The sequence below is a fragment of the Muscardinus avellanarius genome (genome assembly GCF_963383645.1).
Source record: "Muscardinus avellanarius genome assembly, chromosome: 8".
Classification (NCBI taxonomy): domain Eukaryota; kingdom Metazoa; phylum Chordata; class Mammalia; order Rodentia; family Gliridae; genus Muscardinus; species Muscardinus avellanarius.
In genome coordinates this window covers 63166976-63239064 of record NC_137794.1, presented here as the reverse complement: position 1 = coordinate 63239064, position 72089 = coordinate 63166976, and the positions used below count along the sequence as shown (strand labels likewise).

General features: G+C 39.1%; 2 protein-coding genes across 5 annotated transcripts in view; both read right to left on the bottom strand.

Moving 5' to 3' along the window:
• The window catches only part of LOC308266059 (uncharacterized protein), a gene marked incomplete at both ends in the record, with an annotated part of 178896 nt that extends 175198 nt beyond the window's left edge, over window positions 1-3698 (bottom strand). Inside the window, one exon of the mRNA XM_080700095.1 lies at window positions 3562-3698. Coding sequence (XP_080556221.1) covers window positions 3562-3698 — 137 coding nt within the window. The remainder of the gene's footprint in view (window positions 1-3561) is intronic.
• Window positions 3699-22701: 19003 nt separating this feature from the next.
• CEP57L1 (centrosomal protein 57 like 1) lies at window positions 22702-49672 on the bottom strand (the record flags this gene model as incomplete). Of its 4 annotated transcripts, none has more annotated exons than XM_080700677.1 (10): window positions 22702-22923; window positions 25727-25871; window positions 28805-29049; window positions 29148-29237; window positions 33642-33728; window positions 34222-34299; window positions 35543-35659; window positions 43370-43491; window positions 46489-46668; window positions 49513-49672. In XM_080700677.1, 10 exons carry the CDS (start codon window positions 49670-49672, stop codon window positions 22702-22704), a joined length of 1446 nt encoding a protein of 481 aa, XP_080556803.1. The 4 variants fall into 4 exon arrangements, with proteins under 4 accessions (XP_080556803.1, XP_080556804.1, XP_080556805.1 ...); XM_080700678.1 differs by having other exon boundaries at window positions 29160-29237; XM_080700679.1 differs by lacking the exon at window positions 29148-29237.
• Window positions 49673-72089: the final 22417 nt, after the last annotated feature.

The window sequence follows — 72089 nt, the reverse complement described above, 5'->3', positions numbered from 1 at the left end:
GCCAGCCGTGCTGGCGTAAGAGACCCTGTTTCAAAAATATAAAATAGGTCTGGGAGTGTAGCCCGGAGGAAGGAGGGCTTCCAGGAACCCCAGTACCACCAAAAATAAATAAATAAATAAATAAAAAATAAAGAATATAAAATAAGGCTGGGGTGTTGCTCAGAGATAGAATGCCCCTGGGTTTCATCCCTAGTGTGTGTGTGTGTGTGTGGGGGGGTTGAGTGTGTTGGCGCACGCTTGTAATCCGAGCATTTGGGAGGCTGAGACAGGAGGATCATGGTTCATGGACAGCCTCAGCTACTTAGTGAGGCCTTTTGCAACTCAGTGAGACCCTGTTTCAAAAATAAAGAATATAAAATAGGGCTGGGGGGTTTTCTCAAAGGTATAATACTCCTGGGTTCCATCCCCAGTACCAAAACAAAACAAACAAACAAAAAACAAAATGAACTACTTTGTTAGCTTGAACCCTTGCCAGCCAATGTTTTTGTGAAAAGGCCCCTAGAGCTGACCGTCAGACCCTGAGCCTGAGCGAGACCCTCCTTGTCAAATTTCCTCCTGAGGCTGGGCATAATGCCTCCCTCAACCCCCTCTCACCCCTTGGCTTTGGGAAAAGGAGGGGGCAAGCTCTGAAAGGGCCTTGGAAGGAAAAGCAGTCAGCAGCCAAAGGTCCACTTCTGCACTTGCTGGGTCTGGGCGGCAGCCGCACGGAGTGGAGAGACAGTAACCAACAGAAGAAGATCGGCTAGGAGACAGGCAGTCAGGGAAGCCCGAGAAAGCTCCCCTGGATTCTTGACTCCTGACGCATGGCACGCTGGGAGACTGGCAGGGTCCCAGGCTTAGCAGCCCAACCCTCTCCCACACAGATCTCGCCTTTCCTCCCAGGCAATCTCAAAGTGCTGTGAATTCTGTAAAGAAGCCAGGAGAACATAAGCAATGGACATAAACAACGTGACCAGCCCGCAAGAAGAGCTTCGCATAATTCCTTCACCCGGCACTGTTCACTTGAAACGTGCTCATCCACTCATTCACTCAGCAAACATTCTTTCCTTCATTTTTACCATTGCAAGGTCCAGGATGTATAGAGGTCAAGTGAGGAAAACAATGAAAAAAAAATCAATATAACAGGAAAAAGAAAAGATGCATTTTCAGTTTACTGGGGAAGGAGAATGCTTATCGAGTGGATATTTCCCTTTTCTTTGGATTCCATTACCTGCAGATAGAAGGCGCTCAGTATTTCGCTGGAATTAATTTAGATTCTTCCAGGTGGTTTGGGAAAATAGAGAAATGTGGGTGGCCAGAATTTCCCATCCATGTGTTGTGAAAGGGCTTTCAGAAAGCCTTTCTTCTGTCATCCCAGCACATGAGAGCCTGAGACCGTAGGATCGCAGGTTCGAGGACAGCCTCAGCAAGTAATGAGACTCTCATCAACATAGCAAGACCCTGCTTCAAAATAAAAAATAAAATAAAATAGGGCTGGGGGTAAGATGCCCCTGTTTGTTTGTTTGTTTGTTTGTTCGTTTTAAATTCTTTTTTATCACAATGTACAGCAAGGAATCTCTTGCTGATGCTCAGACATCTAAGCTGCAATAATGTCAGCACTTGAATTTTGTGAGAACTTCTTTTCTGGTTTTCAAAATACTTTAACATCCAATGTGCCATTTGATCCTCACAAGCTAATAAGGTGAGGAGGACATATGTTTTTTATTTTTCAAATAAGTCAAAATTGAAAGAAATTCTGACTTTCTTGGTTCCATGATCTTTCCATCTCATCAGAGTCCTTGATCTGCTTCCCTCAATAGCTATAAAAACTAACTGTAAATACTAAGCAATGCTTCTTCTGACTTATCTCTGGATGACGTGCTAGTCCACCTGCCCACCGACTCTTCTCCTGATATTTTCACCATGTCCCTCACTCTCTCCATTGTGCTTAGTCAACCTAACAGGGTTTTCATGCCGTAACTTTTTTCTTTTTAGTTTGAATTGGATTTTTTTTTTTTTGGCAGGGGGAGGGATTGAATCCAGGGCCTTCTACCTCTAAGGCACACCCTTAGCCTTTCTTATTTTTTATTTTGAAACAAGGTCTCACTAGGTTGCTGAGACTTCCCTTGCTTGAGCCTGCAATCTTCTTGTCTCGGTCTCCCAAGTGCTGGGATTACAGATGTGGGCCACCTCGCCTGGCTTCTTGTCACTTTGAACAAATTGTGGCAGTAACAGAAACAGAGGGTCATGAAGATGCTGGGCCTATGAGAGTCACCACCTAGAGGTTGCTCTGGCTGCCCTGTTTCTCCAAAGGAGCTTGACGGCCATTGTTGGCAACATTTACCTATAACAGAGCTCCTAACAGTATTTTTAGAAAATTTATTGCCAAAACTGAATATTATTTCAGTTTTTAAATTTCTCATCAAAATCAAGGTCAAGTTTAGTTAAATTATTAGATAAGATTATATATAAATGTACCTAAATAACACACACACACACATACACATATATATTTAGTACTACGAAGTGAACTCAGGAGAGCTCTGCCACTGAGCTACATCCTCAAGCCCTTCTTAATTCTTCTTTCTTTTTCCTCCTCCTCCTCCTCCTCCTCCTCCTCCTCCTCCTTCTTCTTCTTCTTCTTCTCCTTCTCTTCTTTTTTTCCTTCTGGTACTGAGTTCTTTTTATTTATTTGTTCACTTTATTTTATTTTGAAACAAGGTCTCATTAAATTGGCACTGGCCTCCAACCTGTGATCCTTTGTCTCAGCTTCCAAATACTGGGATAAAAGCACATGGCACAGCACCCAGCTTATTTACTTTTTATTCTGAGACAGGATCTCACCAAATTGCATGGGGTGGCCTTGAACTTGTGATCCTCCTGCATGTGCCACCATGCTTGGCTGAAACCTCTCTCTCACGTGTGTGTGTGTGTGTGTGTGTGTGTGTGTGTGTGTGTGTGTGTGTTGGGAATTGAATGTAGGGGCCTTCTATCTCTGAGTAACACCCCCCAGCTCTTTTTAATTTTGAAACAGAGTCTTGCTAAGTTGCTGAAAGTCTCAAAATTGCTGAGGCTGGCTTTGAACCTGAGATCCTCCTATCTCAGGTTCAGAGAGATAGGAGGGATCACAGTATTGGGATTACAGGCATCTGCTGAAACCTCTGTATTGAGTGTGCTTTGTATAACAGCTTCTGGAACTTTAAGACACTAACATTTGTGAACATGTGTGAGCATTTTTGCACTTTCTTTGGGACGACATTGCTTCAATCTGCCTTGATGATGCTAGAATGTGGGGAAACTTTAGGGGCAGCAGTCAGGGTAGAAAGGGCGCCGTGTCTCTGGTGGCTGGGCCACCCTGAAAGCTCTTGAGCGTGTCTGATCTAGAAAGCTAAGCAGGTTTGGGATGGGTTCATAGTTGGATGGAAGGGGGGGCACCTGAACCTGCTGTTGTTACATTCATCCGAGCTTCAGATCATGTCAACTGTCCATGCAAAAAGAAGAGGGAGGCTGAGGGCGACTAAGGGGTGAGCGTGAGGCAGGCCTGGAGACCTGGAGACCTCCACTTCTCGCAGTGTTGCCTACCTGTAAGCTCGATGAGCTGGTCCCTGAAGGACCCCCTCTTCTTCTATCGCAGACCGCAGTTCGCTCAATTGCATGGCCAATTCTCTCTCCATCAGTTGGGTCCTCTCTGTGGAAGTGGTCTTGTAAATTTCATCCATGTTTTGCTTTTTTTTTTTTTTTTTTCTGTATCCCTGAAAACAGAGAGCACAAAGCTTGTGTCTCCCTCAGCAGCCTTTATCCAATATGTGGGACTTTTGCTCTAAAAAAGTCATGTCAATGCCGGGCGTGGTGGCGCACGCTTGTAATCCCCGCGCTTGGGAGGCTGAGACAGGAGGATCGCGCAGGTTCGAAGCCAGCCTCAGCTACTTAGTGAGACCCTGTTTCCAAATACAATACGAAATAGGTCTGGGAGTGTAGCCTGGAGGTAGAAAGCCCCTGGGTTCCACCCCAGTACCACCAAATAAATAAATAAATAATAAAACGTCATGTCAACTTTGTGGAAATGCATGCTTTTACAATTGAAGAAAAAGATTAGATTGTTGTCATTTATTATTCAGTTGCCACTTAGCAAATAAAAATGTAGGTTAGAATCACCATTGACCAGTTCATCTTCAAAAATGTCTCCAGCTAGGTGTAGTGGTGTACTCCCGTAATCCTAGTACTTGGGAGGATGAGAGAGGAGATTGCAGGTTCGAGGACAGCCTCGGCAACTTAGTGAGGCTCTCAGCAACTTAGCAAGACCCTATTTCAAAGCAAAAATTGAAAAGGGCTGGGAGTGTAACTTGGAGGTAAAATGCCCCTGGGTTCATTCCCCAGTACCACAAAAAATTAAAAAAATTTAGAAAATTAAATGTCTCTCTTTGGGTTTATGAAATGAGAAGGTATACTCCTTTCCTCACTTTTACAGTTTTCACAAAGATTTATGGAAACTACACATTAAATACTATGAATGGCAGTTATTACTTACTTCTAATATCATTTAACTGGAACAAATCATAGATGTGATGGAATCCCTTTATATACCTAGAGAATTTCCCCATACGCTTTGTATTTGGGGGAGTATTGAGGATTAAACCCAGGGGCAGTGTATCTCCAAACTACCTCCAAACCCTTTGTTTTTTGAAACAGGGTCTTGCTGAGTTTCTGAGGGCGTAAATTGCAGAGGCTGGCCTTGAACCTACAATCCTATCTCAGCCTTCCAAGTACTGGGATTGCAGGCGTGTGCCACCCACCACCTGTGGCTCTATAATATATTTTAAATGAGTGAGTTTCTAACTAAAAAAAAAAATACACCACGAACAGAGAGCTAGCTAATATGGTCATGACCCATGTACATCTGGGTTTAGAAGGAAATTCTACTATTACGATGTGTTTTCTTCATTTGACTGCCTACGTTGCTAATTTCCTACCCACCCCCATCTAGCTCATTGTCTGTTCAATTCAACATGATTGTTAAGTAGTGTCAATATTCTAATCAGTGATAACCAGGTATCTATAAATTGCAGAGGATTCAGCAGGTGACCTACTTCTGCCTGCCCCTGTCCTGGACAAGCAGGAAATAAACTCACTCTTAGGCCACCTTGCAGAGATTTAAAATATTTAAACATGTCTTCTCTTTGCCATTCCTAGGATTTTATTTTTCCTTTCAGGATATTTGATTTTCTTAAGTAAAGCTGCTATAATTTCAGCACAGATTCAAGCTGTAACGATGTTTTGTGTAGATGCTTCCTTTGGGATCCCCCTTTTACTCTTTTTATAAATATTAAATGGAAATGAGCATCCTTGTTTGGCCTAGCTATTAACCTGCTGCGCAATAAATCTGCCCTGCTTGGCACACTGCTGGGGCTTAATAAAATGCACTGTTAATGGTTCTTAGCAAAAGTCAAATGTTGTTATGAAAAATACTTGCCACGTGGCAATGTCCAGTCGGACAAACAGCTCAACAGCTGCCTTAACAGCTGCATTCCAACCAACCCGCGGCCAAGAACGGCAGCAACGCAGACTTCCCCCAAAGGAGAGGCGTTCTGCCTTCACTTCCTGATCAGTTCCAACCTTCCCAGCTCAGAAATGAGAACATTTAATCCCACACTGCTTAGTTTGCCACATGGTCCAGGGCAAAATTCAGAAAATTAATGTAAAGAGAGGTCGGTCTTAGATGATTGTCCATGAGATGGACCCAACTCAAGAATCCACGGCTGCTGAACATCATGTCTAGCTTTAAAGATACCAACTCTTTTGTTTTTGTTTTTGTTTTTTTGTGGGAGAGGGAGAGGGAGAGGGCGGATTCCATTCTTTGAGTGTCTACCCCATATCAGGCAAGCACGGGACTTTCCTTTAGTCTGAGATCAGAGATTCTAGGGAATTTCTCCAGTAGTGTTTTTTTTTTTAAAGCACATTTAAATAACTACTAATTATAAAATGTTTTTATGTGTTAAGAAGGTAAAATTTAAACTCTAAGACAGAGATTAGCTTGAGAAGAATTTTGCAGTATTCCCTGGGTGGCTAAAGTGGACTTGGCTGGGGATAAAGCAGGCAGGTTTAGGAGAGCAATAGCTAGTAATTTTGTACTCTAGTCGGAAATATACAATGTATGCTAAAAGTCTCCAGGTAACTACTAAAACTATAGAAATGCAACACAGAGCTTCCCAACCAAGTGGAATGAGGGGCAGGGCAGGACTTTTAAATCCAATAAAGGACAGAAAAAGGAAACAAAACAAGTGTTTAAATTATTATTGTTGGTGCATTGTAGTCTTAATGGAGTATCACATCACTCTTTTAGCCCTTCCCAATACCCCTCATGCCCTCCCCCTCCCGCCTTCTCAAGTTTGGCTTAGTGATGACTTTGATATACTCTGTGAATGTACATCATGTGCATTAGGAAATTCTCCTCGTTTCCCCGCCCATCACTCCCAGTTCGGCCTCCTTATTTGCTCATCTGTGATTGCCCCTCCTTTGTCTAGAGTTCCTCCTATGACCATGACTCTTTTCCTCCCTAGCTTCCACATATTAGGGAGAGCATCTAATTTCTTACTTTTTGTGATCGACTAATTTCACTTAGTCTCTTAATCTGTAATCATCCATTTCCCTGTTAGTGACATAATTTTGTTCTTTAAAAAAATTCCTCTTGCCGGGCGTGGTGGCGCACGCTTGTAATCCCTGCTCTTGGGAGGCAGAGACAGGAGGATGGCACAGGTTCGAAGCCAGCCGTGCTGATTTAAGAGACTGTTTCCAAATAAAAAGTATAAATATGTCTGGGAGTGTAGCCTGGAGGTAAAAGGGCTTCCAGGAACCCCAGTACCAAAAACAAAAAAACAAAAACAATAAACAAAAAATCTTATTTCTTTAAAAAAAAAAAATTCCTCTCATGCCGGGCGTGGTGGCGCACGCTTGTAATCCTCGCGCTTGGGAGGCAGAGACAGGAGGACCACGCAGGTTCAAAGCCAGCCGCGCTGGTTTAAGAGACCCTGTTTCCAAATTTAAAAAAAAAAAAAAGGTCTGGGAGTGTAGCCCAGAGGTAGAAGGGTTTTCAGGAACCCCAGTACTACCAAAAAAGAATTGGTTTTTTTTTTTTGTGTGTGTGTGTGTGGTACCAGGGATGGAATATAGGGGCATTCTACCTCCAAGCTATAATTCCAGCCCTAATTTTTATCCTTTATTTTGAAACAGGGTCTCACTAAGTTGCAGAGGGCCTCACTAAGTAGCTGAGGCTGGCCACAAACCTGCAATCCTCCTGTCTCAGCCTCCAAGTACTGGGATTACAAATGTGCGCCACCATGCCTGGCTTTCTTTCTTTCTTTTTTTTTTTTTAATCTCTTAAGCACCTTCAGACAGACTACTCTTCTTTTCTTTTCCAAGTCAGCTTTCTCTTTGAGAGCTTTCTAGGACTTTTGACTGAGAACTTAGCTTTTTTCTTTCTCCTCATCTCTAAAATCCTGTCCTTTAAAGGTAGGTTAGTCTGTTTCTCAGCACCATGACCAAAATATCTGACAAAAACTACGTAGAGCAGGAAACATTTATTTTGTCTCATGGTTTCAGAAGTTTAGTGCCTGGTTGGCTGGCCCCAAGGCAGAAACATCATGGAAAGCTGCTTAGCCTGTGGCAACAGGGAAGGAGAGAGAGAAAGAAGAGAGGAGAGAGGGGAGAAGAGAAAAAGAGAGAGAAGGAGGAAGAGAAGGAGGAGGAGGAGGAGAAGGAGGAGGAGGAGGAGGAGGAGGAGGAGAGGAATGGAGAGGGGGAGGGGACGGAAGGGGACTGAAGGGGACGGAAGATAAAGAAGAGTGAAGTAAACTCCTTCCAGGACAGGCCCCATGGCTTATTTCCTGTAAGTAGGCCTCACCCCTTAGTCCACTCGGCCATTAATGGATTCATCCATGGATGGTGTCAAGGCCTCCATGATCCACCATCACCTAAAGCTTCAGTTCTGAACCTTGCTGCATGGGGGGCTGTGCTTTAAACAATATAAAAATTTGGGGGTACATTTCAGATCCAAACCGTAACAAGAGTTTTTTGTTGTTGTTGTTGTTGTTTTTGGTGGTACTGGGGTTCCTGGGAGCCCTTCTACCTCTGGGCTACACTCCCAGACCTATTTTTACATTTTTATTTGGAAACAGGGTCTCCTAAGCCAGCCCGTGCAGCTGGCTTCGAACCTGCGCGATCCTCCTGTCTCTGCCTCCCAAGCGCGGGGATTACAAGCGTGCGCCACCATGCCCGGCCTTAACAAGAGTTTTTGAGCTCAGTCTCCCACCCCATGTAGTTCAAAATCTGGCAAAAATTTGAGGAGAGACCTGACATGTTTGCTTCAGTCGCCTCTGCTCTGTGAAATATTTTTGAATAGCCAATGTTCTGAAATTTTTGTGGAGATGCTCAATAAATATTTCTTGAATGAGTAAGTGAAACAAACAAAAAAAAGCAGCTTTATGTCACTTTTTAAGTTTTATCACATTAAATTAAATGTTAGTGTATCGTGACTTGAGTTTATTTTCTCATGGCAAACCTAGCTTATTTTACTAGTTTAGAAATTGTCCTAATTTCTAAACTAGTATTACATTGAGCTAATCATGTAATAATCTTTGTCAGTTACAAAGTACAAATTATGATGCCTAAGTAATTTTTAGAGAAAGAAAAAATGCTGAGCCTTCAAATATAGATTTAATAGACCTTTGCTTTTGTTTTTATAACATTTTAAGTGACCATCAATTAAAAGACAAAAAGATATATAAACAACCGAGGTAAGTTGGTATACATGTTCTTTAAGAAATGTAAAAGAATTTTTGTGTGTCTGTGGGATATGCATGCAAAATAATAATTTTTTGTTGGTCATCAGAGACTAATTCTGTCTCAAAATAAAAATCTAATTTTGTCTGGTTGTGTCAGAATATGAAAGAAAATATTAAAAGTTAAATATGAAGGTGTACAATAGAAGTTGAAGGTATGACAGAAAATAGGTTTCATCTTGGTTTATTATGTCTTCAAATAATGAATCTGAAATGTTTTAACTGATTTTATAAGGTCATTTAGATGTAAATAAAGTTGTTTTCATAAGAAAATGTGAATCTTACTCCATAAAATATAGATAGTATTCTAAAAGAACAAAACTAGATTTGCATTTTCTGTTAAATTGACAAATAGATTGAGTATATGTTTAACTCTAAACAAAAAGCAGATAAATAGTATTCAGTGTCCAAATAGCAGAGTTGTTTATTACCCAAAAAACCCTCTTGAGAGCCTATTAATATTTTGTTTTTCACACCCTTGAGCAATTTTTAAAAAAACAAAAGTTCCTGCCGGGCGTGGTGGTGCACGCTTGTAATCCCCGCTCTTGAGAGGTGGAAACAGGAGGATCATGCTGGTTCGAAGCCAGCCACTCTGGCTTAAGAGACTCTGTTTCCAAATAAAAATATAAATTAGGTCTGGGAGTGTAGCCCAGAGGTAGAAGGGGTTCCAGGAACCCCAGTACCACCAGAAAAAAAAAGTTCCCCATTCTTGAAAAATTTCCTAATGTTTAGCTTATCTTAATATTACATGTTACCTTTTTTTTTCCAGTTTATTTTTTCTCCTTAGATTGCTTTTTTTTGTATTGCCCTTCCCAAGTTCAGCCCCCACCTTTGAAATAACTCTTACTATTTTTTTTTATTCCAAAATTATCTTTAGGATTTTCCCAAGAGATGCAAGACATCTACAGATTTGTTCATTTATCTTCTAAGAGAAATTGGGATGCTGAAAAAAAATTAAAAATATTTTATGTGCTCCAGATTTTTTATTAGCTGAACACTCCTATCAAAGGTATTCTGCTTATGAAGTCCTCAATAAGAAAAGAACTTGTAAAACCAGTAAAGAGCTTGATGGAAGTTATTTATATGTAAATAAAATGTATTAATGTAGAGATATTTTAGGCAATTGTGAAACTTTCAGATTTGATAAGCATAATCATGTTCTTATACAAAGACTGGTACAGCTAACTATTAAAAATTAATCATTTTAAAAGAAATATTTTGATTCCAGGTGACAATCCCAAAATATTTTATGTATAAATTAAAAAAACCTGGAGAAGCCAGGTGTGGTGGTGCACTTTTGTAATCCCTGTGCTTGGGAGGCTGAGACAGGAGGAACGCACAGGTTCAAAGCCAGCCTCAGCTACTTAGTGAGGCTCTCAGTAACTTAGTGAGACTCTGTTTCCAAATAAAATATAAAAAAGGTATGGGAATATAGCCAAGAGGTAGAAAAGCCCCTGGGTTCCACCCCCAGTAACATACACACACACACACAAGAACCTGGAGAGTTGTATTTTTTTTATATTTTATTTTTATTTTTTGTGGTACTAAGGATTGAACTTGAGGCATTCTACCTCCGAGCTACACCCCCAGGTCTATTTTTTATTCTTTATTTTGAAACAGGGTCTCAATGAGTTGCAAAGGGCTTCACTAAGTAGCTGAGGCTGTCCTCAAACCGTGGTCCTCCAGTCTCAGCTTCCCAAATGCTTAGATTACAAGCGTGCACCACCACGCCCGGTTTTGGAGAGTTTTAAATGCCTAGTCTATCCATATATATTTTTCCTTCAGTTACATAACTACTAAGTAAACCTTATAAAATGATTATGTGTGTTCTTTCAAAATAAATGATTCTACTCAGGAGGGCATGGAGGTGCACACCCATAATCTTAGTACTTAGGAGGCTGAAACTGGAGGACAGCAGGTTTGAGAAATAACCTCAGCAACTTAGATCCTCAACAACTTAGAAAAACTCTTGTTTCAAAATAATAAATAAAATAGGCCTGGGGGCATAGCTCAGAGGTAGAATGCCTCTAATGGTTTAATCCTCAGTACCACATACAAACACGCATACACACAAATAAAATAAAAATAAATAAATAATTGATTCTGATCAGCTGATCAGCTGAATCCCAGGACTTTGGAGGTTGAGATAGAAGGATCACAGATTGAGGACAACCTCAGCAACTTAATAAATTTTCAGCAATTTAGTGAGACCCTATTTCAAATAAAATGAAAAGGGCTGGGGATGTAGTTTAGAGGTTCATTAGAGGGAGTTTAATCCCTAGGACCAAAAAAAAAAAAAAAAAGATTCTACTCTCTAAACTGCAATATATATATTTTTTTAACAGGTAGCAATTCCAACTGATTCTTTAGAATTCAGGGAAAATAGTCAATAAAAACATCTTAATATAAGCTGTGCGTGGTGGTGCACACTTGTAATCCTAGTACTTGGGAGGCTGAGACAAGAGGATCGAGCAGGTTCGAAGCCAGCCTCAGCTACTTAGTCCAGCTCACAGCAATTTAGTGAGACCCTGTTCCCAAATAAAATATAAAATTGGTCTGGGAGTATAGTCCGGAGGTAGAAAGCCTTCGGGTTCCATGCCCAGTACCACCAAAAAACAAAAACAACCTTAATATAACTTGTATGTAGTGCATATTGGGAAATATAAAAATAATGATTCTATAGAAAATAGCAAGCTAGGCCTGGTGACACAGGTTTGCAATCCCAGTACTTGGGAGGCTGAAATAGGAGGATTGCAGTTTCATGGCCAGCCTCAGCTACTTAGTGAGGCTCTCAGCAACTTAGTAAGACCCTGTTTCAAAATAAAAAATAGGGCTGGGGGTATAGCTTGGAGGTAGAATACACCTCCCCATCCCCAGTTCCATCCCCAGTTTCACCAAAAAAAAAAAAAAGAAAATGAAAAGAAAACAGCAAACAAGTATGTACAAACAATAGTGAATACTACAGTCCTTTACTTTTCAGAGCCATGTGGCTATTTGAATATTTCAGTAAGAATCTGTTCTCCTTCCTACCAGTCAATAATTAACAAGTCACTTTTGAAATCATGATCATGCCACGATCTCATTAAAGTAGGTAGAGCATGTCCATTATCAGAGAGCCTGGTGGAAGCAACTTGGCAGAGGTGAACTGAATGGTTTTTGGTTCCTGATTTCAGTATGTGAGCTAAGTGCAACATCTTACATAAAAATGTAATGACAATTTTAAGGGTAAGGACTTCACAAAGCCTCCACGCAATGTTAACACCTAGATTTTACTCTAATATGGTTCTAGTTGTAGGAAGAAGAAAGTTTTTGTGTAGTAAGCATGGCTTTTATCACACTTACATAACAAAACTAAGCATTAAAGTAATGAATTATACTGAATCAGAAGATCACTAAGCAAGATCAGTGTGGTAGCACATGCCTGTAATCTCAGTATTTAGAAGGACGAGACAGGAAGATTGCAGGTTTGAGGCCAGCCTCAGCAACCTAGCAAGACTCATTTCAAAAAAATAAAATAGGACTAGGAATATAGCTCAGAGCTAGAATGACCCCCCAGTTCAATTTCTAGTACTACAAAAATAATTAAGAACTCAAGAAAATCACTAAGCAAATTTATGGTCAAATCTATGATTTTTAGGGCAAAGTTTCCCAAACTTTTTTGGCTTACTCCCCATTTTTCAGGAAAAAAAAAAATTACTTGGTGCCACTCTCTCTCAGAAATCTACCGTCTTCAAGCTAAGGAACAGAATGGTGCAGTACCAAATTTGCATTCCTTTGTGGACCTACCTTTCCTTCCAGTAAACCCCCTCCCAGGGGCAGTATACCCACTTTGGGAACCTATGCTTTAGGGAAATTTTGGAGGCAAAACTGATACATTAACTAGAGGTAAGCGATGTATATATTTCAGACAGATATAAAAAGAAAACAACACTGCAGTAAAGGACCAACACAGCAGGTCTTGATTATAAAACTCTTCACCTCTCAAAGAAAGGCTTGGTCCTTGCCCAGTTCCTGGAAGGTAATCTCTAAGTCCTTGGAATGGCCTGCCTGATATGCGCGTTTGTTTACCTAGGTGGCCTTAGGCACGCCAGATAGTCTTAGGCAACAGCGTGATTTATGGTGGAGGACTTGGGCCAGGAGGTACCGGCTTGACCTCCAGAGGAGCTGCAGACTCAAGGTCAGTCACTTGGGCTATCAGCGTGCCCACATGACTGACCCTCAAGAGAGTCTGGACACCAAGGTGTGGGGGCGCTTCCCTGGCTGGCAGTACTCAGAGGATGTCCTCACACTTGTTGCTGGGAGAATGGAGAGCCGATGGAATGACTTCAGTGGAAGAAGACATCCAGAAGCATGTGCCTGGTATCTCCCAGACTTTGCTCCATGAGCCTTTTCCAGTTGCTGATTTTAACCAGCTTCCTTTGCTATAATATACCACAAATATAAAAGCTTTTCTGAGTTCTGAGTGCCTCTAGTAAATTGTTGAACCCAAAGGTCATCTTGGGGACACCTGTGATAAAACACTGGCATAAAGTGATAACAAGAAGTGACCCTTCCTGGTTGGGGGGCGTATCTCAGTGATACAGTGTATGTGTGAAGCCCTGGGTTCTATCCCCAGTGAGAGACACACACAGTAACCATGTCCAGTGACCATATCTGGAGTAAATGAAACGTTCTTCCCTGTAAGTTACTCTCTAATAATTGTATCCCTAATTTTGGCGATGTACCATGACCCTTTTTGGATATGGTTGTTATTATTTGAGAAAGCATTTTTTTTTTTTACCATGAAGAAAATTAACAATTGGTGAATTTGGTCATTTTTCAGGGTTTTTTCTTTTGAATATTTTTCATCTGATAATTCTGTCCCTGACTCCTCGCAGATTTTCTTTGCACATAAACTCTTTCTAAATGCTTTAGTCTCTAAATGGTTTGTTTTTATTTCGGCATATGATAGTTTGAATCAATAGCATTTTAGTAGAATGGTTTAAGAGAATCAAACTCTACTTCTTGTGGCATATCTATATGGGAATGCTCTGAGCATGAGAAATCATAGGCAAACATCCTACCCAGATACCAAAGGCACAGCCCTCTTTATATTTGACAGCTATTCTGTGAAAGAACAAAGAAAAAAAGGGAACTGTCTGAAAATTCAGTTTAGGTGCCCATCATATTTTTTATTTTATTTATTATTTACTGGGGGTTGAACCTAGAGGCATTCTACCTCCGAGCTATACTCCCAGCCCTATTTTATTTTTATTTTCTGAAACAGGTTCTCACTTTGTTGATGAGTCTCACTACTTGCTGAGGCTGTCCTCAAACCTGCAAACCTCGTCTCAGGCTCCCAAGTACAATGATTACAGTACGCACCACCATGCCCGGTGATGCACATCATTTAAGTCATTCTGGTGCCGGGCGTGGTGGCACACGGGGAGGTGGAGACAAGAGGATCACAGGGGTTCAAAGCCAGCCTCATCCACTTAGTGAGGCTTGAAACTTAGTGAGACCCTGTTTCCAAAAAAAAGTATAAAATAGCCCAGAGGTAGAAAAACCCCTGGGTTCCACCCCCAGTACCAATAAAAAAAATTATTCTGATATGTAACTCTGATATAAATTCCTCAATGTTTATCACAAATTTCTATTTTTTAATATACTTTTATTGGTGCATGGTAGCCTCACACCATAATGTAAATCATGTTGACAGCGACATATGTGCACACAGCATCCATAAAATAAGTTTTGTTTTGTTTTTTATTTTGGTGGTACTGGGCTTTCTGGAAGCCCTTCTACCTCTGGGCTACACTCCCATACCTATTTTATATTTTTATTTGGAAACAAGGTCTCTTAAGCCAGCGAGGCTGGCTTCGAACCAGCGTGATCCTCCTGTCTCCACCTCCCAGGTGCGGGGATTACAAGTGTGCACCACCACTCCCGGCTCAAAATAGTTTTTAAAGGATCAGTTATAGCTGGGCGTGGTGGTGCACACTTGTAATCCCCGTGCTTGGGAGGCTGAGACTAGAGGATCGCACAGGTTTGAAGCCAGCCTCAGCTACTTAGTGAGGCTCTCGGCAACTTAGTGAGACCCCGTTTCCAAATAAAATATGAAATAGGTCTGGGAGTATAGCCCAGAGGTAGAAAGCCTCTGGGTTCCATCCCTAGTAGCGTGCGCGCGCGCGCACACACACACACACACACACACACACACACACCACGCGCGTTTTTTTTCTTCTAGTACTAGGGATGGAACCCAGGGGCATTCTACCTCTGAGCTGCACTCTGAGCCCTATTTTTTTATTCTTTATTTTGAAACAGGGTCTCTCTGAGTTGCAAAGGGCCTCAGTAAGTAGCTGAGGCTGTCCATGAACTGTGATGCTCCTGTCTCAGCCTCCCGAATGCGGGGATTACAAGCATGCGTCACCACGCCTGGCAAGATCAGTTCTTTTTTTAAAATAAAAGTAGACATATCTAACCTAGAAATAACTTATTTTCACTCCAGTACTGGATTTCTCAGTCTTAAGTTTATAGCTTGATTCACTTTTATAAAAATAAAGGGAATTTATGTGTTCAAGCATTTCAGTATTAGAATACTGAATAGTGCTATTCTTTCACATGTATATTTTGGACAAGCTCTTTCTGAAACTATCTAAGGTATTAAGGATGCTTTTCTTTTGTTAGAAATTATAAATATTTCACAGAATTCTCAGAAGAATTTTGTAAATTTACTTCTAGGTAGATTTCTTGTGTACCACAGTGGTTTATGTTTTAAATAACACACATAGTGATGAGGGTGAAACATTTTCCAATTCAGCCGGATGATTCTGGACAACTGGCCTGTAAACATCAATCTTGTATTTCACACAAGAAATGATTCACATTCTGTACTAGTTCAGTAATAGGTTTTTCCAAGAAATCCCCTACAAGTCAACGTACATTTAACTTTAAGGCAAACTATTAAGAAACAGACAGAACACTTCCTAGGTTTTCCAGAGCCTATTCCAAAATTACTTAGTCGGTTTAAGCAAAGTCAGGTCAAAAGTACATTATTTAAGCTATGATTGGAAGGTCTGGCTTACTTTTAAATCCTCTTCTCACAAAGACTAAGATAAATTAACTGTTTAAAAATCTGTGCTAATTTGTTGTGGTGAATATAAATTTATAACTAGGTAGAATTCTATTATAATGAACATTAATCTTTGTTCACTTTTCTTTAGCATTGTCACCTGTGTCCAACCATAGCAGAGTTAAGTGCCAGCTGGGCGTGGTGGCGCACGCTTGTAATCCCAGCATTTGGGAGGCTCAGATAGGAGGACTGTGGTTCGCAGACAGCCTCAGCTATTTAGTGAGGCCCTCCGTAACTTACTGAGACCGTGTTTCAAAATAAAGAAAAAAAAAATAGGCAGGGGTATAGCTCGGAGGTAGAATTCCCCTGGGTTCCATCCCTAGACCTGAAAATATATATATATATATATATGTATACACACACACACACACACGTCTTGCTAAGCTGATGAGGCTGGTCTCAAATCTTTTTTTTTTCCTTGTGGTAGTGGGGGTGGAACCCAGGGGCTTTCCTACCTCTGGGCTATACTCCCAGACCTATTTTATATTTTATTTGGAAAGAGGGTCTCACTAAGTTGCTGAGAGCCTCACCAAGTAGCTGAGGCTGGCTTTGAACCTGTGCGACCCTCCTGCCTCAGCCTCCCAAGCGCGGGGATTACAAATGTGTGCCACCACACCTGGCTCTGGCCTCAAATCTGGCTGCACTATATTTTCAAAGTTATTCTTTACCATTTAAAAATGGTGGTAGAGACACACTAAATTGTTTTGATAATCTATCAATAAGATATGACTTAGAGTTTCAAAAGCACTGACTTGACCCAACAAATGACAAATCTGATGTATGAAGACATTGAGCAGTCTGGAAGAAAAGTGACAGTAATTTGCATTATTTCTGTGCAAGTCAATAATTGGCCTCTGGAATATACTTTTTCTGTGTCTATGTATATTTTGACTTCTTAAGTCTAAGCCTTTATTGCCTAGTTCCTGCCCCTCTCCTGTCACTCCTCACTTTTCATGTCCGTTTTCCAATCATGCCTTTGAATGTGATTATAAGGGTATGGGCTGGCTTTGGACAGTATATGTTTGAAAATGCTAAATGAATTGGTATCTTTAATCACTAAGTCCAACGAAAAGTGAGAACCCTAGATCAATCTTGCTACCAGGTTAAAAAAAAAAAACAGGTGAAGGCTCCATAAAAACAAAATAGAAAATGAAGAAATTATAAACAGGGAAAAATCCCAAAACATTTTAGTGAGCAGAGATTTTTGTTGTTCTGTGATGATCATTATACCTCTTATGTCACCTACTGATCTCTTCTTTTTATTTTTATTTACATAACTTAGATACTCTACCAGGCTATAAGCAACTTTAGGACAGAATCCCTATAAAATATGTTTTTGAATTTCCCATTCATCTAGCACAATATCCTGGGATAAAAAACACGAGTACTAGCTGGGTGTGGTGATGCGTGCTTGGGATCCCAATACTTGGGAGGCTGAGACAGGAGGATTGAAGGGTTGTGGCCAGACTCAGCTACTTAGTGAGGCCTTCTGCAACTTATGAGACCCTGTTTCAAAATAAAGAACAGAAAATAGGGCTGGGAGTATAGCTCAGAGGTAGGATGCCCCTGAGTTCAATGATCAGTTCCACAAAAAAAAAAAAAAAAAAAAAAACAAGATAAATACTTGCTGAATGAACAAGCCTAACATACCAAAATCCAGTTAGAAATCCCCTGGCTCCAAACCTTTTCTTCATAGTAAAATAGTATATCAAAGAAGGCATCATTCTAAGAGCCTGTACTCTGCGGAAGCACCCCTGTGCAGTATCCAACAAACAAAACTGGGCTATTCTTAACCAGTTTTATATAAAAATAGGGTCACATATCCTTCAAAAGGAGAAACAGAAGGTCTGTTGCTTGAAACAGCAGTCCCCAATCCAAACGCTTAGACAAGACCACAGATAAGGTTAATATACTCTCATGAAATATGTCAAAAGGCAAAATTACAGTAAACATAAAATCCTGGTTGGCTTTGTTATTTTTCAGTCAGGCAATACTTCATCCTATAAAACACAGCAAGTGCTCCAATGGACTGAGCAGAGGAGGCTGGCTTTATAGTCAGAAAGGGGCTAAAGAAAACAGAAAGAACAGAAAGCGCACTGGCCATTTTGGGAACAGGGATACAGACCAATAGAAAAATAACCGGTTGACATGAGGTTGCTTCAGGTAACTTGGTTTGTTATTTCGTAAGGATTAAAGCAGACAGAACTTTATTATCATGCTGTTTAAAACCGGCCTGGCTGGGAAATTTATATATTATCTGTCTTCTAATTTCTAGAAAGATCAGATAACAACTTACTTTTGGTTTGGGGACTTTAGTGTAACTGCAGTTTGACTTCAAGTCTGGTCTGTTGGAACCCAGTGCAGAGCTTTGTTAAAGGCAGTAGCCTCAGCTGGGCGTGGTGCTATGTCCCTGTAATCCCAGTTATTTGGGAGGCTGAGACAGGAATATTACAGGTCAGTGGTGGGGTACTAATTCATAATTCTAACCATATATTATTGGTTTTTTTGTGGTCCTGGGGATGGAACCCAGGGGCTTTCTACCTTCAGGCTACACTCCCAGACCTCTATTTTATTTGAAAACAGGGTCACTAAGTTGCCGAGAGCCTCACTCAGTAGCTGAGGCTGGCTTCAAACCTGTGAGATCCTCCTGTCTCAGCCTCCCAAGCACGGGGATTACAAGTGAGCATCACCAAGCCCAGCTCTAACCATATATTATTTTAAAGCTTTAACTTTATAATTTTTCTATGTCTAATTCTCCTTATATGGTAAAATACAAAGAAAACTAAAAGAGGAAATTTAACTGAAACAAGTGTAGGTAAGATATGAAGAAAAAGGCTGAGGCATTGACAAGTTCTACTTAGCTACCAAGAAGTAAACTTGCTTTCAGATGAGTGACCAATAGTATTATTAATTTATCCTTACCTCACTTTAATTAAAAGGTGCAATGGCACCTCTAAAGAGCTTTTTAATTTCACAGAAGCTATTATGCCTCAGAGAGGTTTGTCTTGTCCTCTGTCTGGGAGTCAGCCTGACTTATCTAAACCTCACATACAATTAAATGTTCTCAGCACAGTTTTAGTTACAGCTGACTAGAGTTCTGGGAAGCCCATTAGGAGCTTCATTATTTACTCAACACCAATAATGGCAGCTGGTGCGTTTTGGGCCATGAAACACACACTTTCCATAGTGCATGACCAATCAGTCTTTCCCCCTGTAGACTAATTTCTCACTTTTTTTCCTTTTTTTTTTTTTGTGGTACTGGGAGTGGAACCCAGGGCACTTCTACCCCTGGGTTATACCTCCAGACCTATTTTATATTTTATTTGGAAACAGGGTCTCACTAAGTTGCTGAGAGCCTAAGTAGCTGAGGATGGCTTCGAACTTGCGATCTTCCTGTGTCAGCCTCCCAAGTACTGGGATTACAAATGTATGCCACCACTTCCAGCTTCTCACAACATTTATAAATCAAATTTTTACTTAATTTTTGATATTTTATCATGGATTAAAAATACTACTTTATAGCTAAACTTTAGAAGCTACAACAAAATCTCAAAAATAAATTTCAAGCATATCTCCCCAGATACTATCTCCCACTTTAATCTACAGTTGAAAATTGAGCATTTCCCTGTAATTTTCCTTTAGTTACAACATAATAAAAATTGCTGGGTTGCCAATGACCCACCCAAGTATAGTTAACTCAAGATTCTAATCTCCAATTCCAGTATCAGGATATTCACAATACCTGCTGCTTCAGACACTGGAACTTTCTTGATTCACAATTTCATCAAGGTTGAGAGCTGCCTTGGCTAGAAAGTTCCATGCTTTCAATTTCTAACTAAATAAGAAACAAACAGCTCTATTTTTCACTTAAGTGAACAAAATCAATGAATTCATACCTCGCTTCTGCTAAGCAGGGCACAGCTGCAGGGTTGCTATGGCAACTCTTGTACACTGACCACAGAAAGCCCCACACAGCAAAGAAATCTTTTGCTCCACCTACTGAAGACGCAGTGGCTCTGGCCAGCACACAGACTATGAGCAGATATGTTTTTAGTTCAGTAGCTGTGGTGGAGCAACAAGATTCCATTCTTTACTGTCTCCCAGTAATAAATGTCACCTCAACAACCAAAACAAACTCCAAACCCAGTTGCTGTGATTATGGATTTCTGCACCATGGTAGGAGCGGGATGGAAACAAACCAAACCTTTGAGCACCGAGAAAAAGGAAAAAATAAGCAAATTACAACATTCCCACTTTTACTAAGAACATATTAGGGTTTGTTTATTTGTTTGTTTTTCCCAGTACTGAGGATGGAACCTAGGGGCATTCTACCTCTGAGCTACACCCTCAACAATATTTTTTTTTGTTATTATTATTTTGAAACAGGGTCTCACTGAGTTGCAAAGGGCCTAAGTAGTTGCACGTCTGGCTCATATTAGGCTTTTGCTTTTAGACTTTAACCCACTAAAACTTGTGTTCGAGAAACCCCCCCCCCCCAACTGAGATTCAAAACTCATATATTAGAGTCAGGCATGGTGGCACACACAGTACTTGGGAGGCTGAGACAGGAGGATCTGAGTTTGAGGCCAGTCTCAGCTACTTAGTGAGGCCCTCTACAATTTAGTGAGACCCTTTTTCCAAATAAAGAATAAAAAACAGGGCTTGGAGTGTAGCTTGGAGGTAGAATGCCCTTGTGTTCAATTCCCAGCACCACACACACAAACAAAAACAAAAACAACACACACACATACACGGTGAGATTTTACTAAATGCCAACCTTCTGCTGGTTGCTTTCATGTGTTATTTCCTTTTCAACAACACTGTGAGGTAGGATTAGTATAACCACCAATGAGAAACTGAGACTGTAGTTATTTTACATGTACTGTCCAGTGCAGTAAGAATTTGAGTCTGTCTTCTAAATCTTCTGTTTTGTCCTACTATACTATACTAATTTTATGAGAAACTTCTCAATGTTTAGTTGAAATATTCAAGCATTTCTAAAATGACCTGTAAACTATTTTTATGGTCATTTGTTTTAGCAATACATTTTCACAAGTAATGACTTTATTGAGAAACCAATTATGTCTAGCCACTTCCTTTAAGTGTATAGGAAACAAGGGCACAAAAATAAAGGGCCACGTTTTGGTCCTGGTACTTTTTTTTTATTTTTTGCTAAGTTGATATTACAAAACTCATATGCTTAAGGAGGAAAGGTAAAGTAGAAAAATGGGTGCGATGGCAAAACTGGTGGCTCCCCTGTGGAACATCTCCAGGGCGGCGGGGAGGCAGAGTAGAAGCCAGCCCAGGGCACGCACACCTTTTCAACCAGGAGAGAAGCTTTGGCCTCTGCCATTAATTATTCTGAAGTACCATTCCAAGGAGCAATCTGCCCATTTTCAGTCTCTTTCCCACTTGCAGGTATAGAAAGGATTCTAACAGGGCATTTCTTCTCATCGTTAGAATGAATCATAGTTCTCCTCCCTAGGAGGTCCACAGTTACCCACTTCCTCCTATACACACTCTTTGGGAATTTCCTAGGAAAACAAAAAGAGACACTGCCTTAAAAAAATTGCCTTCCTTAGCTCCCCAGGATCTTCACCTAAAAATCCTTTCATACCTGTAGCTTGAATACTCCCTTCACTGTGAATTCAGATGCATTCATCTGGTGAACATGTGCCTCCAAGTCTGTCCCTTTACAATCACCATCTCTTAAACTGCTACCCTATGTCCTAAGCTTTGGCCTTTTTATTACTGCTTTTCTGTCTGTCCTCTATTTCTACTTCAGTTGCCCCAGAAGATTTGAGAAGCCAAGAGTTCAGAATACTTGTACTAGTTTCCACAGGCTTCTGGGAAGATAGGTCAACATGTGTAAATTTATTATGACACATGCATACACAAATCTATTATGATATCACTGATTTTATAATACAAAAATAAAATTAGACCATATTGTCCTCATTTTTTGCTAACTAAAGTAATTCAATAGCTAACTTCCTTTACTATACATTAATTATAAAAATATACCAGTTTTGGGGACCTAGGAATTCATATTCTCAATTATATTGATGAATGCTATATACAATGCAAAGGATAAAAGCCAGCAACAGTTAAAAAGAAATGAGATAAAATCGATCCTAAGTATTCAACCTCTTCCATTAGATTTGTAAAAGAGAATGAGGATAGCAGAGATTTATGCCACTGAGTTGCTGTCTTCTAAAAATTAGGTGACTAGGAGTTTCTATTTGTAATTGTCACATAATACCTGGGTTAAAGGCTTCTTCACAAAACTGCAGAACTATTAAGCTCGTCCCCCCCAAAGAAAAATATTTCACAGCTTTAAAACAAAAATAGGAAGCAACACCAGGAAAGTTAGAAGACCTTTCCATACTCCGTTCATATAACATTGGTTTTTAAGGTTACAGTCTACTAGATGAAAAAGTGGAATAGTACTTAAATCTCTAATTTAACTCAGTTTTGAATGCTGTCAATTCAGTACAATTTTTCATATTTTACTTAAAATATCTTGAAAGTGAATAATGTTCTTAAACATGATTAGGGACTTTTGATCAATAATAAAAACAAAAAAGGTAACTATTCATTATTTGAAATTCTTAGTAGGTCATTAGCCATTACTTCAAAAATATACATTTCATGGTTTATAGAGGACAGAAACATAATTCGAAATTTCACAAAGTTATATTAAATTAAAATCACTTTGGACAATTCAAGATCTCACTGACAAAGTTCATTTAAGGTGACAGTTTTGCTATTATGTTACTGTTCCCACATGATATCATCTCTTCTCAATTTCACTTGAAGATTATGAACTTGTACTGGATACAAGTCACTGTTTTTCTGGAAAGGGTTAGTTTCATTCAAGCATTTCTTGGGGTTATTTTTTATGTTCTTTGATCCTTTAGGGCTGCTGTCTTGTCGCCGAATACCTGAAGCTTCACTCATCTTTGAGTTTTGGACTTTTTGCTGCAGTTTATGAACCTGGAGAGGAAAACAAACAAACAAACCTAACATTTTGGTCAAAAATATATTAAAAATATCCTAAAATAGATGTACTGGATTGATGGGTTAAAGGCTACATAAAATTAAAAGTTTAGGCAGTGTTTATTTACTGAACACTTACTGCATGACCAATAGTGTGCTAGTCAGGTAGCAACATAAGTAAGATAGTTGTTGCTTTCAAGTTCAGTGCTCTGACTAGCGAGACATGTACATGAGAACCAGGGAATACTTCCAGCCAGGATGACTTCGAGCAGAACAAATAGTGTGCATGTAAGAAGGCCTGCAAGATAAGGGTGGGCCAAGTAAGTTAAGGGAAAGGTTGAATGAAAGATATGAAACTGGTTCAAAACTAAGAAGAGAGCCAGGCGTGGTGGCGCATGCTTGTAATCCCCGCGTTTGGGAGGCAGAGACAGGAGGATCGCGCAGGTTCGAAGCCAGCCGCGTGCGCTGGCTTAGGAGACCCTGTTTCCAAATAAAAATGTAAAAATAGGTTTGGGAGTGTAGCCCGGAGGTAGAAGGGCTTCCAGGAACCCCAGTACCAAAAAAAAAAAAAAAAAAAAAAACTCTAAGAAGAGAGAAGAACAGAAAAAAAGACTTTGCAGGTGATATTAACAGTAAAGCAAAGAATTGGTGCTGGAATGAGTATCAAGTTTATATAGTGTATGTAACGTGTGTGATACACACACACAAACACATACGCAAATGCATATACATGCATATCCATATATACATATAATCTAAAAATATTTGTGAATTTACAGTAGTGAATGTCAGGAAAAAATGTCAAAGGAATATATTTCCTTGAAGACTGTTAATAAGGTAGTATATAAAGCAAGTTCTATCAACTAGCGCAACGCATTTCTTCAAAGTCCAGCCCATTACTTAGCTTATTTCACTTATGCATAGGTCTAATTTGTAGAGCGGATCCAGCATTGTGTAAGTAGCTGGTTGTCTATTTGCCTAGATGGCAATTTTTATTAGATTAAATTTGCCATGCTAAAATGCTTGAAAAATGAGAGCCAGGTGTGGTAGCACACACTTGTAATTCCAGTACTTGAGAGGTTGAGACAGGAGGATCGGAGTTCGCAGCCAGCCTCAACTACTTTGTGAGACTCTTCGCAACTTAGTGAGATTCTGTTTCAAAATAAAGAATACAATACAGCGCTGGGGTGTAGCTCAGAGATAGAACACCCCTGGGTTCCATCCCAGTACTGAAAATAAATAAATAAATAAAAAAGCTTGAAAATGTATAGTTATAGCTACTCTCGTATAGAAATCATGATTTTTTTTCTTTTTCTTTTTTTGGTGGTGGTACTAGGGGTGGAACCCAGAGGCTTCCTACCTCCGGGCTATACTCCCAGACCTTTTTTATATTTTATTTGGAAACAGGGTCTTGCTAAGTTGCCGAAAGCCTCACTAAGTAGCTGAGGCTGGCTTCGAACCCATGCGATCCTCCTGTCTCAGCCTCCCAAGTGTGGGGATTACAAGCGTGTGCCACCACGCCCGGCTTATGATTTTCAAAATATAGTAATTACTTACTGCCTAAGTTCTTTTTTTTTTTTTGTGTGTGTGTGTGTGTGTGGTGATAGGGATCAAACCCAGAGGCATTTATCTCTAAGGTATACTTCCAGACCTAGTTTTTATTTTGAAATAGGGTCTAAGTTGCTGAGGCTGGCCTTGAACCTGCCATCCTCCTGTCTCAACTTTCCAAGTACTTGGGATAATTCCAAGTACTGGGATTACAAGTGTGTGCTATCACACCCGGCCTAACTGCTTAAGTTCTACAACTATGATTATTCTTCTGTTCCTTTCAAGTTTCTCCTATACAATTCCAAGAAAGTTCACAAATCGTATAATTTTCACCCCAATCCAAGTCAGAAACATTTTTACTTACTATAAGCCTGATAAGCCAATATTTGCTTCCAAAGTTTCATTTCTTTTTTTCTTGGCCATAAGTAGAATAAAGGCAATACCATGGTATATCTTTTATTAATTTTCTATAAAAGTGGGTGGAGGCTTACTTGTGAGGTTAATATCATGTTATGAATAATGATTATATGCTATATGATATGATTTGAAGTTTCCTGGAAAGGCTCCCTCTGCTTTCTCCTCCCGCAGTATAACAGTGCTGAAAGTTCAACTACAGAGTCATTATCTTAGGATAAGACAGAATATTTATGATTCTCCTGTTAAAATATTAAAACAGGTTTGTCATTCTTAGTTATTAAGACTTTACACAAAAACACAGAATTTTCTTCAATACCCTTATCATGCTAACTGTAGCCAACTGGCACAGGCCTTCAGGAGATGGAACACAGAGAGTTTGTTATGGGAAGAGGAAACAGTGGCCTCAGGATGGTGTTAAGTGGTACTGGGGTCCCACCTGAGTGGTCAGGTCTAAGGTTGGTACTGCTTGAGAGACCCATTGACACAGGGACACTATAAAGCATTAGAGGAGAGAGGACATGGAAAAGAAAGCTAGAAGAGTAACTGAAAGGCTGCCAAGGCAACAATGTTCCCAAAGCCTGAATATATAATTAAACGTTCTTACTTCTTTTTCTTTGTATTATCTTTGAGAGCTAGGCAGTTCTCTCCAACGGAGAGAGCTAATGAAGTGGATAGCTCTACCCTGTGATAGGCCGAATTGACTCCCATCTATCTTTTCAGTCTACCACGCACACAGGCCCCAAATTAGGGAAGTCATAGAGAGATGTTACCCTGAATCCAGATGTTATCTTTTTATTAAACATGTCTACTAGTTTTTAAAGTCAAGCCTTCTCACATTGTCTTGATGCTTCTTCAGTTTAGAAATCTGCTCTCCCTTCATCTCCATCTTCCTGACTAAATGCTCGAGTTCCCATTCTATGTCGTCACGAGCCGTGTGGCTTTCGGTTGCCTTCATTTGTTTCAGCAGTTCTTTATGCTCCCTGTAAAGGAAAGCAGATATTAAGTACCACACTATTCCAGTTTACGGGACAATATACGCCTCTGCCATATATTGTTCAACCACAAACTTTAGCCAGAGTTAAATATTAATCTTCAAGGAGTCTAACTAAATCTGTGATAAATATAACCAGGCTTTTGTGATTTGAGATTAGAAACATTTAGAGATATCTTAGACTTAATGCAACTAAAAGATCTTAATAAAATCGGAATTCTTGATGTTCATAGCTAAATAGAGTAAAAATGTCCTTATCACTACAGGGCTCTCTTTGATTCCAATTGTAGAATTTGAAATACTGGTCATATGTCATATTTTTTTGTGTGTGTATGTTTAAGTGGAGACTGAACCCAGAGGCATTCTAGTTCTAAGCTACACCTCCAGCCTCCCTTTATAGTGTGGCATTTGGGATGGAACCCCGGGGCATTCTACCTCCAACTTGCACCCCCAGCCCTACTTTTTTTATTCTTTATTTTGAAACAGGTCTCACTGAGCTGCAAAGGGCCTAAGTAGCTGAGGCTGTCTGTGAACTGCGATCCTCCTGTCTCAGCCTCCCAAATGCTGGGATTACAAGCATGTGTCACCATGCCCGGCTTCCCCCAGCCCTTTTTATTTCTCTCTCCTCTCTCCCCCCCTCCCCTATCCTATCCTTTCCTCCTCCTCCTCCTTCCTCCTCCTCCTCCCTCCTCCTCCGTCCTCCTCCTTCTTCTCCTTCTTCCTCCTCCTCCTCCTCCTCCTCCTCTTCTTCTTCTTCTTCTTCTTCCTCTCTCTCCTCTCCCCCCCCACCCCCCCCACCCCCCGCTCTCTCTGCTGTTCTTGAAATAGAACCAGGGGCATTCTACCTCCAAGCTACACCACCTAGTCATTTTTTTTTCTTTCTTTTGAAACAGGGTCTCAATGTTATAAGGGGCCTCACTAAGTAGCTGAGGCTGTCTGAGAATCATGATCCTCCTGTCTCAGACTCCCAAATGCTGAAATTACAAGCCTGCACCACCACATCTGGCTTTTATTTCTATTTTGAAATGGTCTCACTAGGTTGATGAGCGTCTCACTACTTGCTGAAACTGTCCTTGAATCTGATCTACCTATCTCAGCTTCCCAAGTACTGAGATTACAGGCGTGCACCCAGCTTGGTCCCAAGTTCTATAGCAGTCTCAATTCGGCCAGCCAATACACATAGTTCTGGAAATTCTGCTGAATATGTATTTATTTAAAAAAAATTTTTTTATTGGTGCATTGTGGCCATACATATTAATGGGGTAGAAGATGGAGACATACACGCACAAATCACCCAATTAGCCCTTAAATATAGAACATAATGCAATGTATTTCACATAGAATCTTCCTTCAAACTTGTAATACTTAAAAATTTATAATACAGACAAGCAAGAGTCTAAGATAAGGTAGTCATATTCCTAACTTGTTTAATAAAACCATTCATTGAATTAAAGGAATCTAAAAAACAAAAGATTATCTTTTTTATCTTTTGAGTTCTGGTGGTACTGGAGATTGAACCTAGGGGTGTTCTACCACTGAGCTACACCCCCATACCTTTTTATTTTTTATTTTGAAACAGTCTTGCTAAGTTACTATGTGCTGGCCTCTAACCTGTGATCCTCCTATCTCAGCCTCCCGAGTACTGGGATTACAGGCATGTGCCACATGTCACTCTGCCCGGCTGGAGAATCTTTCTTATAAATGAGTTTTTGTGACAGGTATGGTGGTGCATGTCAGTAATCCCGGTACTTGGGAGGATGAGACAGGAGGACTGCAGGTTTGAAGATAGTCTCAGCATGTAGTGAGACTCTCATCAACCTAGCAAGACCCTGTTTCCAAATAAAAATAAGATAGGGCTGAGAATGTAGCTTGGAGGCAGAATGTCCCTGGATTCAATTCCCAGTGTCACAATAAAATGAAATAAGTGTTTGTGAATTATAATCTAAGGTTATCAGACTCAATGAATTATAATAATATCAGTTTAGATTCTGGGAATACAGAAATACCTTAGGCTGAAAAAGCAATAATTACCCATAGTTAAAAATTAAGTAGTGCGGCCAGGCGTGGTGGTGCATGGTTGTAATCCCCATGCTTGGGAGGTGGAGACAGGAGGATCGTGCAGGTTCATGCAGGTTCAAAGCCAGCCTTGCTGGCTTAAGAGACCCTGTTTCCAAATAAAAATATAAATAGGTCTGGGAGTGTAGCCCGGAGGTAGAAGGTTTCCAGGAACCCCAGTACCACACACACACACACACACACACACAAAAAGTAATGCAATAAATACAATAAAAAAACAGTGACAATAAGTCTGCAGTTCAAAATAAAATAAGTCCAAATAAATAAATAAGGCAAAAATTTATAAGTGGCATTGTTCTTAAGAGTAAGAAAAAATGATATATAAATACTTTACTACTGCTGGGCATGGTGACACATGCCTATAATACCAGTTACTTGGGAGAATGCAAGAGGTTCGCTAGTTCAAAGGCAGCCTGGGCAGCTTAGTGAACCCCTGTATCAAAATTTAGAAAAGAAACTTAGAAAAGGTTGGAGAAGCCAGGCTTGGGTACACACCTATAATCTCAGTACATAGGAAGATGAGACAGGAGTACGCCAGGTTTGAGGCTAGCCTCAGTGACTTAGTGAGACCATCAGCAACTTAGCAAGACCCTGTTTCAAAAGAGAAAAGAAAAAAGAGCTGGTGGTGTGGCTCAGAGGTAGAATGTCCCTGGGTTCAATCCCCAACAACAACAACAACAACAACAACAACATCAACAACAACAACAGAGATGGAGATGTGGCTTAATGATAGAGTGCTTGTCTAACATGTATGAGGGCCTGGGTTTAATCCTCCGTACTACAAAATAAATAAACAAATCAATAAGTATCTTGCTAGTTCTTTTGATGAGAAATAAAAATATTTACAAACTCATTTGGTCCAATTCATCTTGCATTGCCATCAAAAGTTCAGTCAAATTGTCACAGATGGAAATGGACTTTTCACAGTCACGAGGTCCAGCTTTACAGCGAGGAGTTGCTCTGGAGTATCTGCGCAGACATCGAGGCTCGGTGGCTTCAGCAGGCTTCTGAAGGACGTGCCGGCTACAGGGGTGCATCATCCGCAGAAGGTTTTTCATATTTGCATTCATAGAACAGTCTGCACTAGGAGACTTAAGGGGGAAAGAAACAGCTGAGAGCAATTTTAAATGCCTGCTGGTAGTTAGCACTCATAAACACACTAGAGGTTGTTTTTGAAAACGATCTTAACTTTTATTCTCACCTTTTCAGCTTCAAAAGGCAGGGTTCTAAATTTTGAGTAAGTTTGCTGAGGTGGTCCTCTTCTTAAACATTTAGTTTTCTCAAGATTGACAAGGGAAAAAGTAAAAAAAAATATATTATTTAAAAATACATTTATTGTATGAAGAATTCTCAGAACTATGGTAAGCAAACTGCAATCTGAAAATAGGCACAAAGACATGGATAGATGTTTCAGTGGAGAAGACATGTAGACAGCAAATGAACGCACAAAAAGCCAGTCACCATCATTAGTTATTAAAGTAATAAAAGGTAATGGTCAAGATAGAAAATAGTGATGACAAATGCTGGCAGGCATACAGAGACACTGGATCACTTGTAGATTACTGGGAATACAAAACGGTACAGCCACTCTGGAAGGCAGTTTGGCAGTTTCTTGCAAAATGAAAAAGGTACTTATCAAATATGACCTAACAATTGCTGTCCTGGATCTTTTCCATGAGAAATAAAACCTTTTATGTCCCCACAAAAACCTAAACCTGTATACAAATGTGCATAGCTGCTTTATATATAATAGCAGCTTCAAACCGGAAACAATACAAATGTCCTTAAACAAGCAAATGGTTACACTGTGGTAGATCCACAACAATGAACACGAGGAAATAAAAATAATGTATTGATTCAGGCAACAGTTTGGTTGGATTTCAAAGGGAAAAGGTAATCCCAAACACTGAGTTAAAAAAAGAAAGCCAGTTCCTAGCTTCTTTTCTTTCTTTCTTTCTTTCTTTCTTTCTTTCTTTCTTTCTTTCTTTCTTTCTTTCTTTCTTTCTTTCTTTCTTTGGTGGTATTAGGGATGGAACCCAGGGGCATTCAACCTCTGAGCTACAACCCCTAGTCCTATTTTTTATTCTTTAGTTTGAAACAGGGTCTCACTGAGTTACAGAGGGCCTCACTAAGTAGTAACTGAGGCTGTCCTCAAACCATGATCCTCCTTTCTCAGCCTCCCAAATGCTGGGATAACAAGCGTGCACAACCACGCCCGGACCCCTAAGTTTCTTCTCACTTTTGAGGTGGCCTGCATTCTCCCTTGAATGTGTATTTCTTATCTTCTTAAATAAATCTCCATCTATGTCTGTGGTGGTGGTGTGGGGTGTGTGTGTGTGTGTGTGTGTGTGTGTGTGTGATTCCTATAGGTTATAGACTGGCTGATTCCACACATATCACAGTCTTGAAATACTAGCATGTATAGCGATGGTGAATGGATTAGAGACTGCCAGGGGTCAGGGAAGAAATGTGTAGCTGTGAAGGACCTGCAGGAAGAAGCCTACGGGGGAGGAGCAGTTCTGCATCTTGATTACTGTGGTTACATGGATCTAGGTATATGATAAAACCATAAAACTCTCATGCTGCTATCAGCTGCCATTAGATTCACAGCTCTAGTTATGTCTCCTTTCTCCTCAGAAGCCTTCAGTGCGTCCCAGCTATTAACAGAATAAAAATGCCAATTCTTAACATGACCCTTACGGTCAGCCATAATCTCTCCTCGAGCTGTAATTTTATCTTTAACTCTTACTATACACGGCCCCATCTCACACCAGCTATTCCCTATGGGTCCTTAGAAGAACCAACTATGGTCTCCTCAGACTGCAATGCATCTCCTCTGAGTCTATTCTCACTGCGTCCTCCAAGGCCGCCCAGGCTGCTTCTCGCATAGCCCTTCCCAGTCTTTTGTCTGCACAGCACGAGGCTTCGCTCACACCTCTACACTCTGTCTTACATTTGTGTATTGATTTGCTTCTTGTAAATTCCTCTCTTATTTATCCTTTATCACACAGAGATTTCAGTCTCTACATTAGAACATGCGAGCCAAATATTCAGCACAGGCTATGGAGAGTGTGAGATGAGCAAGTCTTTCATGGGGAGTCCTTGAAAATCTTCAGCAACAGTGTTCCTTGAGTTCTTTAACAGAAAACATTATCTGCAGACCCTCGGAACTTGATATTTGAACTAAATACTTTTATCAAGTAACTTTTCTGTTCTCTCTTTTCTTGTAGGAGCTATCTTTTCTTTCCATTATTTCTTTAACTTTTTCCCTCTACCTTTTACAATAAACAGGTAAACCTGAAAAAAAGTTCCACTAACTCATCAGATAAACAATGCCTTGGACAATCATGAATGGATGTCAAGGAGAAAAGGCCATCTCCAAAGCTAAAACATAGATATAAACATAGGTATAAAAATAAGTCAATAAACATAGATATAAAAATCTAAATTAAAACATAGATACAGAAATAAGTCAGTATTTGTTCAAACAACTTACAGTATTTTCCTATTTGGCTTTACAGTGAGAAATCCCATCACACAAACAAGACATAAAACAAATACTGTAGGAATAAGCAAAACTATATATACAAAAGGTGGTATTGGGAAAAAGGTTTTCATTATTGTAGTTAGAAAAATTTTAAAAGAGGAAAGGCTGGTGTAGCGGTCCACATTTTGCAGGTTCATAGCCAGCCTTAGTGAGACTTAGTGAGACCCTCTGCAACCTAAGCAAGACCCTGTTCCAAATTAAAAAATAAAAAGGTTGGGGGTGTAGCTTGGAGGTAGAAAGTCCCTGGGTTCAGTTCCCAGTACTACAAAAGAAAAAAAAAAAAAGAGTATAATGTTCTCTCCATTATCATATTCACAGGCTCAGCATATGGCAGTGGCTAGAATTCACAAACAGCACTCCTGGGCTTCATAATAAATGACATACAAACATATTCACCACATACATTCAATAAATAGTAACACTGGTCATCAAAACTGTAATTCCAGAGATGAAAAGGGATCAATTTTTTTCTTAACATGATCTAATTAAGGTTTGTTTAACAAAATATATCCATCTGGGTCAGTGGTGCATGCCTGTAATCCTAGCTATTGGGGAGTTTGAGACAGAAGGATCACCATGTTCAAAGCCAGTTGGGGCAACTTAGCAAGATCTTGTTTCAAATTAAAATAAAAAAGGGCTGGGGATGTAGCTCAGTGGTAGAGTACCTCTGGGTTCGATCCCCAATACCAGAAAAATAGAAAAAAATTAAAAATACTAATTGATCTAAACAAAATATTGGTTAGTCTATAAAGTACTAACTCCCTCAATCCTTACTTTTAGGGAAATTCAAAGAATATGAGTATATAAGAAAAATAATAAATTCCCTATATAAATTACTTTATACATCTAGAAACTATGTAAAAATGCTTGGTTTTTATTATGCATGATTTTTATATTAAGTACATTCAAAATTTTATTAAGTTGTCAGCATGTATTGCACTGTTTAGTGACCTTTTTAAAAGTATCACAAAATATACTTCTCCAAGAGAATAATATTTGTTTTTCTAAAAAAAAAAAAAAAAAAAAGAAAAGAAAAGAAAAAGAAATGCTTCTTGGCATTTCACAAGAGCTATTACATGCTGTTTTGGGCTAAGTCTTGTATATGACTGATCTTTACTTTCTCCTTTTTTTCTTCATATTGAAGATCAAACCCAGGGACATTCTACCTCTGAACTACATCTCCAACCCTTTTAAACCATTTTAAGTTTTGAAACGGGTTCTTGCTAAATTGCCTAGGCTGGCTTCTAAATTGTGATCCTCCTGCCTTAGCCTCCTAAGTAGCTGTGATTACAGGTATATGCTATCATGCCTTGCTAGTTACTTTCTTTAACTTAGGTTTTAGGGATTTTTTTTTTGTACTTACACTCAAAACCACCATCATAACATTACTGAAATTTTTTTTTTTTATTATAAATCTCTCAAGCTGGATGTGGTGGCACATGCTTGTAATCCCAGCATTCGGGAGGCTGAGCCAGAAGGATCACGGTTTGCAGACAGCCTCAGCTACTTAGTGAGGCCTTTTGCAACTCAGTGAGACCCTGTTTCAAAATAAAGAATAAAAAAATAGGGCTGGGGGTATAACTCAGAGGTAGAATGCCCCTGGGTTCCATCCCCAGTACCTCAACAAACAAACAAACAAATAAATAATAAAAATAAATAAATCTCTTCAAATCCTTTGTGAAAATGGGAAAGTATAAAAATTAAAAGGGTAAGCTGGGCACAGTAGTGCAAGTTTATAATCTCAGTACTTGAGAGGCTGAGGCAGGAGGATTACAGGTTCACAGCCAAACTGTTACTGAGTAAGGCCCCAGGGGCTTTCTACTCCTGAGCTACAATCCCTGACCTATTTTTTTATTTAGAAATAGGGTCTCACTAAGTAGCTCAGGCTGGCTACGAACCTGCACGATCCTCTTGTCTCAGCCTCCCAAGTACAGGGATTACAAGCGTGTGCCACCACACTTGGCTGACCCTGTTTAAAAATAAAAAATAAAAAATAAAAAATAGGGCTGGGTGTGTAGCTTGGAGGTAGAATGCCCCTGGGTTCCACCTCCAGTACCAAAAAAAAAAAAAAAAAAGGGTATATAAATGAGTATTAGAAAATAAAGTGTTGTTAGGGAAACACTTTTATATGCATACCTTTGAAGATTTCTTCTTTTCCTTAGACTGTTTTGAATTTGAAACTGAAGATATTAAAATTTTACTAATTTCAAGTCCAGTTTGGAGCTATAATATTAAAGAAATAATTCATCAAATTTATTTGCAACAAATTTCTTTAAATATAATGAAAGATCAGATTTCAGTTTACAAGTATTAAAATGCTTTTTGATAGCAAAGACCTGTAGTCTTAGCTACTAAGGAGGCTGAGTGAGGAGGATTGCTTGAGCCCAGGAGTTCAAGGCTGGTCTTCAACAACATAGCAAGACCCATGTTAAAAAAAAAAAAAAAACACAAAAAAACCCTTTTGAGAAAGAAAACCCCTAATACTCTAATATTGTGTGTGTGTGTGTGTGTGTGTGTATGTCTTTAAGTCTATTGGTAATTACAATCATTTTTTATTTATAAGAGAATAGATTATTTTATACACACACAGACAAAACAAAACTAATAATCTAGGAAGCAGAAATTAAGAGTCTAGAATACAGGCTTCAGCTTCAGTGAATGATAATAAAGTACAATAAAAAATGTAGTTTACTGTGATAGAGTAAATAATATTTACCTCAGAAGCTTTGTCTTGAAACAGCTTACGCTGATGTTCTTCTTCCTTAAGTTTTTCTTCTAGATGCTTAATCTTGTCCTGCAAGAGAATAAAAAATTTGGATCGATACCTAAAAACTAGAGCCAAATATCCTTTCTTTCTTTTCCAAAGAGTCCTAGGGGTCTTAATTTTTAAGAGCTGGCAAGTTAAAGCAGAAAATTTTTTTAAAAATAGCGAAAAATACTGAGCTTTTCCTTGGCTTTCTTCTTATGCTTCCTTCTCTGCTATTACATGTAAGGAGAACAAAGGGAAAGTAAAGAATGTGCACACACAGGCTTTGTTAACTTTCATCAACAAAACAATAATGATGAAACTTTAGCTTTGTGTCTTAATGTTTCATTCATAACAGAAAAATATCAATAGAGTCTGTCATGTGCATATAAAAAAGGGTACAGTTGGGAGGAGACAGGCAGAAGAACTTATTAGAAATGTAAGATATGGTCCTTGTTACTTAAGAGCTCACACAGTATTGTACTTAGGGAAATAAAAGTAACATACATGAAACAAAACAACAAAGCAATGAACAGGATTTGACATGGACCATGTATACAACACATAAACTTATTTGTGTGTTATATTTATGTGATGCTGTGCAGTGTAAGAGAGTATTCTTTCAAAAGGAGAACTTTCTGGGTATGCTATAACTCATGGGAGGCTTCAAAGAGGAAGGGCTTTGAGAAAATCCTGTGAAATGAAAAGGATCTGGGGGTGAAAGGGGAGCGTCGAGCATCCAGGACAGGCTTCACTTGATGACCAAGTAGTAAATGACAATCTTTTCTATATCTTTTAGGCAAATTATCTGACAAGTGAAAATATCTTGCCATATTAGAAATCAAAATCACAATTTTACATCAAAAGGCAATTCATTTTTATCATGACAAAACACATTTTTTAATCTCATAGGCCAGAATACTTGGATTACTAAAAGTTATAAAGTTTCATTAAATCTGAAATTTACTATAATTCACATACAATGCCAGTTTTAACAATGAAATTTATTCCTGGCATCATCACTTCAAAGAAATAAGTAGACATGGAGCACGGTGGCACACCCCTGTAATTCCAGCACATGGGAGGCTGGGAAAGGAGGATTATAGGTTTGAGGACAGTACATGTAACTTAGCAAGACCCTGTTTCAAATTAAAAGATAAAATATGGCTGGGAATATGTGTAGCTCAGAGGCAGTGTGTGCAATCATGCAGACACACACACACACACACACACACACACACACACACACACACACAGACAGAGAGAGAAAAAGAAACAAGTAGAAGCTTACCTCAGCAGCTTTCTGAGTTGTTGTCAGTCTAAAACACTCCTTTTCTAAGACATCAAGCTTTTCAAGTTTTGCATGCAGCTTAATCTGATCTTGTTCTTTTTCCCTTTGAAGCTGGGCCTGGACAGGATAAAAAACAAAATCTGAATTTGGCAAGTGATGCCAGTGGATAAAGATTAATACAATTTCTGAGAATTCAAAATACACTGTAAGTCTGTTACAAGAAACATGCATATACATGTACATACTTCAGGTGATTACCAGCTCCAAACAAGAAAGCCATATATTTTTAATAAGCAAATATAATACACAGAGATATGCTATATTAGCTTCAATGGAATGAACTCTTCTATGAATTTTTTTTTGTGTGTTTGGTATTGGGAATAGAACCTAAGAGCATTCTACCTCCAAGCTAAACCCCCAGCACTTGTTATTTTTTGTTTCAAAACAGGGTCTTACAGCCAGGCATGGTGGTATATGCTTGTAATCCCAGTAGTTGGGAGGCTGAGACAGGAGAATAGTAGGTTCACAGCCAACCTCAGCTACTTAATGAGGCCCTCTGAAACTTAGTGAGACCCTGTTTCAAAATAAAGAGTTAAAAATAGGGCCAGGGGCATAACCTTGGGTTCCATTCCCAGTACTGCAAAACAAAACAAAAACAAACAAATCAACCAAAAAACAGTATCTCAGGTTTCACTAGATGGTTGAGAGTCTCACTAAGTTGCTGAGGCAGGCCTAAAATTTTTAATCTTTCTGTCTCAGCTTCCTAGGTACTGAAATTGCAGGTGTGTGGCATCACACCTAGCTTCTATGCATCATTATATAACAATTTTACTGAGGAAAACATCATTAGCAAAACCTGTATTAAATTAACAAATTACAAGATAACAAAACCTATTTACTAACTTAACCTCTAACATAGAAAAGCAGTTATCAAAAAATAAAATATAAAGAGAAAAGGAAAGTTATACACATACACATGCATACACACCAAGATATACATACATATACACACTGTTTTGGAATGGTATTTATCATCATACTAATGAAAGATACTACTAATAATAGAGGAACTGTCAGCGTTTTTCTATAAACCTAATATGGCTCTAAAAAAGTTTATTAATAATTAAACATAGCAGCCACAGTGGCACATGCCTGTAAATCTTAGTACTTGGGAGGCTGAAACAGGAGGATCGCAGGTTCAAAGCTAGCCTTAGCAACTTAGTGAGGCTCTCAGCAACCTACTGAGACCTTGTTTCCAAATAAGAAATAAAATTGGGCTGGGGCTGTAGCTTGAAGAATGCCTCCGGGTTCAATCCCCAGTACAAACACACATACCCAAAACCAAACCAAAACAAAACAAAAACACCAATAGCCTTGTTGATTTTTTGTCTAAAATTTAATTAGAGTCCCAGAAAGAGATAAGAGGGAGGTAGAACAGAATAATTATTTGGAGGATAACAACTAAAAATGCCCCAAATTCAGTGAAAATTACTGACAGATTAAAAAAAAAATCTCAAAAAGCCCAAGTGGGATAAATGCATAGAAAACTACACTTAGGCACATTATTATCAAATTATTGAAAACCAGTAAAACAGGAATAATCTTAAAAGTAGCCTAATAAATGATGTCACATTATGCATAGGGCAATGAAGATGAGAACTCTCATTAGACACTATGAAAGCCAGAAGAAAGTCGAAACTAAATCTCAATGTGCTGTAACTTAAAAACCCGTCAAGTAGAATTCTACACCCAATGAAAATATCCTTCCAATACTGGTGAAAAAAAGACAAGAAAATTTTGGGAGTTCTTAGATGTTTCTTCAGACAGAAGGAAACTGAATCAACATACACACCAAAAAATGAAAAACACTAGAAATGGTAAAAATGTGGAAAAATACATATTTCTTGCTTCCTAACTTTCTCTTAAGGGTAGCTGACCATTTAAAACAAATGTAGTAATGCATTATAGCTTTTAGAGCATATGGAAGAGTGCATGCAAACTGTAGTAGGAATAAGGATGAGTGGAAGCTTATCCACTTATAACACAGAAATAATGTACTATACTGTAATAAGTATCTCAGATTATATGTGAAGTATTTTAGTACTAATTCATGACAGACTGCGTTTAGTTAAGAATATATATTTTAGTCAGAAGTGGCGGTGCATGCCTGTAATCCCAGCTACTCAGGAGCATGAGGCAGGTAGATCACAAGGCCAGCCAAGGCAACTTAAGTGAGATCCTGGCTCAAAATAAAAATATTTTAAAAGGGCCGAGGATGTAGCTCAGTGGTAGAGTGCTGCCTAATACATGATATGCCCTGGGCTCAATTACTATACTGGGAGAAAAATCCAAATTAGTTGTCTTGTTGAAGGAGAGCAGGGAATAACTTGGAAGAGAGAAAAGAGAATCCTGGAATGATGAAAATATTCAGTTATGGTATTTCATGGGCTTATAGATTATATGGGCATGCACATTTACACATACGGATGTGTACACTTAAGATCTGTGCACTTCACTGTAGGTAAGTTATTCCTCAATACTGCTGGCTGTTTAAATTGTTAAGGGTGCTGATTTATAATATTTGGCTAGGGAAGTTGATGGCTGAGAAGCTTGGTCTCCTACTTGCACTACTGGGAGATGTCAGAAACTTGAAGCAAGGTCTAGCAGGAGGGTTGGAGAGTGGGATCCTAGCCCCTTCCTATTCCTCCTTCACTTAGGTGACTGTTTTGCTCTACCATGCACTCCTGCCATGATGTCCAGCCACAGGCCCAAAGCAACAGGGCCAAATCATGAAATGAAATCTCTAAAACTAAAATAAACCTTTTCACTTTATAAGCTGACTAGAGCAGGTATTTGTTATAGTGATAGGAAGCTGACTAACCCAGATAGGAGTTTCTAGATCCTTGGAATGTGCATGCTAAACTTTATAGGATAAAGTGGTTGCTCTTCTCGTTGATGTAACCTCGAACTGTCAGGCTTAAGTTTTTTCCATCCAGGCATAGTGGTGCACCCCTATAATCACGGTACTTGGGAGGCTAAGACAGGAGGATTGCCGGTTTGAGGACTGTCTTAACAATTTAATGAGACCCTCAGCAACCTACAAAGACCCTGTTTCAAAACAAAAATTAAAAAAGGCTGTGGGTATAGCTTCAAGGTAGAATGCCCTGGGTTCAATCCTGAGTACCAAAAATAAATAAATAAATAAATAAATAAATAAATTTATTTTTCCAATCTGGTAAATGTGAAATAGTATATTACTGAACTTTTAATTTGTATTTCTCTAGTTATTAATAATGTTGATCATCTTTTCTATAAATGTATGGCCATATATGATTCTTTTCTTCTGAAAAATAATTCTTCATGACCTTTCCCATTTTGTGTTTATTTGTTACTTTTAAGGGGGTCTTGTTTAAGATTTTCCTCAAAGAGGTCATAAAGACATTGTTCCACATTTGCTTCTAAAAGTTTCAAAGTTTTGCCTTTACATTTTGTAAGACCGAAGTGGGGCCATGACAGGCTTCATCCATACAGCAAACACGCTAGGCCTGAGTTTCAATTTCCCAGGAATACAACTAACAGTTAAGTGCCAGTTTTGGCACCTGGGTCAGGATGAAAAACTCCCAACCAACCCCAGGAGGCACGAACCAAATGGGAGGCACCAAGTATCCTGTCCTTGCTTTTGATAACAGCAGCAAAAATTCCTTTTGGTTTAAAGATAGCTCCTTTGTAAATCACAGTCTGAGTGACTGAAATGTATAAAACTGCCTTGGAACAAAGACTTGGGGTCCTTGTCAAGACTTGGACCCTAGCTCGAGCTAGTTCCCCAATAAACCCTTCTTGCCTTTGCATTATTGTGTGATGATGGTCTCTCTGCCCCTGGGGTCCCAGACTTTGAGTTTAACAATTTAAGTCTTTAAGCTTTCTGGAACTGATTTTATGTATGGTAAGAGATAGGGATCTAATTTCATTTTTTTTTTCACTCAGATAGAGTTTTCCCAGGCCTTTTATTGAACAGTCTGTTTTCTCCAGTGGTCTGCAAGTATATATTAAATTTTTATATGAGTGCATCTGTTTCTGACTATAATTCATTCCTTTATTTTAGGTGTTGTATCTATTAAAATACTGTTATCTAAATTTTGATAGCATTATAATTTGTTTCAACATATTGTAGAACAAGATCATCTCTCACCTTTCCTTCTTCATAAGATTTTGTCTATTCTTGGTCCTTTGCTTTTCTATATAAATTTTGGAATCAACCTCTTTAGTTTCTTAAAGATCAATTATATACTTATCCAAAATCCAGTATTGGTACAATTATCCTTATTTCCAAGATAATGCAAGGATGTTAGAACACTTTATATTTACTCATTCCTAATTTATAAGCTATTGTTATGATGAAGTTTAGTCTTTTATACATATTTAAACCACATAAAGCATTATTATTGTTTTATACAACATTATAGATTTATCTACACATTTACCAGTTTTTTGGTCTTCATTCCTTTTTGCACCTCTCAGCTTTCATAAAAAATAATTTTCCTTCTGTCCAAATATGTCTTTTACTGTCTCCTTTAGAATAGATCTACTAGTAACAAATTATCTGAGTTTGTTAGTCTTAAAATGACTTCATGCAACTTTTCTTTCCTTTTTTTTTGTGACACTAAGGGTTGAATCCAGGGGCATTGTGCCTTCAAGCTATACCCCCAGCACTATTTTATTTTGAAACAAGGTCTTGCTAGGTTGATGAGAATCTCACTATTCACTGTGTCTGTCTTTGAACCTGTGATTCTCCTGTTTCAGCTTCCCAAGTACTGGGATTACCAGTGGCACCATCACACCCTGTTCTTCCCTCCTCCTCCTCCTCCTCCTCCTCCTCCTCCTCCTCCTCCTCCTCCTCCTTCTTCTTCTTCTTTTCTCTCTCTCTCTCTCTCTCTCTCTCTCTCTCTCTTTCTCTCTCTCTCTCTCTCTCTCTTTTTGCAGTACTGGGGATGGAACCCAGGGGCATTGTATCTCTGAGCTACAACCCCAGCCCTGTATTTTAGTCTTTTTATTTTTGAAACAGCACCTCACTGAGAGTTGTGAAGGGCCTCACTAAGTAGCTGAGCCTGTGTAAGAACCACTATTCTGTCTCAGCCTTCTGAATGCTGGGATTACAAGCGTGCGCCACCACGCCCAGCTCCTTGCTGTTATTTTCTTTTAATACCTTACCTTTATCAGTCACTGTCTTCTGGCTTCAGTACTTTCAAATTTAATATTTTAAATATTATCCCTCTTCTGGAGGCTTTGAAGATTTTAATTTTGTTTTATTATTTATCATATTATGAGGTATCCGGGCATACTTTTTTATATTTATCCTGCTTTAGCTTTAAGGAGTTACTTGAGTCTGTAGTGTGATTTTTTTATTTTTAATCAATTTTGGAAAATTCTCAGCCATTATCTCTTCAAATATTGCTTCTGCAACTGCCCTTCCCCTTTCTTTTGAAACTCCAATTGAATATAAGTTAGACCTTTTCACTCTGACATGAGGTCTTTTCCTCTGTTTACTAAATTAACTATTATTTTGCTTTCTTTTTTTTGCATCCTGGGGATGGAACCCAGGAACATCCTACCTCTGAGCGTTATACCCCAGCCCTATTTTTTAGTCTTTTTGTTTTGAAAACAGGGTCTCACTGAGTTGCAAAGGGCCTTGCTAAGTAGCTGATGTTGTCCGTGAACTGCGCTGATGTTGTCCGTGAACTGCGATCCTCCGGTATCTGCCTTCCAAATGCTGGGATTACAAGCGTGCACCACCATGCCCAGCTTGCCTTTTTGTGTGTGTGTGTGTGTGTGTGTGTGTGTGTGTGTGTGTGTGTGTGTGTGGTACTGGTATTCCTGGAAACCTTCTACCTCTGAGCTATACTCCCAGACACCTATTTTTTATATTTTTATTTGGAAACAGGGTCTCTTAAGCCAACGAGGCTGGCTTCGAACCTGCACGATCCTCCTCTCTCTACCTCCCAAGCGCGGGGATTACAAGCTGTGCCACCATGCCCGGCCCAGCTTGTCTCTTTTTTTGATGATTGGTTTCTACTTCCATTTCATTAATTCTTCTAATCTGCCAATAGGTCACCTACTGAGTTCTAAATTTCAGTTATTGTATTTTTTCAGTTCTATAATTTTTATTTGGTTCTTTTTCAAATTTGCTTTGCTATTTTACAGTTTCTATTATTAAACTGAAAATTTAAATTCTGTTTGTAATATTCTTGACTAATGCATGATATTTTAAAGTCACTGTTAGAGCTGCAATCTAGCTGAGGGTAATTGTGAGAACACCCATATGGACTGTTATGGATGCTGTTTCTTCTTGTTAGTGTTTTATCTTCTTTTGCCTGGCTATCTTTGGAAAAGAAAGCTGATCACTGTGTTAGAGACATGTTTGCAGAAATAATATGGGGTCTCTGAGAACACTGGGAATGTAGGATCACTTTATATACAATACCAGAGACTAGAGTTTTCCAGGTCACCCTAATAACCTGAAACAGGTTTTCCTTCTTGCTTACCCTTACAAAGTACTCAGAGCACAAGATATTTGCTAAGGGTCCTAGAAGGATTGCTGTCAAAGGCATCATTTAGAATTTAGACTCCCGCTGGGCGTGGTGGCGCACACTTGTAATCCCCGCGCTTGGGAAGCGGAGATAGGAGGATCGCGCAGGTTCGAAGCCAGCCACACTGGCTTAAGAGACCCTGTTTCCAAATATACAAAAGTATAAAATAGGTCTGGGAGTGTAGCCCGGAGGTAGAATGGCTTCCAGGTACCCCAGTACCACCAAAAAAAAAAAAAAAAAAAAAAAAGAATTTAGACTCTCAACTGCCTCTTCTGGAATCTGGAATGGTCTCAGAAAGGAAGGGCCTGGAATGTTAGGTGAAACTCCTTGGTTTTAAGTTTGTACAAAGGTTTATTTGTTAATTGTTTGTTTATTTGGTGCTGGGGATGAAACCCAGGGGCATTCTACCTTTCACTGAGTTGCAAAGGGCCTCACCAAATAGCTGAGGCCGTCCATGAAGCATGATCATCCTGTCTCAGTCTCCCGAATGTTGGGATTACAAGCACGCACCCCCACACCCAGCTTGTACAAAGGTTTTTAAATCGGCAACTTTTCACTACATTGTTTGCTCTCTAGTGCCTGCCTTCCTTCCTTCGTGTAAAAAATATTCTGCCCAGTTTATTAATCTTTCTCTACAAAAAGGTCAGTCCCAATGTCTTAGTTTAGGTAGAAATATCCAATACATAGCTCTGTCATTGTGCATGTCAGCTTTTCCTCGTTGTGACCCAAATGCCTACCACATACCACAAAAAGGAGAGAAGGGTGGTTTGGCTCACAGTTTCAGAGGTGTCAGTCCGTGGCTGGCCTGCCCCACTGCTTTGGGTGCAAGTCAAGGCAGAACATAGTGGAAAAGAAGTGGCTCAACTCATTCACAGCAGCCAGAAAGCAGAGAGAAAAATGGGGCAAGGGACAGACATAATCCACAAGGGCATATCCCAACAAGCTACTTCTTCCAACTAAGCTTCACCTCCAGTTTCTACTACCTCCTGGTATCCATTTAGCTATCAATACATTAGTCCACTAATGAGGTCAATGCTTTCACGATCCAAGCACCTCCCCCAAACAAAAGGCCTGCCTCTGAGTACTGACTCCTTGGGGCATAAACTCTCAACACATGAACCTGTGGGGGACATTCCAGATCCAAATCATAATAATACCCCACTTTACTTAATATAATATGATAATTTTCCTATATTAAACATTTTCAAAACATTATAGTATTCTTTACAGAAAATATGCTCACCTGTTGTTCTAGGATCATATTCTTTTCTCGCTCTACATTGAGAACCATTCTCTTTGTGTATTCTAGTTGTTTCTCCAGAAGAGTACAGCGAGACTGGGCTGAGCTTAACTGAATACTTATATCTATGAAAGAGACATATTGATCAATTAGTTGATTTTTACACAGATGTGTGATAAATTCGATAAAGAGGTAGAAGTTCTCTAGCTATTCTACTACTGGGTATATATTTCTTTTTTGTTTTTGTAACACTGGGGATGGAACCCAGGGGCATTCTATTTCTGAGCTACACTCCCAACGCTCTTTTTTATTCTTTATTTTTTAATTTTTAATTTTTTTTTTTCAGTACCGAGGATGGAACACTGGGGCATTCTACCTCTGAACTACACCCCCAGCCCTAGCTTTAAGTCTTTTAATTTTTGAAACAGGGCCTCACTGAGTCATGAAGGGTCTCGCTAAGTAGCTGAGGCTGTCCGCAAACCGCAATCCTCTGGTCTCAGCCTCCCAAACGCTGGGATTACAAGCGTACGCCACCATGCCTGGCCTTATTCTTTACTTTGAAACAGGGTCTCACTGAATTGCAAAGGGCCTTACTAAGTAGCTGAGGCTGTCCCCGAACCATGATCTTTCTGTCTCAGACTCCCAAATGCTGGGATTACAAGTGTGTGCCACCATGCGCAGCACCTGGGTATATATTTGAAGGAATTAAAGTCAGCATATAAAAAGGACATTTGGGTACCCATGTTTATTGTGGCACTACTTACACAAGTCAAGATATGGAATCAACCTAGGTGCCCATCTAGAGATGAATGAATAAATAAATATATACAGTAAATGTACACAACAAAGCATTATTCAGCCATACAGAAGAATGAAATCTTGGCATTTGCAGGAAATGTGTGAAACTGGAAGACATCATGTTGAACAAAATAAGCCAGACAAAAAAGGTAAGTATCTCATGTTTTCTCTCATATGTGGAAACGAAAACAACAACAACAACAACAACAACAACAACAACAACAACAAAAAACCTAAAGTAGATGAGAGATTATGGGGACTACAGAGGTGGGAAGAGGATAAAGGAAGGGTAGATAGACATGATCAATGCACAACGAATGCATATATCCCACTGTATCACAGTGAATCATATTAATTCATACATTTAATATGTTAATAATTATAATAACAAATAGTGCTTAAAGTTGAAGGCTTTGAGCATAGTGTCTGTGAATACCTCCATAATCATTCATGTACACACACACACACACACACACACCATGTTTAACATTGTTTATCCCCTAAAAACCTAAAAGGCATACTTTTTTGTGTGGTACTGGGAATTAAACCCAGGGCATTCTACCTCTGTGCTATACCCCTAGCCCTATTTTATTTTAATTTTGAAACAGAGTCTCACTAGGTTGATTAGAGTCTCACTACTTGCTGAGGCTGTCCTTGAACCTGCTATCCATCCTGCCTCAACCTACCAAGTACCAGGATTATAGGCATGTGCCACCATATGGGCTTGAAGGCATACTTCTAAAGAGAAAAACATCGGATACTTGTGGAATGGTAAATACTCTGGTTGTACAGGAGACAACACCACCTGCCAAACAAGAGAATGTGAATTCTGTTAACTATCAGTAAGCTGCTTCTCTTTCAGGAAAGTCAGGAGCAGGCACCCTTTCCTCCTGTTTTCTCTGCTCCTGACCCCTGACTACACAGGTAATTTATAGAGGAGAGCAGCTTATTTCAAATTTGTTCACTTTTTTTTGGTGGTACTGGGGATGGAACCCTTCTACCTCCGGGCTACACTCCCAGACCTATTTTTACATTTTTATTTGGAAACAGGGTCTCTTAAGCCAGGCGGCTGGCTTTGAACCTGCGCGATCCTCCTGTCTCCGCCTCCCAAGCGCGGGGATTACAAGTGTGCGCCACCATGCCTGGCTCTTTCACTTTACTTTTCTCAGCTCTTTCTCTCACGTTTGTCCAGTTGCCTCAGAAAAATTTTCACTCCACTTGTCGTTCTGTTTGTAAAGTGAAACACAATCTTGAGGGTTTTTTAAAATAAGGGTGAGAGTGGTAGTGCAAAGAAAAAGAATGTTTTAGGTTTTGAAGTGAAAGCCTATGAAGAATTTGAGTTCTAAATTTCTAATTTTAGAAACTGTCTAATGTCTTTATTGAAATTTCGGAAGAAGCCTCCATCTACCTGCCTAACCACCTCTAAGTTGAATAAAATTCTTTTTTGTTCTTTTGTATTGTTTTTATATAGTTTAATTACTATTGTTTTATATTTCAAATTTTAGAAATTATTAGCTGAAAATATAAAGCATTTCAATTACATTATGGGTTAAAATGGATTTTGCTGGTTACTCTAAATAATCCCGCCTCCACCCCCGGGAACTACAGATGGAACTTAGGAGTACTCTACCGTGAGCTATACCCCAGTGTTCTTTATGTTTTATTTTGAGACAGGTCTCCCTAAGTTGCTCAGGCTGGCCTTGAACTTGCAATTCTTGTACCTCAACTTCTCCAGTCATTGAGATCATAGGTGTACACCACCATACCATGGCTATTCTGCAAATATTTTAATACCTAAACACAACATATCTTGAAACAGTTCCCTCCCTCCCTCCTTTCCTTCCTTCTTTCTTTCTTTCTTTCTTTCTTTCTTTCTTTCTTTCTTTCTTTCTTCTCTCTTTTTTCTTTTTGTTGTACTGGGGAATTGAACTCAGAGACATTCTACCCACAGAGCTAAACCGTTAGCCTTTTAAATTTTTTTATTTGAGACAGGGTTCTCTATTAAGTTGCTGAGGCTGTCCTCAAACCTATGATTTCCCTGTCTCAGCCTCCCATATACTGGGATTACAGGTGTACCACATCCAGCTAAAATATTTTTTCTTTTAATCTTAACAATTTATGAACCAGAGTAATGGATATAATAAAGTTAAATCCAAAGTTACATCTATTTTCCACAAATACCTAAATGTCTAAGGATAAAGCTTCAAGGTTTCCATGTACAGAAGAACAAAGATATCTGAGCAAATCCACTGGGAATGGGTTTATTATTTTCAAATTGTAAACTCTAGTAAGCTCTCATTTCTGAGAACTACTGTTTTGTTTACCTTTTTTCTGCTTTATCAGTTCCTCGTGTGCCAGATTTCTCTCGTTTGTTTCGTTCTCCAAGGCCTTTTTATACTGTGCTGCTTCTTTGGAAAGAATGTTCAGGTTATCTTCGGCTTGTGTTCTTTCCAGCTCTAAACGATGAATCTTTTCCTGAAGAGTTTTTAAGGCTAAAATAAGAGCTGTGGGGGCGGGGGGAATCCTTGAAGTTTTAAGTGAGCATTTTTGAAAACTTATCATCATAGAGTAACATTAAAAAAAAAAGAGTAGCGTGACCTGAGACAGGAGGATTGCAGGTTTGAGGCCTGCCACAACAGCTCTGCAAGACCTTGTTTCAAAATAAAAAATAAAAGGGGCTGGGTGTAGCTAAGAGGGAGAATACCTTTGGTTCAATCCCCCCCCTACCACAGCAGTGTATTTTGTTAGTGGTCAGAAAAATGTAGAAGTAATATACATTGCTCATAAAACAAAAAGTGACTAAACTCTAGCAAGGGATAAATTTCTAAGATATCTTGTAAAAATAATCTATTATTATGGTATTAAGAGAATTCTGTAATTAATAAGACTAATAATCACAATTTTTTTTGGGGGGGTGGTACTAGGTTTTCTGGAAGCCCTTCTACCTCTGGGCTACACTCCCAGACCTACATTTTTTTATATTCTTATTTGGAAACAGGGTCTCTTAAGCTAGCGCGGCTGGCTTCGAACCTGTGCCATCCTCCTGTCTCCGCCTCCCAAGCGTGGGGATTACAAGTGTGTGCCACCACACGCAGCTAATAATCACAATTTAACTGAATAAAATAAATATCTTTTTATTCTTTATCTTGGTTCTTTATATATTTAGTTTTAGTTAAATTACAAACATTTACTGTTTCTTTGGCCCAGATGTAGTGTTACAAATCAGGAAACATAAAGTAGAATAGTTTTTCCCTATTGGGGAAAAAAAATAACCTAATAGTTTACCTGAGGTCAGGCCTGAAAGACGGTAAGGAGGATGTACAGGTACTGCTGTGATTTTATGCAGCTGTACTAATATCTTTGTGAGACAGATAAATGCAAAGTTATAAAAATTTTAACTACTATTTTACACTTTCTATTTAGGTTGTAACATTAAACTATAAAACTAGAGATGAATGAAATGTAAATGTTAGACTATCTTTTATATAATTTATATCTATTAGAAATATTTGCTATAGATTATCATTTATTTTGCTTTTTTACAAACAAAATAAATTGATCTTTTTTTAGGGGGAAATAAGGGTGTTCCATCTAGGGATATTCTACATCCAAGCTATGCCCCTATTTTATTTTGAAATAGGTTCTTGCTAAATTGCTCACTCTGTTGCTGAGGCTGGCCTTTCACCAGCAGTCCTCTAGTCTAAGCATCCCAAATGCTGGAATTCAAGGCCTGAACCACCATACCTACCATCTACTGCCCTTTATTTGGTAGCTGTAGCTGATTCAATGATGCAGACTATTATTTCTTGTGGTTTACTCCACAAAGCTATTTACTAATAGAAACCATTACTATAGAATATTAAAAAATAAGATGACAATCAGCATCATGCACAGTAATCTGTATGGCATTTGTATTCCTGCAGTCATATATATATATATATATATATATATATATATATATTTTTTTTTTTTTTTTTTTTTTTTTTTTTTTGCGGGTCTGGGGTTGGAACTCAGGGGCATTTGACCTCCGAGCTACACCCCTGCCCTAGTTCTTATTCCTTATTTTGAAACCGGGTCTCACTGAGTTGCGGAGGGCCTCACTAAGTAGCTGAGGCTGTCCGCGAACCGCGATCCTCCGGTCTCAGCCTCCTGAATGCTGGGATTACAAGCGTGCGCCACCACGCCCGGCTCTGCAGTCATATTTTTAAGATTCTCCTTAAGTTTATTTATTTATTTTTTTGTCCGGCTGGGGATTGAAGCCAGGGGCATTTTATTTCCAAGCTATACCTCCAGCCCTATTATATTTTTTATTTGGAAATAGTTTTGCTTAACTGCTGATAGCCTTGCTAAATTGCTGAAGCTGGCTTAAAATCTGTTTCTGTTTCAGCCTCCCAAGCACTGGTATTACAGGCTTGCACCATCATGCCTGGCCTGTTTGTATTTAAAAAGTGATGTCAGGCATGGTGGCTCATGCTTGTATTCCTAGTGCTGAATACTGGGAGGCTGAGACAGGAGAATCACAGGTTCCAAGGACAGCCTCAGCAATTTAATGAGGCTCTCAGTAACCTAGTGAAACCCTGTTTCCAAATAAGAAATAAAATCAGTCTGAGATGTAGCTTGGAGGTAGAATGCCTCAGGGTTCAATTCCCAATACCATACCAAAAAAAAAAAAAAAAAAAAAAAAAAAAAAAGCCAGGCATGGTGGCACATGCTTGTAAATCCCAGCATTAGGGAGGCTGAGACAGAAGGATCGTGGACAGCCTCAGCTACTTAGTGAGGTCCTCTGCAACTTAGTGAGACCCTGTTTCAAAATAAAGAATAAAAAATAGGACAGGGGGTGTAGCTTGGAGGTCAAATGCCCCTAGGTTCAATTCCCAGACCCGCAAAAAAAAAAAAAAAAAAAGTTACAATACTCATAAAAAGTTCCAATACTCAGCAATAGGGGCTTCAAAAAGGATTTTCAAAGATAATTTGGATATATACAATTTCTGTACCTAATCCTTGAATAAGACACAACTCTAATTCTCTAACATTCTAACCATCCAGTGTAGGATTCCAAATCTAACCTTTTATTCCTCAGAGTATTTTGTGTTTTATAAGTGATGTTCTTATGATAAATCTGTGGTATGTTAATCAAGCTGCTGTTGTTAATCTTCATCCAATAGCGGAAGGAGCCAAAATAAAAACTTAAATAACTTAAGACCATGACAACTTAGCAAAAGAATCAAACTTAGGAGTTTAAGATTGAATACAAAAATCATATTACTTTCTACATAAAAATGGTAAGTTTTCATAGCCTGCTTTGTACCATCCCTCTAGTTTTAGGTAAAATTTTGCATTAGCCTTACCTTGACTGTTTGGGCTGTGAAGTGTTTTAGGAGAGGTAGCTTCTAAATTCAAGGAGTGGCAATTCCGAGAGGATTCAGTGTGGGTGAATGAGGGAACGAACATTCTTTCTGGAGGTTTAAGATAGCTTCCTACTAGACTGTACGTCAGTTCTGAATCCATTATCTGTAGAGAATGAAGGAATAATATAGCATAGCACTTTTTCCTATTTGAAGGATGAAAACATAATTCATGTACTATGGAGCTAGAGCTCTACTGGGGATTGAACCCGGGGGCATTCTACCTCTAAGCTACACTCCTATCTCTTTTTATATTTTTAAACAGGGTCTCATTATGTTGCTGAGAGTCTTGCTAGGTTGGTGGGACTGGAATCGAACCTGCTATCCACCTGTCTCAGCCTCCCAAGTACTGGGATTACAGGTGCCCACCATCATGCCCACATTTAAAGAGAAAATACACATTCTAAGACAGCTTTTATATGTAATTCAAGAATACCATCCAATTATCTAATACTGACTATTAGATGTCAACGTACTGGCTTCCTAAGCGACTTTAAAAATTTGGATATAGCCGGGCATGGTGGCGCACACTTGTAATCCCTGTTCTTGGGAAGCGGAGACAGGAGGATGGCGCAGGTTCAAAGCCAGCCACGGTGGCTTAAGAGACCCTGTTTCCAAATTAAAAAATATAAAAATAGGTCTGGAAGTGTAGCCCGTAGGTAGAAGGGTTTCCAGGAACCCCAGTACCACTAAATAAATAAATAAATAAATAAATAAAAATTTGGATGTAGGAATTTTTTTTTCCAGGTCTGGGGATGGAACCCAGGGGCATTCATCTCCAGGCTACACCACTGCCCTATTTTTTATTCTTTGTTCTGAAACAGGGTCTCACTAAGTTACAGAGGGCCTCACTAAGTAGCTGAGGCTGTCTACAAACCACAATCCTCCAGTCTCAGCCCCCTGAATGTTGGGATTACAAGCATGCACCATCACGCCTATCTTAGGAAATTTCTTAATCTACTCCTTGAATAAGACACATCTCTGCTTTATATACTAGCATTCTAATAATTCAGTGTAGGTTTCCAAATCTGAAAAATCTAGTAGACTAAATCTGTTATTCTATTTTTACTTTTTTATTCTGGTACTGGGGATTGAACCCAGAGGCATTCTACCTCTGAGCTACATCCCAGTTTTTTCTTTCTTTTTTCGATTTTGAAACAGGGTCTTGCTAAGTTGCTGAAGATGGCCTGGAGCCTGTGATCCTCCTTTCTCAGCCTCCCAAGTACTGAGATTACAAGTATGTACCACTGTGCCCAGTTTAGGTAAGCCCTTTTAGCCATGTTAGCATTTTACCTCACCATCAGCCTTATTTTATTTTTTACATTGAAACAGGGTCTCGTTAAATTGCTGAGGGCCTTACAAAACCTCAAATCTGCCATCCTCCTGTCTCAACCTCCTAAGTATTGAGATTATACGTACGTGCTACCACGTCTAGTTAGAATTTGAGTTTTTTTTAAAAAATACTGATGATATAATGACTGTTTAGAAGATTACCATCACTACAAATTCAATTTTGAAAAATTTGTAATAACTTCACAGAAATGTTCATAACCACCATTAAATTTCAGAAATTTAGTAGCATTTTAAGTACATTTCAATGAATATCATGTAAAATGTATTAATAGTGGCGTTGTATCTAATATACTGATATTTTGATTCAAATTGATCTACTTAACATAATCCATAACTTTAAAAATAGGTCACCCTGCACTTAAAAAAAATCACCAATTTGCAGCCATCATATAGTAAAGACTGATTTTGGCAAGAAGTATCAATGGATGATAAATCTAGGGAACACATTATTATTACTTTTGGTACAGAGGATTGAACCCAAGGATGTTCTACCTGATCTACATCCCCAGTCCTTTTTAAGTTGCTATCGTTAACCTTAAACTTGCCTTAGCCTCTTTCTGTCTTAGCCTCCAAGTACTGACATTACTGGTATGTAAGCAATATATATACATATACATACACACACAGCTGCACACTATATGTATATATATATGTATGTATGTATATATTGTGGTACTAGGGATAGAACCCAGGGGCATTATACCTCTGAGCTGTACCCCTAACCCTATTTTATTTTTTTATTTTGAAACAGCATCTCGCTAAGTTGCTGAGGGCCTGGCTAAGCTGCTGAGGCTGGCTTCAAACCTGTGATACGACTGTCTTAGTCTCCCAAGTACTGGGATTATAGGCATAGGCCACCTTGCCCAGCTGGGAGCAATAATTTGATGAGTGGGATATTCACATGGTCTTAATAAGTATCCCTGAGAGATGGCATGCAAATGCAAAGAAAAAATAACTAAGAAAACTGAATAGCTTGTTGATTAGATAATTAAAATTAACATAGATTATGAGAAGTAGTAGATATCACATGCCTCTGGATAGTGAACCTTAAGAGGCATGCAATATCTTATGGAGTATTCTGGCCAGAATATATCATCTGAATTAATTAATTTATTGTTATGGTACTGGAAATGGAATCCAGGGGACTTCTACCTCCAGGCCACACACCCCAAGCCTTTTTTTATTTCTTATTTGGAAACAGGGTCTCACTAAGTTGCTGAAAGCCTAAATTGCTGAGGCTGGCTTTGAATCTGTGATCTTCCTGCCTCAGTCTCCCGAATACTGGGATTAGCATGCACTACCACCCCAGCTATAATTAACATGGGAAACATCACGAAAAGACCAAAATGAAAAATATTAACTTTATTTTTTTGGGGGGTGCTGTTTTCTTCAGAAATGTCAATGCCATAAAAGACAATCTCACTTCTGGGTATATGTACAAAAGAACTGAAAACAAGGTCTTGAAAAGATATGTATATGCCCATGTTTACTATTCACAATAGATAAACGGTGGTGGCAATCTGAATACTCATTGACAGATGAATAAACAACAAAATGTTGGATACTATATACACATGGTCACAGCCTTAAAAAGCAGCAAATTCCAAAACATGCGACATTATGATCTTGTGCTAAATGAAATAAGCCAAATACAAAAAGACAAATATGCCATATTGGGATCTAACAGTTAAACTCACAGACACAAGAAGAATGGTAGTTGTGAAGAAAGGGTGACTAAGTGCTAGAGTTCAGTGTTACCAGATGAAAAAGTTCTAGATATTGGATGCCTACCAATGTTTGGCGGGAGAGACAAACATATTAAAAACAAACAGGAGCCACCTCCATAACTAAAGCATATATCAAATGCACAGGAGCACAAATGAGAGTACCCAAGTCTCCCTGATGGAGATATATTCCAGAAACAGGTGTTCTGATTTTTTTTTTTTTTTTTGTGTGTGTGTGTGTGTGTGTGTTTTGGTGGTAGTGAGGACTGAACCCAGGGGCATTCTACCTACATCCCCAGCCCTGTTTTTCATCATTTAGTTATTTTTATTTATTTATTTTGGTGGTACTGGGGATGAAACCCAGGGGCATTCAATACCCCCAGCCCTATTTTTTATTCTTTATTTTGAAACAAGGTCTCACTGAGTTGCACAGAGCTTCACTAAGTAGCTGAGGCTGGCTGTGAACCTACGATCCTGTCTCAGCCTCCCATATACTTGGCTTACAAGCACACACCACCACACCTGGCTCAGAAACAGTTTTGAAAGAATTTAGACAGAGCAAACATATACACTGACTTGCTCTCTCTTGGAAATCCACTAGAACAGCCTCAAAACAATTTTTATTTTTTTGGTGGTACTGGGGTTCTTGGAAGACCTTCTACCTCCAGGCTATACTCCCAGACCTATTTTATACTTTTTATTTGGAAACAGGGTCTCTTAAGCCAGCGCGGCTGGCTTCGAACCTGTGTGATCCTCCTGTCTCCGCCTCCCAAGGCCTCCCAAGCGCAGGGATTACGAGCCTGCGCCATCACGCCCGGCTCAAAACAATTTTTTAAAGAAAGATATGAACATGCAAAGATGAAGAGCTCAGGAGAGGTGACAACAACAAAGCTCTGGGAAATGAAAAACAAATGTGTTCATGGTAAGAGGCTTAGCTCCTAACCCAAGGAAGAAGAATGACTTGGATCTACTCTGCTACTCCCAAGTGGCTCAGGAATTAGCCATTCCTCTGTTAGGTAGTAATTATGGTAAGACTGGAAACTAGAGAACAGGTTGAAAGTTTAACTCAGAAGTAAATTATATGCCCAAATCTCCTCCACCTCTCCATGCTGCCAAAAGAATGCTGTTCTCTCATGTGGGAAGATTGGAAGTTGTTTTGTTTCTTTTCTTTGAAAAGAAAATTATAAAGTATCTCTGGATTAGGACGCATTGGGCACAACTGAGGGTGAGGCATCAGACTGAAAGCAGGAAGATTTGAGACAGACCAGAAGGGGGAACAAAATGGCAGGTAACCTCTCAGGTCTTAATTCATAATCTGTTGCTAAAAGTCTTTACTTGCATAAAAATCTTACAATATATATGAAATATGCCTTTTCTTGCCTGTCTATTCTTAAATCAAATATAGAAGCCAGTTAATACAAGAGATGCCAAGAGACAGTACAAGGGTCTCTTTCACAAGAAAAAAACTCCTTACAGGAATTATAAAAATACCAGACCCTTCCAGCCCAGCCACTCAATGAAAGGCTGGACCATCCTTTTGTAGAAGGGAGGTTCTGACTATCCTCAATTAGGGCTGTTCTCTTCACCTTAGGTGAAAACCCCTTTCCTCTTTCCTAACCCTCTCTCCCGTTAAAGCTTTGTTTGCCTATATATTTGTGCCCACTGGACTCAGACTGCCTTTCTCTGGGCATCAAGTCTGAAGTTCCAGTCTCTGGTATCAGATTCAGTTCCCAGAATGTTGGTAGTCTATATATCCAAGTGGAAATGAGAGTATCTTTAGGGAATGTGAATAGCGTAAGTTTCCAAAGATACTAAAGATGACATAATGAACAGACTGGGTGGATTTGGAGTTTCAAATTCCGGTTTTGGGTGCTCACTCTTAAATATATGTTGTTTAATCAAGGCTCACCAGACATGGAGAAAGATATGAAACAAAGAACCCAAAACAAACAATAAGAAGTTTAATAGCAACACAAGTTTGAAAACACACAATTAGTGGTGATATAAAATGTAATCACTGAGGCCCATGATAGGCTCCAGTGAACTGCTTGCAGCACAGTGAATAAATAATAAATGTTGGCAGAAGAGATAGGTTGAAAACAGCCAGGAGCCAAACCCTAACGACTACATGTCCCCTGAAGGAGTTTGTATTTTATCTGATTAGGCCGTGGAGGGCTAATAAAGACAGAAAGGGACATGTATAACATGAGCGAGTTTGCATTTTCACATGTGTATTCATGTGTTCAGATGGCACTGAGAAGGACAGATTGGAAGAGGAAGAAATTATAGTCAGAAGAACAAATTAAAAGGTTACTGACATAATTCACAAAGGAAAACAGACCTGAAATAAGACTGGAGCTGATTAGATGAACAGAAGGACACGTAGAAGAGACAATAAAAAGGATTAGATATACGAAATGGGGGACAGAGAAGACTGAAAAATACTCCTTAAATTTTGACTTGGGCAAGTGTATAGATGATGGTGGCAGTAAAAGAAATGTGGAACACAGTAGTTTTCCCATATCTGTAATTTCAGGTACCCAAGGTTTACCACTGTCAGAAAATATTAATATTTGTCTAGAGTCTTTTGTGAGGGACAACATTCATATAACTTTTAGCAAGGAATATTGGTGTAATTGTTCTATTTTGCTGTAAATTATGAATAATTTATAAGTTAAACTTTATCACAGATATATAAGTACAGGAAAAAGCATTACATATAGGTTTCAGCACTATTTGGGTATTTCAGTCAGCATTCTCACTGCTGTGACCAAAATACCTGACAACTATAATTTAGAGAAAGATTTATTTGCTCACAGTTCTAGAGATTTCAGTCCATAGTAGGCTGGGTCACATCTGTGGAGCTCAAGTCATAGCAGAGGGAGGCAGACAGAACACAATAAGGGAGCCCAAGGACATATATATAGTCCCCAATGCCATACTCAGCGACTTATTTCCTCCAGCCACACCCTACCTGCCTACTTACCACCCAATAAATCCATTAATCCATCGGAGGATTTATCCACTGTAGAGACTAGCACTCTCATGATTCAATTATATCACCTGTAAACATCAACATAGGAGGATGACATCCTGTATTTAAACCATAGCATTAGGATCAGGCATCCAGGCTGTGACCATGGGATTAATGTCATCAAAGGGAACCCCAAGTCAGAGAAAATGAATAATTTTGGTTTAAACATGCCAAATTTGAGGTTCTTCACAGCCCAGAGATATCCAGCAAATAGACCAAAATATGAATCTGGAGGTTAAGTAAGCAGTCAAGGCTGGATGTAGAGATTTAGATTTGGTTATCAATTAGATCACTCAAGGAGAGTATAAAGAACAGCAATTTTCAGTGTATACATGTGTGCCTACAGAAAAGATGGCTGAAATCCATTGCCTTGGTCCATTAAATAATTACTATTGTTTATCTATTATGTCCCCTCTCAGATATGTTAAGTCAAAAAAATAATTTTTTTTTTCTTTTTTGCAGGTTTGGGGATGGAACCCAGGGGCATTCTACCTCCGAGCTCCACCCCCTGCCCTATTTTTTATTCTTTATTTTGAAACTGGGTCTCACTAAGTTGCAGAGGGCCTCCCTAAGTAGCTGAGGCTGTCTGTGAACCCCAATCCTCCTGTCTCAGCCTCCCAAATGCTGGGATTACAAGTGTGCGCCACCAAGCCCAGCATTTTAAGTCAAAAAATTTAAAAGTTAAGAATCACAGATTCTTTGAGAATCTCTGAGAGACAAAAAGAATTAAGCTAAGGATGCCAATGACCACTAATAATTAGGAGGCAAATGAAGAAAGAAAAACTCTCAAAGAAGATCAAAGGTGAGTGATTATGGGTTTGGGGCAGGGCACCTGAAAGTGGAAACAAAGAGTCACAGTGAAAACAAGAAGATAATAACTTAATATCTATGTTTAATGTTCTCTGAAATATAAAGCATATAGGGCATGGTTTCTGTTATCCGTCTGAGTTTTACAATCTCACTGCTCAATAAAACTGACATAAGAAGGGAAAAAACACAATACTAGAGAGTCTGCACTATATTACACTAAAATTGGTTTGCTTACTTTAAAGAACTCTAAACTTATCTTAAATGATTATGAATTTACGGCATATTTTTACATGAGTATAACCTGCAGTTTTTGTTTGTTGGTTCATTTTGTAGCACTGGAGGCTAAACCAAGGGCCATGCAAATGCTAGGCAAGCACTCATATCCCCAGACAATAAGCAGTTAAAGAAATGCCAATCTTTTACAAATATTTTATAAATTAAAATATAGCATCTAATTGTTTGAGACAATTCAACTTAACCCATACTATGTATGCTACCTATTTTCCAAATAAACTTGTAAAGTTCTGAGTTTAAAAACATTAGGCTTACAAGCATTTTATCTAATAATTGATTTTTTTCTTAATACTTTGCATCCAATAAGTTTGGGACTTAAGAGGTTTATGATTACGAAAATAATTAGAATCCCTGTCATCTCCTTCTAGGATTTAGTTCATCTTGACCACTCAGTTCATAAGAAAGTGCTCCTGGGTTAGCGTAAAATAGGAAGAATGAAGATAAATTGTATAGTTATAGCCCATTTTTAAAAAGGACGAAAGTAGGTAAGACTAAACTTATTAAAAATTAATAGCTGGGCGTGGTGGCACATGCTTGTAATCCCAGTATTCGGGAGGCTGAGACAGGAGGATCACGGTTCGTGGACAGCCTCAGCTACTTAATGAGGCTCTTTGAAACTCAGTGAGACCCTGTTTCAAAAAATAAAGAATAAAAAGAAGGGCTGAAGGTGTAGCTCAGAGGTAGAATACCCCTGGGCTCCATCTCCAATACTGCAAAAAAATAAAAAAAGAAAAATATTAATAGACAACAGATTTTTACATTATTTCTACCTTCTCTACAATGTACTCATATTACTTTTATAACATGAAACAAAAATCTACTAATGTAGTTCTCAGGTTAGTTGCAACAAATTTACTTTATAGGCTTTTATATATTCCCCTCACATACTCACAGGCTGGGAATACCCAACAGAATTAATTATGGGAATGCACTCCTTAGTCAGGGGGAATAAGCTACTGAATAATGATAAATGACTAAAGCTTATCTACTTACATTTCAAAATGTGTTTCAACTAGTTTTAAAAGAAATATGGCTAAAATGTATAACTTACTTAACTTACTTTTCTTCTTTTAGGCAGAGTGTATGTATATGTATATATGTGTATGTATGTGTGTGTGTGTGTGTGTGTGTGTGTGTATATATATATATATATATTTTTTTTTTGGTTGGTACTGGGGATGGAACCCTTCTGCCTCCGGGCTACACTCCCAGACCTATTTTATATTTTTTATTTGGAAACAGGGTCTCTTAAGTCAGAGAGGCTGGCTTCAAGCCTCCCTGATCCTCCTGTCTCCCCCTCCCAAGCGTGGGGATTACAAGTGTGCGCCACCACGCCCGGCTAGGCAGAGTATATTCAACACAATTTAACCCTGGGATGACTTAAGGGTATCACCATAGCATAATTATATATCAAAATGGTTTAATGATGCTTACAGAACCACATTCATATATGGTTTACTGTTTCCTCCTTCCCTGGAAAGTTTGACTGCCACAGATTTTCTTAAAAAAAAAAAAAAAGCCAGGATATCCTGGATATTAACTAAAATAGGTTAGTGGCCTATTACCACCTTTTTTAAGTCATAGGCCACTACCTATTTTAGTTATATCCAGAGTATCCTGGCTTTTTCTTTTTTAAGAAAAATTAATTCCTGCTCAACAACACTGCAGTGAAAAAAAAATCCTATAGCATTTTTATAATTTTCCAGAAAAGTAGTGGATTCCTACTTTGAACACACATTTCTCATATTTTCCAGGGTAATATAAATAGTGCACCACAGGTGCTCAGGGATGTTATAAAACCACAAATTTCATTATACAAATTTCATTATACATTAAACAGAATACATTGCTAGAGGATTAAAATTGCTTTAGAGTAAAAATAAGCACCAATTTATTACTGTGGGGGTTCCCTAATTCAAAAGTGTGACTTACAAACAAACTGGTTATACCAACAACCACTGCCAGCTTTTCCCTGCTTGCAGTGGGATGAAGTCCTCAGAGTCCTCAGTCCTCTCTAGGAACATTGCTACATCGATTCTAAGTGACTTCCATTTCTGCCACTGTCTGATAGAGAACCTCTCTTATTCAGAAAGTGGTGTCCTACTTCAGAGCAACACGATTCACTCCTCACCAATATATCTATGAGCTACTGCTACTCTCTTGGATTTGGTGTTGATGGCCTAATTAGTTGCTTAGGCATTTCCTTCTTCAGTTCTTTGGATTTCAGGGCAGGACTAAATCTGGTTGGTTCCACTGAGGAATCTGATGTAATGGAAAGGGCTCTGGGTTAAATCAGAAGACCTGGGTTCTTTCCTGTTTCTGACACTTATGAGGTGTGTAATCTTAGTTTAGTCACTTCCTTTTTCTTGGCTCTGAATATAGATGTGATGATAAACTATCATTCTTTTCTGGGAGTTTCAGTTTCCTTAGAATTTAGCCTTGGCAAATATTAATTTCTGACATAAATTCTTCCCTCCCTTCCCTATGATAATTCAACTTCCTGTATTTCTCCTATTCTCCAATTCTTCTCAATTGTAAGGCTTCTAGTCCCACTCATAAGCAATATAATCTATCTTGGAATGTGTGTAAGCATATATACACACATATATCTGTATGCGTATATAAACATACAATACTTGACATTAAATTATTCATGCAGGGTTTTTTATTTTTTATTTTTTGTGGTACTGGGGTTTCTGGAAGCCCTTCTACCTCCAGGCTATACTCCCAGACCTATTTTATACTTTTTAAATTTGGAAACAGGTCTCTTAAGCCAGCGCGGCTGACTTCGAACCTGCGCGATCCTCCTGTCTCCGCCTCCCAAGCGTGGGGATTACAAGTATGCGCCACCACGCCCGGCTTTCATGCAGGTTTTAAAACTTTACATTTTTAGAAATATTACTCTACATGAACTTTTCTTCATATAATGCATCTTCATGTTTCCATTATTCCCAAAGAGCAAATGTACCTGTCACCTGTATTACTCTATAGAGCAGCATAGCATAATGACTAAAAGGCAGATACTTGCAAGATTCCTTGGGAATGAATCCTGCGTGATCCTAGGCCAGTTTCTTAAACTCTTCTCCTATATAAAAGACAAGATTATCTGACTGTTTCAAAGAATTAGATATAATAAATCAACATAAAACAGAATTGAGATTAGAGCACAGTAAGCATTCAATAATTTTAATTAGCAATTATAGGTTATGACTTAAATCTGAAAGTTTTTATGTGTCATGTTAATACTCAAGAAACTTTGTATTTCAGACTTTTGAATTAGGGATACTCAACTAGAAAGTCTATGCAAAAATTCCAAAATCTAAAAAACCGAAATCTGAAACACTTGTGGTTCCAAACAATTTGGATATAGGATATGCAACCTATAAAGATATTAAGAAATCCACCAGGCATGGTGGTGCATGATTATAAAAAAAAATAAAAATGTACATAGGAGGCCAAGACAGGAGAACCAAAGGTTTGAGGTAGCTTCAGAAGATTAACAAGGCTCTTTTTAAAAATAAAAAATAAAAGGGCTAAGGAGGTGTAGCTCAGAGGTAGTGTGCCTTGGGTTCAATTCCGAGTACTAAAAAAAGAAAAGAAAATCTTATATTTTGGGTATCATATCAAAACTTTTATCAGTAAAAATCAATGATGTGCCTAAAAATACTGAGAACCCCCCCCCCAAAAAAAATTCCTTTTTAACTGTTAAAAATAAAGTTAAATTAAGGCTGGGGATTTAACTCAGTGTTTGCCTGGCAGGTGCAAGGCCCTAGGTCTAATCCCCAGCACAACAAAACAACAATTAAATCCATTAGAATTTTATACTGCCACTGCACAAACCCAGGGGACTGACCCTAGAGACTGTACCACTGAGCTATACCGTCAGCCCCCTTTATTTTTTATTTTGAGACAAAGTCTTATTAAGTTACAGAGATTGGCCTCGATCCTCCTACTTCAGCCTTCCAAGTCGCTGGCCTAGCCCTTCTTAAGTGACAGTATAACTTTAGGGTGTCTCTTATTTGTTCTTTATTTCTGCCAAAGATGATTTGGAGGTTATTGGGGATTGAACTTAAGGACATTTTACTTCCAAGCTATATCCCAGACCTATTTTATCTTGAAACAGGTCTAAGTTGCTGAAGTTTTTGCTAAAAAGTTGAGGCTGGCCTTCAACTTGTGGTCCTCCTGTCTCAGCCTTCCAAGTCCTGGGATTACAGGCATGTGCCACTGTGCTTGGTATTATTATTATTATTATTATTATTATTATTATTATTATTATTATTTTGGTGGTGTGATACTGGTGATGGAACCTAGGGGCATTCTACCTCCAAGCTACACCTCAAGCCCTATTTTTTATTCTTTTGAATAAGGATCTCACTGAGTTGCAAAGGACCTCACTGAGTAGCTGAGGCTGCCCAAGAACTGTGATCCTTCTGTGTCCCAAATGCTGGGATTACAAGTGTGTGCCACCACACCTGGCTTATTTTTTGTTTTTAAAGCATAAAATAAATTTTAATCAGTATAGGTACACTGGGAAGATAAGGGGAACCCTCTTTTTCTAGAATATTTTTACATATTCTGTAAGACACCTCTTATCAGTTAATCTATCCATAAAGCTCCCTTGACTGGCTAACTTTCTTCCATGAATATTGATATTCTTCACTTATGTTGAAACAATCTGCTTATGTCTTCCCCATTAAACTGCAAGCTTTGAGGACAGGAATCAAGTGTCACTCATCTTTGTAAGTTTGGCACCTAATTCAATACTTCAGGGCTTGCTAAACTGATGAATTAAAAGTCATGAGGAGTTCAAAGATAATCCTATGGAAAAGTCATTTCTGCATAACACGACAGAGGTCTATGTCATTCAGACTGGAGAGGGTTCTAGCTACTGACAGAAGTGTCTGAGTTATCCTGCAAAAGCAACACAAACACCTCGAGTTGTCATGACATTACTCTCCTTGTTAGCGAGAGTTCTAAATTCTAAATTCTTAATTCCAAATCTTAGAGCAAGCTGTAGTATCTTAACTGCAATGACTTTTGACCTACATGTATGAGGTAAACAACTGTTGGGAAGGGCTAAAGTAATCTACTGACAGAGATTTTGGCAGGCCAACCCACAGACACACTATTCCACCCTCACTTTTTTCAGACCAGACTAGTTGGCACAGCTGTCAAGGTCTTAACATGAGGAAGAGCGTACGTCGTTAACTGCAGAGAACAAATGGACAAAACCTGGCTTTCCTGCCCCTTAAGACAGAAGCTTAATTCACTTGGTCAAAATACATTTTACTTAAGCTGAACTTACACTTTTACTACTCTCCTCATGAATGTTCCCATTCTTTGTCAGTTTCCAACATTCCTAATTTACTTATAGCTGACTGTTCCATGCACCGAAAGTGTTGTGGTGCTTCCAATATGCCCCTACCAACAAAAATAAAAAGGGCTCTCTGAGAGCCAGGGACTGTGGCACACACTGGTGGTCCTAGCTACTCAGGAGGTTGAGGCAGGAGGATCACTTGAGCCCAGGAGTCCACAGCCAGCCTGAGCAACAGAGCAAGACCCCATCTCAAAACACCAAAACCCTGTGAAACCCCATGTTTAGAGATAGCCATTATTGCTCCTAGCAGTTCTCTTTGCTCCATACAGTTGTGTAATTTATTACCAAAATGGCTTTTCAGTAAAATTAATGTTAAGAATCTGTACAATTTTCAAATTTTTTAAATTTTATTTATTTATTTATTTATTTATTTATTTATTTATTTTTGCAGTACTGGGGATGGAAACCAGGGGCATTCTACCACCAAGCTATACCCCCAGCCCTATTTTTTAATTCTTTACTTTGAAACAGGGTCTCACTGAGTTGTAAAGGGCGTAAGTAGCTGAGGCTGGCTGCAAACCATGATCTCCATCTCAGCCTCCCAAATGATAGGATTGTAAGTGTGCATCACCACGCCCAGCTCACAATTTTCAGTTTTATTTCATTTCAATTTTAATAATGTCTAACTGTGCCAAAGTGCCTGACACATGCCAAACTAAGAGCTAGAGGGGAGAGGAAGAGGTCAGTCTCCAGGAGGCAACACAAGCAATGCCTAATCAACTTGAGACCTGGAACTTGCTCAGGCTACTAGGGACTTGGTGGTCCACGGGAAGTGGGCTGAACCTCCAGTTCTGCTCTCATCACAGTATTTGGTCCAGTTTAGCCCAGACAGACCTATCTAAAATGCCTGAGACTCCTTTAATATGACCATCTTCTATTCTTCAATTAAAAACTTCCTAACAGCTGCAAATTATAGTCCATCAAAACCTTGAGAGGGCAAAGCCAAAACAGGAAAGCCAAAAGGTATAGCCAAAGGCATCCACGACGACTAGTTTAATCTTGGCTAATAGTCTTTTTATGTGCATGAATAATGCCTACAACTTCTAATACTTAAGTTTTACGTCCATGATACTTTGCTGTACTGGCTGAGACACTAGAGAGTATCTGGAAAGAAGGCTGACAAAACAGTAACAGTAAATTTCATTTATTTGTTCTTAGAAAGTTACTGAAAATTTTTTAAAAACAATATATGTAACAGATAAAAGATGGCTGTTCCAGAAATTTAGAAACAACTCCCATTTCACAAATCATTAAGAAAACCACAAAGCCCAATTAACAAAGTAATAAAACATATTGAACAGAGTTAAAAATCAGAATACATGGCCGGGTGTGGTGGCACACATTTGTAATCCCAGTACTTGGGAGGCTGAGACAGGAGGATCACACAGGTTCGAAGCCAGCCTCAGCTACTTGGTGAGGCTCTCAGCAACTTAGTGAGACCCTGTTTCCAAATAAAATATATAATAGGGCTGGGAGCATAGTCCAGAGATAGAAAAGCCCCTGGGTTCAACCCCCGTGCCACCCTCCCCCCCCAAAAAATCAGAAAAGATGAATAGGCAAAAAACTAAGCCAAGCATGGTGGCACATGCCTGTAATCCCAGTACTTGGAAGGCTGAAACAGGAAGATCGCAGGTTCGAGGACAGCCTCAGTAAGTAGTGAGGTTCTCATCAACCTAGTAAGATCCTGTTTTAAAATAAAAAATCATATAAGCCGGGCGTGGTGATGCACGCTTGTAATCCCAGCGCTTGGGAGGCTGAGATAGGAGGATCGCACAGGTTAGAAGCCAGCCTCAGCTACTGAGTGAGGCTCTCAGCAACTTAGTGAGAAACTGTTTCCAAATAAAATATAAAATAGGGCTGGGAGTAGCCCAGAGGTAGGAAGCCTCTTGGTTCTATCCCCAAGTATCACTAAATAAATAAATAAATAAATAAATAAATAAATAAATAAATCATATAAAATAAAATAGGGCTGGGGGTGTAGCTGGAAAGTAAAATGCCCCTGAGTTCAATCCCCAGTACCATAAAAACAAAACAAACAAAAACCACACGCTCAACTTCACTCAACCCGGAAGATGAAAACTGAGACACCATAGCTTAGGTGGGCAAGGAAGCTCAGGGGTGAGCCTGGGAGACAGGAAGCACCCGGTTGGAAGCCAGCCTCAGCAAGCTAGCAAGACATTCTTCAAGACAAAACACAGCCAGGCGTGGTGGCACACGCTTGTAATCCCAGTATTTGGGAGGCTGAGACAGGAGGATCCCAGGTTCATGGCCAGCCTCAGCTACTTAGTGAGGCCCTCTGCAACTTAGTGAGACTCTGCTTCAAAATAAAGAATAAAATATAGGGCTGGAGGTGTAGCTCAGAGGTACAATCCCCAGTACCGCAAAATAAATAAATAAATAAATAAATAAATAAATAATAATTTATCTGTATTTTTTTTTGTGGTATTGGAGATTGACCTCAGGTATATTTTACCTAGAGCTCTACTCACAGCCCTATTTTTTACTATTTATTTTGAAACAGGTTCTCCCTTAATTACAGAGGGCTCCACCAGGTTGCTGAGGCTGGCCACAAATCTGATATCCTCCTGTCTCAGCCTCCAAGTACTGGGATTACAAGCATGGATCACCATGCTTGACTATAAAAAATATTTTTAAAAAAGGAATCAGAGGTATAGCTCAAAGGTAGAATGCCACTGGGCTCAATACCCAGAACAAAAAATAAAAATAAAAATAAAAAAATGACTTTTAGAAAGATAATAAAAATAGTATTCACACCATTAGATTGACAGAATTTAAAAAATTAAGCTTTGGCAAGGATGTCATGGAATAATAATACATGACATTGACAAGACAGTTTTCAACAAACCAAAAGTAAACCAAGGAAGCATGTGAAAGCAGAAGCACTTGCTTTAGTAAATGGTAAATAATTACAATAAATTTACTTCAGAAACATAAATTGAAACCAGTCGTTACAAAAAAATATTTCAAGTTCAGATGGCTTCAAGTGTCTCACTGTATAAAAGGATTAAACTTTTGGGGAGAAACCACTTTTACAAACCTTTTTTGTATAAGGAAGAAAAATAAACAGTAATGTAGACAAATAACATGATAATTGAACTAGAGAATACTATTCCTAATTGATGTGGAAGTGTCTCTTACCAACAATTCACACTTACTGCCCTCAGCCAACTGTACATGTTAACAACAGATAACAGAAAAGCAACTCTGAAGTGGAACTGTTAGTTCTGCCTCCTGATGCGTTCTGGATAAAGCTGTCCTGGCCTCATCGTCCGTAGGCTGATCTATAGCTTCTCTCCCAAGAGACAATTTTTTACATTTTTTATTTTTTATGGTACTGTGTTTTGGGTTTCCTGGAAACCCTTCTACCTCCGGGCTACAGTCCCAGACTTATTTTTTATATTTTTATTTGGGAACAGGGTCTCTTAAGCCAGTCAGGCTGGCTTTGAACCTGTGCGATCCGCCTCCCAAGTGCAGGGATTACAAGCATGCGCCACCACGCCCAGCCCAAGAGACAATTTTAAAGAGTGACAAACTGTTGTAAAGATTTGTATATTTTTTAAAAGAAGCGTTCTTTAAACCTTTTCATACTAGTGATCAAAATAATAATTTCAGATCCATTATAACTTTATAATAAAAATAAAACATAGGCCTATTAACAAAATATAATATAGCACAGGCCTATTCACAAAAATTAACTCAAAGATAGACTTTTATGCAAATATAAAACTATAAAACCTGCAGAAGATAACACAGAAAAAAAAATTTACTGACCTTGAGTATGGCAATGACTTTTTAGATACAACACCAAAAGCATGATCCGTGAAAGAAAAACTGAGTTGGATTTCAATAAAATAAGAAAAAAACTTCTGTCTTACAAAGAACATCATTAAGAGAATGAAAAAAAAATAAGCCTCAGACGAGGAGAAAATACAAGAAAGGACTTGTTTCTAAAATATAAGTGGGCAACAGATCTGAACAGACACCTCATTAAAGATGATATGCAGGCAGCAAATAAGCATATGAAGCTGGCCATGGTGATGTACACCTGTAATCCCAGTACTCGGGAGGCTGAGACAGGAAGATTGTAGGTTCATGATCAGCCTCAGCAACTTAGTGAAGCCCTCTGTAATCCGGTGAGAACCTGTTTCAAAATAAAATAATATAAAATAGGGCTGGAGTTGTACCTCAGAGATAGAATGCTCCTGATTTCAATCCCTAGACACTCCCCACATACACACACTCACCAAAAAAAAAAAAAGAAACCACATGAAAAGAAGTGCAACATATGCTATTAGAGAATGGCAAATTAAAACAATAATGAGATACTATTACAGACCTATCAGAGTGCTTAAAATCCAGAACACTGACAACATAAAATCCTGGCAAAGATGTGGAACAATAGAAACACATTCATTGGTGGTGGGAATACACAAAGGAAGAGTTATTTCTCAATCTCCCTCTCCACACCCCCCCACCCCCAGCCCTGCCGTGGCACTGGAGTCAAATGCAGGGCCTTGTGTATGCCAGCAAGCACTCTACTACTGAGCTACAACTCCAGCCCCAGTCATAAGCTTCCTACAAAATTAAACATATGGTTACCATGTAAACCAGCAATCATGTTTCTAGTTATTTATCCAAGTGAGTTGAAAACTTATGTACACAAACAACCTACACGTGAATGTTTACAACAGCTTTATTCATAATTGCTAAACCTGGAGGCAACCAATATGTCTTTCAAAAAGCAAATGGAGGGCTGAAGATGTATCGCAAAGGTATAGTGCTTGCCTGGTATATTCAACGCTATGGGGTTGACGCCCAGCATTGCAACCAAAAAGAAAAAAAAAAAAAAAAAAAAGAAAGAAAGAAAAGAAAAAGAAAAAAGAAAAAAAAAAGAGAAATATCCATTCAATGGGTTATTATTCAGTAAGAAAAAGAAAAACTGGGGAGAAGAGAGAAGAGGAGATGAAGAACACACGCAAGCAAGCTAGAGAGTGTGTGGAAGCAAGCCAGCCAAATTCCCTTACAGGACATTTTAGATAACATAAGAAAGTTCCCTCCGCTTTAACTCTTAGAAAGTAGTAGCCTGAGGTGATCTCATGCTAACCAATCTGTTTTTTGTGCTCTGCCAGTGTAGTATCTATTTTACCCAATTCACTAATCATAAATAAAAGCCAACTAGATTATTTGTAGTACCTCTTGAGGGCTAAAACAGTACAAGTTGACCCTTGAACAACACATATGTTAGGGGCATCCCCGCCCCAAGCATAGTTGAAAATCTGCATATAACTTCTGACTTCTCAAAAACTTTACTAATAGCCTCTTGTTGACTGCAAGCCTTACCAATAACACAATCAATTAACATATTCTATATATTATATATATCATATAAGGTAGCCAGGTGTGGTGGTGCATGCCTGTATTCCTAATACTTGGGAAGCTGAGACAGGAGGATCCCATGTTCAAAACCAGCCTCAGCAAGCTAGACTCTCCATAACCTAGACAGACCCTGTTTAAAAACAAAAAATAAAAAGGTCTGGGAGCATAATCTGGAAGTAGAACACCCCTGGGTTCAATCCCTAGTATCCCCCAACACACAAAGCAACATATTATATAAGGTAAAAAATAGGCAAGAACTTCAAGAAATAATTTTTTGTTGTGATACACAATTTACTGTAGAGACAAACTGCTTTTAGAAAGACTAGTGTCCCACAGTGATTTAAACAGATACCTATAACACTAAAGTTCACTGTAACAGCAACAGGAGGTGGCTGTGAAATTATTATAGTAGTACAGCATTATTATGTTAATCTTATACAGTTGTGATTTAATACTGTATCTTTGTTTACATGCTAAGTTTGGTCTATGTGTGTTAAATACTATAAAATTTTATATACTTTGTATATATTTTATGGTAGTAAATGATAAGCTGTTATCTATATACAATTTATACATTCAGGACATACTTTTTCATTAAATTTTTCAATATTTCTAGGCTATTAGGCTCATTTGCACGTTCTTCAAATTGTCACAAATCTAAAAAAAAATCTACGCAGTTCAAACTGTGTTGTTGAAGGCAGTTGTAAAATAGGTGTGAGTGTATACAAAGCTCATAGAGAAAAAGGGCTCTGGGACTAGTAACTAGACTGTGGTATAAATGACTAGCTTATTAAGAGGGGACATTTTCAACAACAACAAGAGTTAGTCAGGAATGGAAGCAGAGAAAAAGTAATTCAGAAAGAGGCAAAAATTAGAGGCAGTTAAATCTCTATCTACTATGGAGGCTCTCATAGTTTAAGGCTATTATGTGACCACATTATATATCTAATTTACTTTGCTGATTCCAGGTTCCCGGGCAACCTGATAATTTCTCGTGTAATTTTCCTACAGGAGGAAAAAAAAAAATTCCCTGGCAAGAGAATCAGTACGCTGCTATCTACTTGGCAAATATCTCAAAGTACATTAATAAACTGGTATCCTGATACATTCAACAGTCACCTGTGAATGTAATTCACACACGTACACACAATGTATATATGTATAAAAACCCAACTCTCACAAACTTTACTGTTTTTAGGCCCACAACACTTAAGAGACCTTTTTTTTTTTTAATAGTAAACTCACCAATAAAGTTCATAATGAATGTCACTATAAGGGGCCTCTTGGAGGCCAACCAGCTAGTTTTTCCTTGACTAAAGCACTATTAATTTAAAGCAGCAAAGTCCTTTCACTTCTTTACCTATACAAGGTCCTAGTACCTTGTTTTGTTTTTGAGATGGGGGAGAGTGGTGTCTATCTTGCCCAGGCTGGTCTCAAATTCCTAGGCTCAAGTGATCCTCTTGCCTCAGCTTCCCAAGTAGCTGGGACTAGAGGCTTGCACCAAGGCACCCAGCTGCTCTGCTACTACTTTTGTCTTTTTCTTCCTTCTTTGCATTCTTTCTCTGTCTCTGTCCTTTTCTTTTCAGTTCTGGGGACAGAATCAGGGGCCTGTCACATGCTAGACAGGCACACTACCAACCCTCTTATTTCAGCCTCCCAAGTACTGGGATTACAGGAATGCACCACCATGTGAGATTCATGCAACACCTTTGAAAGTTCTGTGACATTACACTTTTCTTCCATTCATTCATTTCTTTATTCATGCAAGAAAACATTCATTGAGTCTGTAAATACATGCTAGTTACTGTACTCAGGTAGAGATAAGATAAACAAAACCAGGTTCAGTAGCTGCTCTTAAGAGCTTAGCTCTCACTGGAACAGATACACATCAATCAAATCTGGGCCCAGACAATTGTAAAACTAACTGTATTTGCAACATATTAGCAAGTAAAGATGTATGCAATAGGAGTAAATTTAAGGGTGGCACTTATTTTTCAGTTCAGGGACACTTCTCTGAGAAAGTGCTATTTGAGCTAAGATTTGCAGAAAGAGGAATCAAGTCAGGCTAGAGCCACAGGTGCTGCATCCATAGTCACTGTCTCTAGTTCTCCCATTCTTTTCACATTTGTACCCTTCACTAAAGCTGTTCTTACCAGTGACCTTGTCAAAGTACAGAATCACAATTTAAAGATCTTAAGTGGGTTTATTTTCAGTTCTAGAATCAGGCAACATTTCTTTCCATAAATTATCTAATGGACTGAGCAGAAGCTGGTCTTAGAGACAAGGGCTGAAGAGAGCAGAAACAAAGAACAAAAGCAAATTGGTCAATTCAATGTTATTTTCCTTGTGAGGTGGAGACCAGGAGATAGAACAATAACTGATTGGTTAACATCAGGTTACCTCAGGTTAACATCAGAGAACAGTAACTGATTGGTTAACATCAGATTTGTAAGGATTAAAGGGCAGTGGATTAAAGTGGAGAAAACTTCATTGTTATGTTAATTGGCCTGTTTGAGATATTTGGCTCTCACTCTCCAGATTTCTTAGGTCAGATAGCAATTTAGTTTGCATTGGTGATGTGGAATTTAGCAAGGGTGACTCTTGCTTTTTGGTATGATCCGTGGGGGCCCAGAGCAGAGCTTAGTCCAAAAGTCAGATCATACCCTCATCTGCTTTCAACACTCTAAAGGCTTCCCACCTGAATTAAAAGTCAAAGTGAATATTGCTCCCCCTCCAAAATATAACTGGCACTCATTCTCCTTCCCAGTTGATTTTCTTTTTCTCCACTTTGTCTTCATTTCACTTACTATATATTTTGCATATTTATTTACTATCTCTCCTTGGTGGAATACAAGCTCTTGACAGTAGTGGTATACTGTGCTCAATGCTGTATCTCAATGCTCTGTTTCAGTAGCCACTCAATCTTAGGTCAGAGAGCAATTTAGGTCAGAGAGCAATGTACATGCATGCTGTTGTTTTGGTCCCTATCTTCCCTTGTATGAAGGTTTCTCTGACTTTCCAAGACTGGGCTAAGTGATCTCTTTCTAGCTGTGCCAATAATATAAAAATATCATAGTCATATAGCTAAGCCTTGGTTTTTCAAACAAGATAGAATTGTGCCTTTCCCATTGTTGCATAATAGTAAGTTTAAGTTTTTAGACATACATTTATTCTGCAACGTGAAGAATTAAAATTTAGTCTGATTATCAGTTCACTGACAGCCTTTCAAACCTGAGTTTTCTCAAGAATACTCAAAAACAAAACGTAGAAATGATTGAAATCGTTTAAGGACAATAAGCTTAGGGGATTTTAATCGTTTTTTTGTTTGTTTTCCTCCCCCCCCACCCCCCCCATATAGCATCCTTTAAAGCCTGTCAGAATTCGCATCTAGGAATACTGGGAATTCTTTTCCCTTTAGTCTCATAAAAACTGACTTGACAATTGGCTTTCAAATCCCTGCTTGGTGTTTAACTTAACTGAAAAGCAAGAATAATCGGAACAAACAAAGCACAGAACATTCTATGCAAAGGCAAACAAAGGTGCAGCTGCTCAGGGATCCCCAGTTCATCTGCACGAATCCACATGTAAGCGCAGGAGCGGTAAAAACCGAAGCCCTGTTTCCATAGCATCCTTCTTGCGTGGCCTTACTTAGCCGGCTCCCTCCGCACCTCGGGGGCTGTGACCCCAAATTCTCGCCTCACCACGACCCTGGACGTGGGCTAGTAGTTCTTTCCACGCAGAGTACTGGGTAAAAGTCTCTGGACTAAAAAGGCGGGAATTCTACATGGCATCACCTACAACACTCGGAGAAGACGTTGGAAGGAAAACTCCTAGCAAAGAGGAGACGGCCAAGCCTGCGAAGCTTACCGGACGGACGCTGGCTCGGCCCTGCCTCCTGGACCGGCCGTCGGACCGGCGGCTGCAGGCAACGTCGCAGAGGTCCCCGGGGCTTGTAGTTTCTGCCGCCAACACCGCGCGCCGGCAGCGTCAAAACCACAATTCCCAGAAGTCAACGCGAAACGCCCTGCTCACTTAAAATCTGGTTTGGCATAATAAAACCACTGTCACGATTCTGTAGGTTAGTCTTAAGTTTAGCTTGCACTTCTTCCGTGGGTGCCGTAATACCCTTTCTGTGCTGAGCCTATCCCATATGATGACATCTCAGTGTACTTCTTACTTTCCCTTCCCGTCTCCAGGCAGGTTTACTCCAAACGCCGAGAACCGAAACGTCTCCCGCGCCAGCGGCGTGCCTCCCGACGCGCGTGCGCGGGCTCGCGGTCGCGCATGCGCAGCAGCCGGCGGCAGGCGGCGGTCGCGCATGCGCAGCAGCCGGCCGCCGTCGGCGGCCGCGCGCGGCGGACTCGGGGTCTGGAGGTAGCCTGCCAGAGGGCGGGGCTTTTTCCCATGGCTTTGCTCCGGCCGGTTGCCTCTGCCGGGGCGGGGAAGAAGGCGCCAGGGTGGGGATGGCTCCGGGTTAGGACCGGGCGGAGAAAGGGGAGGGGCTGGGGGTGAGGACCCCATCTCCCCTCCC